Raw genomic sequence first — 72,089 nt, forward strand, 5'->3', positions numbered from 1 at the left:
GTCCCAATTCACTCCGAAACCACAACAACAACCTCCTGGCAAGTCACATAAGCAGAAAAAGGTACGAGAAAAGCAGTAAATAGAGGATCGGGCCTATTACTCTCAAAACGACCGGCCGGGTCGTTATATCCTTCCCCTCTTAAAACAATCGTTTGTCCTCGAACGAGCTTAGAGACATCTGAAGTGGTTAAAAGATGAGGATAGCGGCTCTGCAAATCATGCTCGGTCTCCAAAGTCGCCTCCTTGACTGGCTGACCCTTCCACTGAACCTTCATGGAAGCAATCTTCTTCAACCTCATCTTTCGAACCTTCTTGTCCAAAATAGCCACCGGCTCCTCAACATAAGATAAATCCTTGTCCAACTGGACTGAGCTGAAATCCAACACATGAGACTGATCACCGTGATACTTTCGGAGCATAGAAACATGGAATACCGGATGAACTCCTGCTAGACTGGGAGGCAAGGCAAGATCATAAGAAACTTCCCCAACACGCCACAACACCTCGAATGGGCCGATAAACCTTGGGCTCAGCTTGCCCTTCTTTCCGAACCTCATATCACCCTTCATGTGTGACACCCGGAGCAGGACCCACTCTCCCACCATGAATGCAATATCGCTAACCTTCCGATCCGCATAACTCTTCTGTCTGGACTGGGCTGTACGAAGTCGATCCTGAATCAATTTAACTTTCTCCAAGGCATCCTGAACCAAGTCTGTACCGAATAGCCTAGCCTCACCCGGATCTAACCAACCTATTGGAGACCGGCATCGCCTCCCATATAAGGCCTCATACAGTGTAAGCAAACTCCGCAAGTGGAAAGAATTGGTCCCAAGCACCCCCAAAATCTATCACACAAGCGCGGAGCATATCCTCCAGTATCTGAATAGTGCGCTCGGATTGTCCATCCGTCTGAGGGTGAAATGTTGTGCTCAACGCAACCTGGGTACCCAACTCCTATTGTACAACCCTTTAGAACCGTGATGTAAACTGTGTACCCCAGTCAGAAATGATAGATACCGGTATTCCATGAAGCCTGACAATCTCGCGGATATAAATTCGATGCAACTGTTCAGAAGAATAGATAGTCATCACAGGAATGAAATGAGCTGACTTGGTCAGCCTATCCATAATTACCCAAACTCCATCAAACCTCCGCTGAGTCCGTGGGAGTCCAACAACGAAATCCATAGTGATCCGCTCCCATTTTCACTCCGGAATCTCTAACTTCTGAACCAACCCACCTGGCCGTTGATGCTCATACTTCACCTGCTGGTAATTTAGACATCGAGCTATATACTCAACTATGTCCTTCTTCATTCTCCTCCACCAGTAATGTTGTCTCAAGTCCTGATACATCTTCGCGGCACCCGGATGAATGGAGTACCGCGAACTATGAGCCTCCTAGAGAATCAACTCACGCAACCCATCGACATTGGGCACACATAGCATGCCCTGCATCCTCAATGCACCAACATCCCCAATGTTGGCCTCCTTAACGTCACCGTGCTGGACCGTGTCCTTAAGGACAAGCAGATGGGGGTCATCATACTGACGCTCCCTGATACGATCATAAAGAGAAGACCGAGAGACCACACAAGCTAATACTGGACTCGGCTCAGAAATATCCAATCTAACAAATTGGTTGGCTAAGACCTGAACATCCAATGCCAATGGTATCTCTGCTGCTGGTAGATATGCTAAACTCCCCAAACTCTCTGCCCGGTGACTCAAAGCATCGGCCACCACATTGGCCTTCCCCGGCTGGTACAAAATGGTGATATAATAATCCTTAAACAACTCCAACCACCTCCACTGATGCAAGTTAAGATCCTTCTGTTTAAACAGATGTTGTAAACTCCGGTGATCGGTGTAAATCTCACAAGGGACACCGTACAAATAGTGCCGCCAAATCTTCAAAGCATGAACAATAGCTGCTAGCTCAAGGTAATGGACATGATAGTTCTTTTCATGCACCTTCAGCTGTCTGGACGCGTAGGCAATCACCATACCGTCTTGCATCAACATCGCGCAGAGACCAATCCGTGACGCATCATAGTATACTGTATAAGACCCCGAACCTGAAGGCAATATGAATACTGGGGTTGTAGTCAAAGCTATCTTGAGCTTCTGAAAGCTCTCCTCACACTCCTCTGTCCACCTGAACGGAGCACTCTTTTGGGTCAGCCTGGTCATAGGTGCTGTAATAGATGAGAAACCTTATACAAATCGACGGTAATACCCCCCAAAACTAAGAAAACTCTGGTTGTCCGTAGCTGAAGACGGTCTGGGCCAACTCTGCACTGCTTCAATCTTCTTCGGATCCACCTGGATCCCATCACTCGATACTACATGACCAAAGAATGCCACTGAGTCTAGCCAAAACTCACACTTTGAGAATTTTGCATATAACCTCTTTTATCTCAGGGTCTGAAACACAGTCATCAGGTGCTGCTCATGACCCTCCCGAGTCCGGGAGTACACCAGAATGTCGTCAATATACACAATGACGAAGGAGTCAAGATAGGGTCAGAACACACTGTGCATCAAGTGCATAAATGTTGTTTGGGCATTGGTCAGCCCAAATGACATCACAAAAAACTCGTAGTGATCGTATCGAGTCCTGAAAGCAGTTTTCGGGAACTCTGGCTCCCGAATCTTCAACTGATGATAGCCTGAACGTAAGTCAATCTTGGAAAACACTCTGGCACCCTGTAACTGATCAAATAAATCATCAATACGAGGCAATGGATACATGTTCTTCACTATAACTTTGTTCAGCTGGCGATAATCAATGCACATACGCATAGAGTTATCCTTCTTCTTCACAAACAAAACAGGAGCACCCCAAGGTGACACACTGGGCCGAATGAAGCCCTTATCAAGTAACTCCTGTAAATGCTTCTTCAACTCCTTCAACTCAGGAGGAGCCATACAATACGGAGGAATAGAGATGGGCCGAGTGCCCGGTAACAAACCAATGCCAAAATCAATATCTTTGTCGGGCGGCATGCCCGGAAGATCAGCTGGAAACACATCTGGAAAGTCCCTCACTACTGGAACTAACTCAACTGTAGGGGTATCAATACTGGCATCTCTCACATAAGCTAGATACACGTCATACCCCTTCTCAACCATTCGTTGAGCTTTAAGAAATGAAATAACTCTGCTGGGAGTATATTCTAAGGTACCTCTCCAATCTAATCGTGGTAATCCTGGCATAGCCAGCGTCACGGTCTTAGCGTGACAATCAAAAATAGCATAATGGGGCGACAACCAGTCCATGCCCAAGATAACATCAAAGTTTACCATATTGCGCAATAATAAATCGGCTCTGGTCTCAAAACCACTAAGAGCAATCCAACACGACCGGTACACGCGATCCACAACAAAAGAATCTCCCACAGGAGTAGACACATAAAAAATGGAACTCAAAGAATCCTAAGATACGCCCAAATACAGGGTAAAATACGAGGACACATAGGAATAAGTGGAGCCTGGATCAAATAAGACCGGTGCATCTCTATGACAGACCAGAACAATACCTGTAATGACAGAGTCGGAAGTAACTGCCTCTGTACGAGCAGGAAGAGCATAATACCTGACCTGGCCTCCCTCTCTAGGGCGACCTCGACCTCCCCAACCTCCACCTCGAGCTAGCTGAGCAGGTTTGGCGATTGCTGGTGCTGGAATCATAGCCTGAGGACCCAGTGGAGCACGCGGTGGATGAGAAATCTGTGGAGTTACACCCCTCAAGAAATCTCTCGAATATGCTCTCACAAATTGCCCTAAACCGAGTTTGCAAAGTCCAAAATGACAAAAATCATGAAGCCCTTCGGTTTTAAACATTGCCAAGGCATTTCCGCACCTGCGCGTGCGCTTGTGTGGAAAAATAAGCGCTTCTGCACAAACCACTTATTCCCCTCTGCCTCCGCAACTACGATGAAGGTGCCGCACCTGCGAGTGCATGCTTGCGGAAATCCTGTCCGCTTCTACGGTCTCACTTCGCACCTGCGGTCAGCCTTGCGCATCTGCGGGCATCGCAAATGTGGCCTTATCCACACACCTGTGACCCCTGACCAATCCACCCAACTCCACTTCTGCTCCATATTGCTCGCACCTGTGGGCAGCCTTGCACAAGTGCGATTACACCAGAACCAACCCAGCACCAGAAATTCTTCCAAGTCCAAAATTGATCTGATAACCATCCAAAACTCACCCGAGACCCCCGGGACCTCAACCAAACATACCAACAAGTCCTAAAACACCATACGAACTTAGTTGAACCTTTAAATCACATCAAACAATGCTAAAAATATGAACTACATCTCAATTCAAGCCTAATGAACTTCAAAGTTTCAAACTTCCACAACCGATGTCGAAACCTATCAAACCACGTCCGATTGACCTCATATTTTTCACACAAGTCATATTCATCATTACGGACCTACTCCAATTTCCCGAATTAGAATCCAACCCCGATATCAAAAATTCTACTACCGGTCAAACTTCTCAAAAATTTAACTTTCACCATTTCAAGCCTAATTTAGCTACAGACCTCCAATTCACATTCCGGACACGCTTCTAAGTCTATAGTCACCCAACGGAGCTAACGTAACCAACGAAACTCCATTCCGGAGTCGTCTTCATACAGTTCTAACTACGGTCAAAATCCTAAGACTTAAGCTTCCGTTTTAGGGACTAAGTGTCCCAATTCACTCCAAAACCACAACAACAACCTCCCGGCAAGTCACATAAGCAGAAAAGGGTACGGGGAAAATAGTAAATAGGGGATCAGGACTATTACTCTCAAAACGACCGGGCGGGTTGTTACAAGCTCTCGTTGACTCTTCAACCACATACTTCACTGCTCCTTGAGCCATTTCGACAAACGACGACTTGGACACTCTTCCCTTCGTGCCATCTTGGCTTAAATATTCTAAAGACAAATTTCGACATGTACAATTAGTCCCTCTATTTATTCAGGCCGGCTTCAGGCGGGTTCGATGAGTGGATCTTATTCTTTATGGTCGAAACAATCGAGCGAACTGTGCAGGTCGTGGTGGTTACGGCAAACTCGCAACGTGGCCCTAAGTGGGCCGCTCATTTCAAACGCTTCGATTTTCCCGGATGATTTATTGGAATTATGTTGTCCACGAGTTAGGATGATGTCATGTATTATTATGACGCATATTGCCGATGCGTTGCTTCGTTTCACGTGTAACCTCTAATTGAACCCGCCGCTTCGGTTCCGGTGCCAGTAATGAAGAGTCGTTTTCGGTCCTAGTGCCAAGACCCTTATAAATAGAGGTATTTGGCTGCGATTTTGAGGTTTAACTTTTCTGTTATTTCGAAATCCTTCATTACTCTCTTGCTCTTTCTTTGCTTTGAACCTCTCTTCTCAGTTCTAGTGATTCGTATTGTTCTTAGTTCTTCGTCATTTGATACCTCTCTTTTCTTTATCAAAATATGTCCAACATGCCTTCTGAGTCTGGTGAGGAAAGTGATGTGGTCCCTTTGGCAATGGTGTTTCCCCCTCATGATGAGAGTGTTCATGCCACCGTCGAGGATGGAACTTTCCCGTCTGTGGAGAAGATGACTCCTCGCAACCCTAATTCCAGATTCGATTTCACCAAATTACCTGAAGCTGGCCCTGGAAACTTTCGGTTAGTGATGACGGTGAAGGAATTGGAAGAGCTTAAGGCTAAGTTTGGCCTTCCCAATCACATTGAATTAATACCGGCTGGGTGGGATAGGTGCAGGTCCATCGTTCTGGGTACTGCGCCTTCTATTCCTACCCCTTCCAAGCCGGCTACACTCTCCCTCTCCTTCCGTTGGCGGAGAAATTCTGTTGTTATTACGGCATTTTCCCAGCTCAGCTCGCGCCGTACGTTTATAAACTTATAAAAATGCTTACTTAATTTTCCGAGCTAAACGAGGTCGAACTGACACTTCGGCATTTAATACATCTGTTTGCCACTAGCTTTTATAGGGGGCGATGTTAAATATTCGCCACCGAGGAGGCAAGTTCTTGGTGGTGAAGATGGACAACAAAGCCAACCACCAATTCTGGTTCAACTTCTTCTTCATCAGAACCGAGGACGTGGTGGCCAACGTCGACGATTTTTCTGAGGCTTGGAATCATACTCATAAGTACCTAATTTCCTTGCTTGTAGATATCTGATTTTTCTCCTATGCTTGGTCGGAAAATTTGACCCCTTATCCTTTTCTCATGCAGCCAAGACCTCGCCTCCCCCTTCGGTCGCTCACATTTTTGACTGGGTTGGTCGACTCCTCCCTTACATCGTAGGGATTCATGAGTGGTCAGGTTTCTTTAAGAAGTTTGGGCCTGCTTTTCCTTCGACTTGTACGTTCCTTTTATCATCGGTGTCTTGGTTCTTTTCTTTTTGTTTCCTTTGCTGGCATTTTTCTTTACCTAAGTTTTTCTTAGCTTCGGCTAACGGATCTTCGCAGAGGTCGAAATCTCCTGCACCCTCGTTCCGAAAGAGGAAAGCTACTGCATCTCGGCTCCCGCCCCTTCTTTAACTACGACTGATTCTGCTCGTGTCTCGGTCCCTCCTATTGTTGCGTCCGAATCTATTCCTTCTTCGATCGTGGAAACATCGACTTCTCCCTTGCACCGTCTTATAGATGAGGACGAAGAGCCTTTGCCTGGTGATGGGGATTTTATGCCTCATAAGAGGAGGGCCTCGGATGTCGTGGGAGAGAGGTCGGCGGCAATTGTGTCACTTGTGACCCTATATTACTTAGATTTGCAATTGTGTCACTTGTGAGAAAAATTAATTGGGGTTCAACAAAAGGAGAAGTTAGGCCAGTGATCAATTTCAAAACAGGCGTGAATCATATTTGCCTTCATACAGGAGGAAAAGCAGTGAGTGATGGGAGTTGAGACAAATTTGAATCTAAGTGAGTATGATTTAGAGCCAGCAAGAATGACTTTACATAGATTTGATAACACTTCAGCAAGTAGTCTTTGGTATGTATTGGGGTATATGGAGGCTAAAAAAGATTAAATAAAGGTGATAAAGTGCTTATGATTAGGTTTGGAGGAGGGTTTAAGTGTAAAAGTTGTTTATGGGAAGTGTTAAGAGATTTGGGAGATGGAAATGTTTGGAAAGATTGCATTGATAATTATCCACCAAAAAATAAAACTAATCCTTTTTTGGAGAAGTTTGGGTGGATACAAGATGAAGATCCAAACACCTTCTCTTTTCCTGATGACTTTGTTTTTCCTTGAGCTTTCGTTTTTTAATATTTGTCTTTTATTTTTGGGAGTTAGACATCCCAAACGGTCAATCAATTAATGAATATTGTTCAAGAAAATTACTTTTCTTTGTTTTTGTAACAAAAATATTATTTTATTTTTGTATTTACTTATAAAGTTACTCTACATATTTAGGTGATTTATTTTTTTTATGGTTGTTTTTGCTGATGTGGCAATTCCTTTTTAACTCGACCTTTTAAAAAATAAAAAATCATTCATTAAAACTATTTTATTAATCCGCCCTATGACCCAACTCGCCAAACTTTATTTTTAACACAACAGAACGTAATCAATTAAACAAAATAAACTTTCTGAGCAGTACTAAAAATTCATAATAAATATAATCAGAAAAACAAAGTCATACACTCAAAATCTCAAATGACGCAATGATAAACTTACAAAAGAGATGGAAATTAAAGTCAAGTGGAATGGTTCTTTCAACTTTTAGAATATGGCATGAGAAATACAATAATATCACATAAGGATGATGCATCATCTTCTGAAAAATAAAATCGATGTATTTCAATATTACATAAAAAGAGTTATAGCGCCACCTTCATAAAAAACTTAAGGTATTTATTTAAATTTTTGTTGTAATATAAAAATATAACTTCTTCAAATAATTGTAAGGTTGAATAAAATAGAGTAAATGGAGACTTAAGGAGTTATTCATATACAGTAAAACAAATAAATAGTCTAGAGGTGAAGATCCAACGTAATACCTTGTCGATTCTAGATGGTCGATCCGTCGTTTTTTTTTTTTTTTTTTGAAATTTGGAATACTCAATCTCAGCTAAACAAATATTAAAATTTTGTCATACCAATTACTAAATAATTCTACAAGTGAATTTCTAATATGACCCCTAAATTATCACTTAACTCATAATTCCATTCTCATCCCTCATATTTGTTTTAATCCAACATCATGCTGGATCTGAATGTTGACAATGAAGGGTAGTATCAGTCTAGATGGACGTAAGAGGTTTAATTGATTCCTCTTTACTGTAAAAATATATTACATAAATAAAGTAAAAATAAATTTTTGTTACGATGTTGTAATATATGAACAATTGAATTCCCTTGAAATAGAGAAAATTTTAATGTAGTGATGAAGGAGTTGAAAATTATTTTAGATCACATATTCAAATCCCAATTATGTTATCTTTTATCTTGAAATTTTCTTGTACAAATCCCGATGCAACCTCTGAGTATGATAGATATTTTACAATTATAAACTTATAATCTTATATATTGAGAAAAATAATAGACAATAAGATAAAAAGAACTATCTAGAGAAAGGGAAGAAAAAATAAAACCTAAATGATTAAAAAGAGAAAATGTACATTGGTCCCTTGCTCTTGTCTTTTTATAGAGATGTTGTAACAAGAGGATTGCTCTTGTTACCTGTAAGAAAGAGAATAGATAGAAAAAAGAGAGAAGAAGATAAGGAAGAAAGGAAATTTTGATTCAATGTCGGGATGCCATTCTCTCAATACATTGATAGCATAAATAACAGAGAATCCAACATTGGATTCTGGACTCTTCCTAATAGCTTGACACCTGTCCAATCTCACTGTTAGAATTATGGACTTCTTTGAACATAAACCATAATATAAGGGACCCAAATAGACATAATAATGATTTAACTAACGACTACTAAGGACTCAACTAAATCAATTAAATTTAAATAATCTCTAATCATAACATTCCATCCTTCTTCAGAACCTTGTCCTGAATGGTTCATTAAAATCTAGAAAATGAGATACTATGAAATTGCAATCTTCCCAGGTAGCTTCTCCTGGCAGCAGGTTAGCCCATTGCACTAAAATCTAAGTATTGGCTTTGCTCCCCTTCTTCACCATCCTCCTGTCAAGCACAACAATTGGCTCTATCAGAGGTTGTCCATTAGAAGAGCAATTTGGAGGATCAATAGATGGAATGACTTGCTATCTAATCCTCTTCTTAAGCTGAGAAATGTGGAAAACAAGATGTATCTTGGAAGTGAGGCAAGTTGAGCTTATGTGCAACAACTCCAATCTTCTGCACTATCTGGTAAGGCCCATAGAACTTAGAAGCCAGCTTCAAACTCTTTCTTACAGCCACAGAGGTCTGCCTATAGGGTTGCAGTTTCAGAAATACCCAGTCACCAACATTGAATTCTCTTTATGTCCTCGTCTTGTCAGAATTCACCTTTATTCTGTTTTGAGCCTTTTCCAAATTCTCTTTTAATGCCTTTGCCATGATTTGTCTCTCCTTCAAGACTTGATCTATAGCAGCCACTTTTGTCTGTGAAATCAACTCAACGGAGAGTTGTGGTGGTTCATATCCATACAACACTTTGAAATGAGTCATCTTCAAGGTAGAGTAGTAATTACTATTATACCAAAACTCAGCCAATGAGAGCCATTAATTCCACTTTTTAGGTCTATGCCCTGTCATGTATCTTAGGTAATTCTCCAAGCATCTGTTTACTCTCTCAATCTGTCCATTTATTTGTGGATGACAGGCTGAGCTGAAGCGTAACTGTACCTATAAATTCTTAAAAAGTTCCCTCCAGAAGTTACTAAGGAAGACCTTATCCTTGTCAGATACAATGCTCTTAGGTACACCATACAATTTATAAACGATAGTCATAAATACCCTGACAATCTGTGGGGCAGTGAAAGAATAAGCCAATGCAATGAATGGTGCATATTTACTGTATATATCTACCACGACCAAGATAGTATCTTGCCCTTCTGACTTTGGCAGGCTCTCAATAAAATTCATAGATATATATGCTCCCAAGCTTTCTCTGGTACTGACAGAGGTTGTAATAATCCTGGGTAAGCATGTTCATTTTTGCATCTTTGACAGACTTCACACTCTTGAATTATCTTCTTTATATTATTTCTCATAGCATGCCACTAGAAAATTTCTTTTAGTCTTTGATAGGTTGTTATTACTCTTGAATGACCACCCGACCTAAAGCTGTGAATGGTTAAGATTTGTTGCTATATTTGAGTTTCAAGTTTGCCAACCTAAACTTTCCCTTTATACCTTAAGATACCTTGTTGTAGAGTGTTATTCACCAATGTAGAAGGGTTGTTGTTGAGTAATGTCATAGTTTGCATCACCTTCTCATATGCTTCAAAACTTGCAATCACTTAATCAAACCATTAGTCTGCAAATTAGTTATCACTAGACAATGTGGCAGATCAGCTTCAAGTGGTTGCTCATTTATTCTTGACAATGCATCTGTCACAATATTCTCCACTTCCATCATTCCTTTTTCTGATATATGAAATAGGGGATTTCACTAAGTTTATTCTTAGGAAATGTCGAATTAAACCATTTGTCCTTATTTTAACAAAAGAAACACGGGATTCTTGCTCTTGTACTAGATCTCAAAGCTTAAGCCCATCATCTTGGTTAAGCCTTTATGCTGAAGGGATATTGTGATTTTTTGTTCTTGCAAGAACTTCAAACTGAAGGGGTCTGTTTTGATTATGAAGTGGTGTGGGTGCAAGTAATGTCCCCATCTGTCTACTGCTATAAGTAGAGCTATCAACTTCTTCTCATAGGTAGATAATCCTTGGTATCTCTTACTTAAGGACTGACTTAGGAATGCCAGAGGCCTTCTATCCTGCATTAATACTGCTCCCACCCCAGTGTGGCAAGCATCCACTTCAAGAATAAAAGGTCTACTGAAATTAGGTAAAGCTAGAACTGGAGAAACTATCATAGCTTGTTTAAGGTACTGGAAGGCTACAGTAGTCTTCCTCATTCCAGTTGAAACTCCCCTTCCTTAGTAAATTGGTTACAGGCTTACTTAACTGAGCATAATTCTTGATAAATTTTCTATAGTAACCAGTCAACCCTAGGAAACCTCTTAACTCTTTTACAGAACTTGGTTGTGGCCATTCTAGCATAGCTGATACCTTTTTATGGTCGGTGCTTACTGTTTTGCCTGAAATGACATGGACTAAGTATTCCGCCCGTGATTGTCCAAATTCACACTTGATCTTTTTTGTAAATAGCTGGTTCTTTCTTAGCAGTTGAAGTACCATTTCCAAATGCTCCAAGTATTCTGTCATACTTTTATTGTACACTAGTATATCATCAAATAATTCTAGTATGTACTTTCTCATTTTTTTACTTGAACACAGAATTCATCAATGATTGAAAAGTGGTTGGGGCATTAGTTAATCCAAAGAGCATGACCTTGAATTGCCACAACCATGATAAGTTTTAAAGGATGTCTTGCACTCCTCCCCAGCCTTCATTCTCACCTGGTGATAACCATATCCAAGATTTATCTTAGAAAGCACAGTAGCTCCATGTAGCTCATCCAAAAAATCATCAATCATGGGGATAGAATATTTATTCTTCACAGTTAAATTTTTTAACCTTCTATAGTCACAACACAGTCACCAAGTTGAGTCCTTTTTAACCAACAAAGCAGGTGAGGCAAATGAAGATTGACTGAAAATCAATGTCTCAGCTTCCAATATATCATTGATAATAGATTTAATTGCAGTCTTTTGATCATGAGAATACATGTATGGCCTTAGATTGAAAGGTTAAGCAGCATGGATTAGGTTGATAACATGATCACGATCTCTTTCAGGTGGTAAATCGGTTGGCTCCTGGAACACATCATTGTATACTGATAGCAACCTTTCCGATGCGGGTACGTCTCCTTCTCACCTTTTTCTATAAGACCAGTAGTTGTCAGAGATAATTCATCCATTACCTCACAGGTACCACAATGCAACATTCTTCTTAAAGCTTCAGTATCAATTGGGATCACCTCAGGTCCAGCATTAACTCCAATTAAGGTCACAATTTTGCCATCTTTCATGAAGCTCAGGCTGTGAGGTCTAGTATTCAAGACCACTTGAGCTACTATATCAATCCAGTCCATTCCCAAGACCATGTCACATCCCCCAGCCTTGAGTAACCTAATTTTAAAAGCAAAGATTTCATCTTGCATTTTTCAATTAAATAGAGAGCTTTCCTGATCAGATCTCATGACTTGGCCATTAGCCACTACCACTCTCAATGTAATAGTCATAGGTTACACAGGTAATTTTAATAATTTACTATATGTGGATCAATAAAAGAAAGTGTAAAGCCATTATCTATCAATATGGTCAACGAAATCTGTTTTGCATCATCCCATTATTTTAATAGTTGAAATGGCTCCTTCAGAGAACTTAACTCCATCACTACATTGAGGAAGACCTCAGATTGTTCCTCCATATGTTCCTCCAAAGTCTCAGGAACATCCAAAAATTCTTCTATTTCTGGTTCCCCTTCAGTTGTGACCCCTTCCATGGCATGTAGAGTTTTAACCTTACATTAGTGTCTAGGCTCATACTTCTCACGATACTTAAAACAAAGTCCCTGGGCTCTGAGTACCTCAAAAGTATTTGGTTTGAAGGGAGCTCTATAGACAGCTCTCTGATTTAGAAAAGTGATTTTCAAAGGTTGATTTGGTACTGGAAGTTGTGTAAGTTTTAAAGTTTGTGGGGCTATTGGATAGGTAATAGCTAATGGTCTGGGATAGGTGAGGGTTTGATAATTTCTAAATGGAATATGTGCAGTGAGAGCTAAAATTGATTCCTCATATAACTTTACAATTTCATAAGCATCCATAATAGTCAGAGGATTGGCCAGCTTAACTAATGGTTTAAGCTCATGTTTGAGAACACTAATATAACTGGAAACAAAGTAAGTTTCATTCAAAAGAGGGTTTATAATGGTCATATAGCTTGTCAAGTCCTCAAACCTTTCCTGATATTGGTCTACACCCTCAATCTATATAATTTGTTAAAATCATCCACCTTATCCCTCACATGCATTGAAGTGTAACTTAGCCATACAACTCAAAGAATTTCTCACTCTTTCGTAGCCACCCTCTAGGATTAGTTCCATTAAAATAAGAAAAATTGAGTTTTGATTTCAAAGTTTTTTGGTTTATTTTAGGCTCAGCAGGGTTAACAGGGGGAGCTAGAATAATAAATATGATTTTGAAAACTAGGTGGGTATTAAAAACTGGAGCTGGAGCTAAAGTGAAACCACAACGAATATGGTAAGTTGAAGGGGTGAAAAGAGTATGATTCAAGGGAAAAGAATTCTTAGTACCTGAAACTCCTCCAGCTTCAGCTATTGCTTGAACTGAGTGAGCAATGACTATCGCAGTGAGTTGAGCTGATTTAGAAGTCATCGGAGTGAGCTTTTGATCCGTGCTTTTGGTCGTCGGAAATGGCATCACCGAATTAGATACAGCTCGTTGCGACAAGTCCATGCTCGAGATAATGAAATCGAACTTCCGATTTGCATCCTTAACATCATCGAGTTGAGTTTGAAACTGATTCTGGTTCGTTTTTATATATTCGAACCTTTGGCTTGCATGCTCCACAAACAAAGAAAGTTGCACACGCATACCTCTCATCTCCGTTTTAAAGTTTGAATCTCTGAATTTGAGGCCGTGGTAGCTGAAGTTTGAGTCCCAGGCGGCTCTGATACTATTGTAACAAGATGATTGCTCTTGTTACCAGTAAGAAAGAGAATAGAGAGAATAGAGAGAAAAGAGAGAGAAGAAGATAAGGAAAAAAGAAAATTTTGATTCAATATCGGGGTGCCTTCCTCCGAGTACATTGACAGCATAAATAGCAGAGTATCCAACATTGGATTCTGGACTCTTCCTAATAGCTTGACACCCGTCCAATTCCACTAATAGAATTATGGACTTCTTTGAACATAAACCATAAACTAAAGAACTCAAATAGACGTAATAAATACTTAACTAACGACTACTAAGAACTTAGCTAAATCACTTAAAATTCAAATAATCTCTAATCATAACAGATTCTCATAATTATTTGTCTATTTTTTTTTTTCTTTTGTTTTGATAAGGTTTCATTATCTGTCCTTTTCTCTTTCTTTTTTTGTTCTTCTTCTCCTCATTTTGATAGAAAGTTTTCATTTCTTTTTCCTTCTTTATTTCTTCTCTATTTTCTAAATAATAATATTGTTGTAGTATTATTACAACAAGTATTAGACATAAAAGAAAATATTGGAAGCAATTCAAGAAGGAAAAGATTACATCTATATGGGTAGCATTGATATACTACACATGGAGAGCTAGAAACTAGAAGCTTTTCAAGGTAACAACTATACATGCTAAGATGTTAGTCACACAAATTTAAAAAAAATTATAGAAAGATTAGATATACTCAAACGGTCTGGAAAAGTGCACAATTGTAGCGGATTTTTGCAGAAAATATTGTGTAACTAGTGAATGTCTTGAGGCCTAAGAATTACAGCACCCTTTCTGGAAGGTAGTTGTGCAATTCGGTGCTCTTTAGGTGTATCTTTTGTTTGTTGTTATCAATAGTCATTCAAAGTATTATTTAAAAAATATTATTGCAATATTCCCATCAGATATCTCTCATGGGTTCACGAAGATTAAATTTGTTTTGGCATTGGCTTAATTGTGCTAAAATAAATAAATTTTAATTTAACTCAACTTAAAATTATTCGAGATGAAAATTATTCAAGATTATATAAAGAATCATCACTTCATTTCCCTAATAATTTTAACAATTGAGTGTTTACAAATGAAAATATGATAAACATAGATGTCAAATAAAAATAACCTAGAGCAAAGACAAAGGTATTATATTTAACTCCATTTATTATTTTTGGATGGGAGTTGAGTGACCTTTTCAATTTCTCTTAGAATTTGTCAAATCCATGGAAAACGGCCAGCCTATATTAATCCACAACACAATCAAAGAAAACATCCAAATCTAAAAGACAACTATATGAATCAAGTGGTTTTCTACATTAAATGAATGATTTGAATATAATTTTCCTGTACAAGTACACCACAAAATTCTATAAACAAATTAAATAAAATATTCTATTCCATGTACACAAATCTCTTCTGTTAAATCTTAACGGCCATGTGACGGAGATGACGACGTTGAAACTGACGGCGACGAATGTGATGAGCTGTACGACGTCGTCCCATGCTCTGAAGACCCTGTTCCATGAAATAAATCTGAGAAGTAATTTTGCAAATCATCAGGGGCAAATCTGACAACTGACTTCACTCCGCCACTTCTCAGTGTTTCCCGATACTTTTCGTAAAACGTCCGGTAACCGGAAATAACTTTTTTAGCCAACGATATTTTGACTCCATCTCGGAGTTTCGGGTCGGGTATAACCCACGAACTCTGCATTCGATACGCTTCCTCAAAACCCGAATTGAATTTAATGAACCAATCTCTTGCTTCCGGCGGAGACATCTCAGCCGTAGAATTTTCCGGGAATGACGTCAGTACTTTGCTCCATCCCATTCTTTCGTAATTTGAAATGTACTGTTTTACCTTCGCTTCATGCTTTAATAACCAATCGGATCCAAGCAAAAGCTTCAGGTTTGACTTTTTGACCTTTGAAACGACGTAGTTTAAGTTGTTCGCTAAGAACAGATAGGATAACGAAACATCCTTGTAGTGCTGAGCTTTGCCGTCAAGTTTGCATAAGAGGACGAGGACGAGCCATGCAAGGCGGACGGAGACGGCGGAAGAAGGCGAGTCATCGTCGTCGGGAGTTGGACTGAGAAAGTAAGATTCCGGCAACGGCGATTGAATCGACAGCGGCCAATCGACGATTATTTCAGAAAACGCACCACTGTAATCGCTGAGGAAAACGAGATAATTCATAACGTACCGAGTCAGAGGGTGGATACCACCGCCTGCCACCGCTTTGGATGAATCTTTCTGAATCGCCGATTCAAACTCCGAGAGCATAAACCTCGCGGCTTCGCCGAGTTTGACCAGTGACGTTACCGCCTGAGATTTCACCGCCGTCAATGAATTGAAACTAAAAATCAACTCTATTTCATCCCATAGCTCGGAAATTGAGTTGTACAAATCAAGCACACTGAACATTTTCTCTAGAGATAATTTCTTGTACTTTGCTACAATTTCTGGAAACGCAAAGAGCGTGAGTGCACTCTCTTTAGCAATTTCGCAGAAGCACGTTTCTCTGATTGCATCAGAAGCAGAGAAAACGTGATCACAGAGAATTTTTTCCCCTTGAAATAGAGTACTCACTGCTATCTTAACAGCACTTAACCAATTCTTCGTTTTCAGCTCCAGTGATGACCAATCCATTTTCTGAACTTGCGATAAGGTTAATTTTTCAACACCTAAATAATACAAGGTCTCGTCGACAACTGATTTTCGATTAAGTTTATAAATCTTAACGCACTCTGCACCATAACCAGCACCAATCATGCAATCAGCTATGGCTCTTAAATCAGCCATGACACGTTCAGACACTTTGTCAATCTCAGAAATTCGAGTACCTGAAACCGAAACCTCGGCCTCAATTATCTCATTAATTTCATCATCTTCGTCGGAAACACTGGACCGAGTTGATGCTCTAGAGGATCGAGAATTAGACACAGTTTCTGAGTCTAAGAAATAACGATTCCCAGATAAAATAGTGTACATTTCTTTTTGAAGTCTTTTCATAGCAATTTGCATGAGATTTTGAGCCTGAATAAGGAGTTCGGATCTTGAACTTTCTTTAATAACAAAATGCATACCATGTTGTAAGTTGTTTACAGCATCAATAAATTGATGTGCCTCTTCACGATAATCTCTGAAAAGATTAGCGACTCTATTGTAAGAACTACTGGAAGAGGATACGTCTAAATCCCATCTTTTAATAACTGCTCCAGCGTCGTTAATTGTTTCCTCCATTAAAGTTTCAGAAAAAGTAGTATGACGTGAAGGGGAATTAGAAGTAGTAGAAGAATGTTTGGGTGAAGAGAAAAAACCAGTCCTCATTTTGCTTCTTTCACAAGTAAAGATTTCAACTTTTAGAGAGAGAGAGAGATTTTGAGAAAGAAGATATATGTTGATTGATGGGATTTTGAACGATAGGGGTATATATAGAAAGGTGGCAGAGAAAGGTTGACTGAAGGCTAAAAGCGGCATTGAAAAGGGAAAGCAACGCGTGATTGTTTAAAATTTGACTTTTTTTGTGTTTGGATTTATTCAACTGTTGAGAGAGAGCCGAATTGGCTTTTTTACGAAGATTACAAAGGTCTTCCACTTGCCACCTTGGTTTTTAGATGTTTTTATATTTTTTTGGTCTCTTACAAAAGAATACCTCTTTCTATATTCTATATTTAATAACTTTTTAACTCCAATTTCTCACACATATATATATATATATTTAAGAGTTTGAGACCACAGAAATCAAGAATATTTTGTTATATCACACACGACTTTAGCTTAAAACAACAAGAGTTAAAAGTTTTTTTTACTCTCTTAAGCTTTGTGCTTAATTAATGAAGCTATATAAATTGAAACAGATAGAGTATTTATTCTGCTGGTGAGAGATAGAGACAAATTAAATTGCCTTTTAAAACATTTTTACGAAAATTACGAAGCTCATTCACTCGCCACTTTGATAATTAAAGAGTTAAAATCTTACAGATACGTCGTATGTGCAAAATTTTACTTAAAACATTTGTTATCGGTTAGCAACCCCAGCTGTTTCTTGCTAGGATAATTTCCTAAAAAGCTACATCGTTGTTCACAAATGACACAAATCCATTGAATTGATTTGAAAACCAGACTGCTAAGCTCTTTTACATAACACAACACAAGATATAAGCTCTTTTAAAGTTTGAGATACTATTTTGTATGCTATTAATTTCAATTCATGTGACGTAGTTTGATTGGATACGAAGTATGATAAATAAAAATAATACTTTGAAAGTTGCAAATTTAAACATTATCATAGCACATTTCTATAATTATAAAAGTAAGTCATTAAAAGTAAAATAAAAATTTAAATTAAATTATTTTAAATATAAAAAATTCATTCTTTAAAACAGACCAGTACAAAATTAATGCCGGAGTAATTAAAATACGAGCATAAATGAGAAAAATTCTGGTTTGACATTGATGGTCAATATTATCGTTTGGTAAGGGTCAAAAATATATGAATAAGCAAACTTCCATAGCAAATATTTACCCCGCATATCATTTGGTCATAATTGCTAAAGAATTCCATCTTTCCCCATATTGGTTTTTTAGCATTATAGTAATAATAATCATAATCTTATTTGGTGTCATGAGTTATGACTACTTCGCAGATAAGTTGGACTTACAAACCAAAGAATGAGTCAGTCCCTTTCTTCATACTGGGGTTTTACACATATAACCGGTCATATTAATTGTTTACTTTTTTTAGTCATATACATAGATTATATAAAATTATACATATGCAATACATAAATTACGCATATATTATACATTCACCATCTATTTTTAGTTTAAGTGCTAGGGTGAGCGGCTATTTGGATTAATTATTTTAGTTATTTTATTATAGAAAGAATCTTGATGTATAACGCTAGCGTTAGACTACTTCAAAATGAACTTTGCTCTTATAGAGTATAAGGTGAGACTTTTTCCACTCAAAACTCCAAACAAAAGGGAACAAATTCCCTCCCAATTTAACTATTTCTAATTGCTGAGTCTCGTGGAGCCACCATCTAATTGCAAATTAAACCGCTTTAATCTGAACTTGGTTGACAACATAAATTGTTTGTCAGCCTTTAATTATACTCAAAACGATCACTAACCTATATAATGTATTATTATTTTACCAAGACATAAAATTTTCTATTTTTTCCCCTATCAATTTGGTAGACATCTTTATTCATGTATGAAAAATAAGAACACGAGAAGTAAACATTAATAATGCGCCATTCGTCCAAAAAGTCTAATTAATTACTTGCACTTGCTTACGTATAATTAGTTGCTTGCTGTGCAGATGATAACTCGTATCAGTACTAAAATTATAAATTAGTCGCATTATTGCAAGTTGCTAATGATCTCTAATACTTATTTGAATCTATTATTATACTAAATAGACAGGCGAAATTGAACCTGCAACTTTAATTAGTTTCGTGCAATCTTTCAATGTTAGAAGAGTAATAATATGGTGTTTGATTAGAGTTTTTAAATTTTCATCTCCCTTCAACTAAATGATGTAATGGGATAATTTTGATTTTATATTAGCTTCTGAAAGTGAACCGTTGTGGGTGGACCTAAAGACTAGTACCTTTAATCTGAATATTTGTTCTATAAATAAATAAATAAACGAAGGTTTAGTAGGAAACCAAACGGAGGTCGAACTACGCAGCAGAACGATTAAATTCAAGTCGTTTATGATATAGCAAGCATATAAAAGCTTAAGTGCATAAAATGTTATTATAATGTAATTTTATACAAACAGAAGCTACTCGGGGGTCATTTGGTACGATAATAAGCAAAAATAATCTTGGGATAAAAATTTAGTATTGCTTATTAATCCTGGAATATTTATCCTTGAATTAAAAATAGTGTTGAAACAACTTATATCTGCCAGAAGGTGAAATAATAATCTCGGGATAAGTCATTCCAGGATAAAGTAGTAAAATTGACAATTCCAAAACTAATACAACATGTTAAACAACCAATAAAAAATAATACCAAAATAACTACTAATACTAGAATAACTAATCTTAATATAATTAATCACAACATAAATTGCCCAACATTTGTCACCAATTTTAATCTTCCATGGTCTCATCAGATGCTCTAATACTACGTTTTACAAAGTTTCTCAATTAAATTCCTAAATATGATTTAGAAAAAATATATTAAATAGCATAATTTCCAAGAATACACCTTAAGTACTGCCTAACTATTTAAATGTAATTCCACGTGTGAAATGTTTAGTCAAACCAACAATAAGAAGAAAAACAAAGGCCACTTCAGATTGTTGAATAGAATACGTCTAGGAATTCAGTTTTAAGAAGGAAAATAGAAAGTGGTTGATGCACACGTGGATATTAAAATTTGTCAAAAGTCCCTTCCTCTGACTTCATTGACTTTTCTCAAAGATGAGTTTTGGCATTTTCCAATCGTCATCTTCCAAGCTAAGAACATTTTTATGATGATTCGACTGTTGTTCAGCAGGTCAAATGACCACCAAATCGTTTGAACGAATTATATTAAAAGTTTAATTATATAAGTAGTGAATATAGGGGTAATTTATGGTCATTCAACTAAATGTTAGTTTCACAAAAGTCACTTAACTTTCATTTGTCACTTTAAAATAACTCAACTAATAGATTATAACTCTAAAGTCATTTTGGTTGTCCCTCGACATATACCCACCGGAAATCTGACATGGCAATCGAAGAAATCTGCTAATTGCACTTTTAGAATGCCACATCAGCATCTAATATCCCATTTTTAAAATTAACCCATTACTTCCTCATGTCCACTTTAATTAATTTTTTAAAATATTTTTGTGGTCCACAATATTTGATTTTTTCAAATATAAAAAAGAATTAACTTCTTTTTTTCAAAGTTACCGTTGGAGTAAACATGCTAGGAGTATTTGTTGTATTTTCTACGAACAAATTAAGGTTAATATGATAAATTAAGGAATTAAAAAGCTTAATTCCTTGATATGTGTGAAAACAACCAAAAAATCAATTAAAATAGACCGGAAGAAGTACAATTTTGTCCAACCTTAAAGCAAAGCGGATTAGCTCAAAATTAAATCACAAATTAAGGTTATGAAAAATAATTGGCCTATAAGTTCTTAATTTGTGATTTAATTTTGCGCTAATCCGCTTTGCTTAAATTTTGGACAAAATTATACTTCCTCCGGTCTATTTTAATTGATTTGTTGGTTGTTTTCACACATATAAAGGAATTAAGCCTTTTAATTCCTTAATTTGCCATATTAACCTTAATTTGTCCATTGAAAATACAACAAATACTCCTAGCATGTTTACTCCAAGGGTAACTTTGGAAAAAAAAAAGTTAATTACTTTTTATATCTGAAAAAATAAAATATTGTGGACCGCAAAAAAAGGCTAAGAATTAAGTAAAGTGGACCAGAGAAGTAATAGGTTAATTTTAAAAATGGGATATTAGATGCTGATGTGGCATTCTAAAACTGTAATTAGTAGATTTCTTCAGTTGCCATGTCAGATTTCCGGCGGGTATATGTTGAGAGAACAACCAAAATGACTTTAGAGTTATAGTCTATTAGTTGAGTTATTTTAAAGTGACAAATGAAAGCTGAGTGACTTTTGTGAAACTAATATTTAGTTGAATGATCACGGGTAAAAATATCCCAGAGAATATATAGTTGATGTGAGCAGGTATATTTAATTTGCATAGAAATAGGAGATAGTACTCTATATGTTTCAAAACGATTGTCCTAATTTGACTTGGCACAAACTTTTGAAATTTTTGAGATATGTGGTCTTAAATTAGCCATAGAGTTTGTGTGGTTGTAAAACTTTTGAAACTTGTGGTCTTAAGCCTGTCATAGCATTTATGTGACTATAAATGCTTCATATTAAGGAAATATTAAAAGATGTCAATCTTTTTAAAACGATTAATAAAAAAAATAGTGTCAATCTTTTTGAAACAGAGGGAGTACAAAAAAGGAATGTTTATAAACTCTAATGTTTCCATCCTACCATTCCTTACAGTTAAGGGAAAATTTGTTTAATTGTGGAAAATGAGTTTTTGCCTTATCAAATATTATGTGTTATGTGAAGGGGAGCTTTGACGTCACTGGTAAAGTTATTGTCGTGTGACTAGGAGGTCACGGGTTCGAGCCGTGGAAATAACCTTTTGTACAAATAGAAGGTAAGACTACGTAAAATAGGCTCTTGTGGTTCGGCCCTTTCCCGAATCTCGCACATCACGGGAGCTTAGTGCACCGAACTGCCCTTTTGCCGGCTACTCCTTGAGACTCCTGGAGCTCTCACAATGGCCATCTCTAATGACCAAACTGTTTTGCCTTAAAACCGGACAATAATTAAATTTACAAGTAGTTTTAAGGATATGTTATTTCACTAGGTACAAACTGATAAATGTCAGAATTAATGCTAGGGATTAATTGTAAATAAAGCTAACCAAAATAATGAACAACCACGGCCTTCGAGCTAGACCGCTCTCGAACCAGCTAAGTATGCTATTAAAAAATATGGACTTTAACAACAAAACTTGCAAGAGAAAATATGATATATTGCCTTGTTGTGCGTGAATGTATATGTTACAAAAATGATTAAGACCCTCTTTATATAGCAGAGGAACCCTATTTATGGTATATTTCTAATTACAGAAGTAAATCCCATGATAGGCTAAATATCCTATCCTAACTCGATATATGTCGAGATTCCCGCTACGATCCTCTCCCGATCACGGATATCTCAGCTTTTCGTTATTTGGCGTAGCATGCCTCTTTCGATATTTCTCAACTTTTTTCTCGCTTCGGTCTCGAATTGACCTCGATCTTGATCGGACAGTGATCCACGAGTTTACCAATCCATCTCTGTACCATGTTCCGATATAACTAGGGTCGGGCCTTGATCTTTCATCCCGATTTCAGTTAGTCGTATGAAATTAGGCACACCCGATTCTGACCGAATACAGATAGTTCTCTCATACTTTGGAGTGCAATAACAAGAAACGAATTGAGTCTTCGAATCTACCCTCGATTTATCATGTCGTAATCATCGTGACGTAAGCGGCAGGGGTGACCGAAACGTCCCATCGTTTCAGTTTCCTAGGCATTTATGGCGTGTCAGTTGTCGGTCGGCCACTAGCAACTTTGAACCGTCGTCGTGGAACCCATAGATAGTCCTTTTTTCCACTCCTTCAAATTTTACTTTCAATCTCTTCTGCTCTAATCTTCAAAGCTCCTTTCATTCCTCAAATTCCTCATTTGCATATCTTCAAGTTTTATTGCTAGCCTCTTTTTAAAACACCAAATATCCTAGTCTCTGTTCTTCCTTGTTTATAAAAATGGCTAAGACTTCTAAAACTGTCCCTCATATGGAAACCGCCTCTTCATCAAAGTCCGTTGGCGTCGCGGCCACAGCGGAACGTCCCCTTGAGGACTTCATTCCGACGAAGTATGCTACTACTGTTGATTTCAAGGTGGAGAACACACCCCCGATTCCTGGTCGATGTGAACCGATGTCGAGGTATGTGTGTACAATTACGTAAGGTCTCCTCGAGAAGGTGAAGGATGAGTGCAACTGGGTAAGAAAGGATGTATTAATTCCTGCCCTCGAGGAATCCATCACAACTCACGTGGATGGGTATCTAAGTGTCTATACTTACCCCTTCACGATAGCTCCCTTAGACCCCATCATCGTTGTCTTCTGCAAGAGGTACGATGTTACTCTAGGACAATTCTATCCGTTGTTCTGGAGGAACGTAATCCTTTTTCGATTCTTTGTAAGCAAGATCGAGGGCCATCCTTTTACCCTCGATCACCTCATGTGCCTTTACAGTCCCCGACTTTATCATGGAGGCATGATCAAGCTTCACCGCCGAGCCACCAAACCCCACTTTTCGAGCATAGATGAGACCCGCGACCGAGGTTGGATGGGCAGATTTGTCCGAATAAAGACTTCGGATCTAATCCCTGCCGAAGACATGTCGTTCCCCGAAAAGTGGAACATAAAACATAAGTACCATTTTGCCTTTGAATATTCATTTTGCCGTTTTGCTTCTTGCCTTCCCCTTATCTAAGTTTTTTGTGTTGTAGCTATGGCCGTTGTGCCGAAAGTGATCCCTGACCTGAGGCAATGGGCCGTGGGGTTAGTATCGCAAAAATATTACTCCAAGCGTGCCTGGATGGAGTTATCAAAGGGCCAATGGGAGGCCCGTAACCATGGTAATCTTTTTTCCTTAGAAAGGTTTCTATTCGGGTTTTGTTATTGTATTTACTTATATTTTTCATTTTTCAGGTCTCGGGAAATATGCGCCCATGAGGACTCCCTCTGCTGAAGGAGAGGCACTTCTCCCCCCCACCCTCCCCGAAACAGAGCAAAGAGAAGAAGAGAAAAGAGGTTCCGAGTCCTCCAGGCTCAGAAAAGAAAAGGCTGGTCAACAGACCCCGTAAGCCTAAGGGGAATGTCATCCATGTATCCCTGGAGTTCGCCCAACGGATAATGGATGGGAGCGAAGACGAAGACGAAGAAGAAGAAAACTCTGAATTGATGACTTGTGTGCGAGGTGGCACCGAGCTTCAAAGAACTATTGGACAGGCGGGAGCCGAAGCAGCTTTGCCTCGATCCTACTAGCCCGAGCCCAAAAGAGTCAAAAATACCTTACTTCGAGGCGGGGAGGCTACCGAGGAGGCAATCGAGGTCGATGAAGAAACCAAGCTCGAGACTTCCCGGAACGAAGACGATGCCTCTAAAGACCCACTTGGGGTAATAGTGATCGGGGACTCCTGCTCGTTCCCTCTTGTTCCGGATCCGATGATACGTGACGCTCGGGTTGCGGAGACTTGTCACAGAGAGGGAGCCCACGGTGAGGAATATTTTTTCCATGGCTATTTCACTGACGTGGAAGATGTCACCGGTTTGGGCGATTTGGACGTACAGAGGAAGAACTCAAATGAGGCGTCCTCAAACTATACACCGATCGACCAATTCTCGGCCCCCAGTGTTGACCCCGATCGTAAGAAGCCTCTTATAATCTCGATCCCAGAAGATACTCAAGTTTTCTATGCCCCCGTAGGGGTGGCAAGCTATCTTTGATGCTTGGTCACTGAAACGGACCAGGCAAAAATAGATGCAGTGGACATTGCCTGCTTGTTCAACGAGTCCCAGCATGCTCTGAATCGGGTAAGTTTAAGGGCCGTTATCTTTTCATGACTTTGAATTGTAGATATCTCTAACATTTTCTTCCTTTCTCGCAGGCTTCAGTGTTGTACCATGAGGCTTTTCTCCGAATCCGAGAGGAACGCAAGGCCGAGGTCCAAGGCCTCACGGAGAAATATGATACTTACAAGCTTCTTAGTAAGAAGCTTCAGGTAGACCTGGTGGAGGCTCGAGAAGAGCGTGCCGAGATGGCCAAGCAGTTATTCTGAGTTCTTCGTGACAACTAGGCTGAGTTGGAGATAATGACTAACGATCCATTTCTGCAGATCCGACAAAGGTTTGAACAGATCAAGGACTTCCAAACTCAAATAGATGAAGTGTGAGCCGAGGCCGAAGAGTTCAAGGGATGCATGGACATTCTAGCTGCACAGAAAGAAAATGCTCAAGAAGAGTTGGATACGGCTAAGTCACAGCTTCGATATGTAAAAGAGAATGCCTCGGTTCAGGCGAAGAAGTTCGAGGAGCTCAAGTCTAATTTAGCCAATTTGGTCAAAGAGCTCGAGGTTGCCAGATCTGAAGTGGTCATGGCCAATTCTAAGGCCCGGGCTACTTCGACTCAATACAGAGTCGACGCCAAAGCCACTCTCGAGCAGGACAGGGGCATGGTGAATCATTTGAAGTGGCAGGCCCAAAGGGAGGCTCTCGAAGGGGTCATTGAGCAAAGTTTTGACATATCTGCCGAACTCGAGATTGCCAAGGCTGAGGAAGCAAAGGCTCGGAAGTTAGCATTTCCTAACGAGAGTTCCGAGAATGCGAGCGGATCTGGTAGAGAATACTCCAAGGGTGAAGAAACTTCCTCTAATAATAACTGTGCTACTTAGGCCTAGTAATTTTTGTTTTTGCTTCGAGGCCGATCGACCCTTGTAAAGAAAAACTTTGATATATGAAAACTTTTTTCTTTCCATGGTTCCCAAATCCGTTGTCTTTTAGTTATTTTATGCAAATGTCAAAGTACTTTAGCGCACAGTTATATGGTTGTATTCAACGGTCCCAGATCGGACATTCGAACTTAACCTGAGGCAGTTTCTGATAAATCTGAGCTGAGTGAGATCATTTATCCGGACTCGTAATAAGGTAATCTTTGGGTTTGATGTTCGAGTGAGAATGTTATCTCGAATTCAAAATCAGGTGGCCCTTAGGCTCGAAGAATAGTTCCCGAGTGGGAATTTATTCGAACTCGAGTTAGTAGCCGAGTAAGAGTAGTATTTCGAACTAAAAGTGAGAATAGCCCTTAGGCTTTCGTATTTGGCCGCTCTATCCTTTGTAGAACGATCCTTTTAACATATATAAGGCTTTCTTCCCTTTTTTTTGCTTTCAAGAATTCATGTTCGCAAAGGTTGTAATGCTGTAGCATGAAATAATGAAGTCGTGTTCGAGAGTTCGAACAAATTATTGCTTTAATTTCCTTTCTGGTTTAAGGCGTTATCGGAGTTTGATATTTATCGATATTTTTTTCTCGAAAATATCTTAAGAATTAGGATTCCGCCGAGGGTAGCCTTTTAGAACCGGTTGTGAAAATGTTTGAACGCCTGTTTTGTTACGGAATTTGGACGTCTCCGAGTCGTGTTAATTTGGCCGTAGCCTTTTAATTCAGGATTTACCCCTTGGGCTTAGTTTCCCGTTTTACTTCGAGCTTTCCCGAATCGTCAGTCCCCGAGTAGGGCGGCTATGGCTTATAAAAATTGAGGTTTGCCTTTTTAAGGTCTTATAATATCGAGATTTTAATAATTAGGTCTCTTCTATTTATCTCGTCTATTCTTCGGACGACAGTCCCCGAGTGTGGGGTTAGTTGTTCGAACTTCAGTTGTGATTGGCCCTTAAGCCTGTTTATAAAATAGATCAAAAAGTATGAATTTGTAAAGTAAAAAGAAAATTAAGGCATGAGATATTTGGCAAGGAAAATTTACTTTTCTAAATGGATACACGCGAAAATGTTTGATGTCAGGGCTTGAGCAACCTATATGTGCACGGTTCACTTGATCGTTTGGCCCTTACAAAATCTACCTATCGAGACCCTTCTGTCACGAAGTGATTTCCTTGCAACAAAGTTGACAGGGGTGATGCCCCCCAGTATTCGAGGTTGATTATAGAGAAGCCTCGGATACTATTGAATTGTTCTACGTTAGCACGAACAATGGTTGTCTCGTTAAAAATCTCACCGGAAAAAATCCATTTGGGACAAAAAAATAAGTCTAAGAGAAAAAGAGTGCAACGCGTGCTTTCAGACCTTAAGACTCTGTGTCGAAGAATACATCACCGTCCTCGATCGAACACCTGCAATTGGTTAACATAAAATATAAATGAAAATGGAGAAGGTCGTACCTTAGCAGTAGTATCGCTTTAGGAGTGATACATTTCAATTGTTTGGTAATTGTTCGCCGTTCATCGTGCCGAGCCTATAGGATCCCTTTCCGATGATATCGAGGACCTGATATGGCCCTTCCCAATTTAGACCTAGTTTTCCTTCATTCGGGTTTTGAGTGTTGAGGGTGACTTTCCTTAGCACCAAGTCCCCAATTTTAAAGTGTCGAAGATTGGTTCTTCTGTTGTAGTACCTTTCGATCCATTATTTTTTTGCGGCCAATCGAATGAAGGCGGCCTCGTGTATTTCATCCAGTAATTCTAAGCTCGTATTCATGGCCTCGTTATTCAATTCTTCTGTTGCATATCGAAACCTGAGGCTAGGTTCCCCGATCTCGACCGGGATAAGAGCTTCGGCTCCATAGACCAAAGAGAGCGGTGTTGCCCTCGTGCTGGATTTCAACGTTGTGCGGTACGCCCAAAGAACCTAGGGCAGTATCTCTCTCCATTTTCCCTAAGCGTCGGTCAATCTCTTTTTAAGATTTTGAATGATGATTTTGTTGGTCGATTCGGCTTGTCCGTTCCCGCTGGGATGGTATGACGTTGATAGAATCCTTTTAATCTTGTGATCCTCGAGAAATTTAGTCATTTTGCTGCCGATGAATTGTTTCCCATTGTCGCACACAATCTCAGCAGGCATCTGATATCGCCCAAACTCACACCACTAATTTAGGTTGAGAAGCGGTCGATGCAATAATAAAAACCCAACGTGAGTCGGGGTCGATTCCACAGGGAGGTTGATGGGGGATTAGGTATATACCTAGTGTGCATGTACGACGTGCCTAAGATTACACTTCCACATTTTCAATTGTTGTTTCTACTTCTACTTTTACGCTAATGCTTGTAATTGTAAAGCTAAGAGGCCATGTTTTTGGTTTTGTTTATTTTTCAAGTTATAAAAAATCTAGGGTTGCGACTTCTGCCAAGTTGGTTACTTAACGGATTTAGAGCTTTAGGGCATGTTTGGTTGATTGAGATACAATATATAAATCACACTCAATTACTCACTTTATACCTCTCGGTTGTTTGAGTGATTTTGCCCAATTTGGCTTTCTCAAGTCCAAATGGGTATCTCATGAAACAAGTGATAAATGCTCAAGTCGGGTCTTACTATCTCTAGATTCGATCCTTAATTAGGGCTATCAATTTCTTGAGTTCACCCCAATTCTTGTTAGCCAAGTTTTCCTAGACTTAGTCTCACTTTCTCAAGAAAAGACTAAGTCAATTAGGCATGAAACAACATTTGCAACCATCAATTCTCAAATTCATGCAAGAACTAGGCTAAATATCATATTCCCAATCATGAATAATCCCTAAATCAATCATCCATTAAGTACCCATACTAGGATTGGGTCACAACCCTAGCTAAGGGTTTAGCTACTCATGGAAAATGAAGAAATTAAAGAAGAAACTAAGATAAAATGCATAATAATTGATTAAGGAAAGAAAATCTAATGTTTAAATACTAAACTAGTACAAAGTTACGCAATACAGTAAATAAAAATGGCTCTGAGTGTTCAGGTGCATAAAAACTTGACCTAAAAATGACAATAAGATCTATTTATACCCAGTTGAAAATATCTGCCAAAATTGCCCTTGCGAAGATTGTACGGCCGCACAATTATGAGTGCGGTCCGCACTTCGAGATTGACTGGTCATGTTGGCTTTCTGCGGTCACATAAAAGTGATATTCGGCCGCACTTCCTCCAATTGTGCGGACCGCACATTTCTGAGTGCGGCCGCACTCTTGCTCTTGGACTGGATCTGGGCTTCATTCTGCGGACCGCATATTTATAAGTGTGGTCGCATTTTGGCTTCCTACAGCTGCACAATAATAGTGCGGTCCGCACATCTTTAAGCTTCCAACTTTCAAGTCTCTGAATCTAGCCTTCTACGGCCGCACAATAATTGTGCGGTCCGCACTCTGTGAAGAAATTCTATCAGTGCATCTTCAGAGTTTGCGGCCGCACTCAGTATTGTGCGGTCCGCACTGTAGCCTTTTTGCCTTGTTTTGGTTCTTGTCTAATTTTACTCTTTTTTGAGTTGATTTTCACTTCTTTGGATCGTTTTCCAATATTCCTGCAAGAAAGCACAATTCATTAGTTCTCGAGAATACCTTTAAGCATTTTTGAGCTAAAACGTAAGTAAAAGAGAGTAAATAAGCGGTAAAAATCCCTACTTATCAACTCCCCCAAACTTAAGCTTTTACTTGTCCTCAAGCAATTAAGGCAATTTCCCACCTCCACTAGAAAAGGGCTATTTCAGCTGGCCTAAGTTGAATCAAACACACATCAATTGGGACCAACAATTACCCACACACTCATGAATCATTATCAAGCTTATGATTTGAATGTTAAAGCACAAATGGCTTTAATGTGACGCTTGAGCATCAAGGGTTGACTTTGTTCATCAAGGAAGCTCGCACTTTCATGCAGGTCACTGTGGATCCCAAACTCCTCCTCCTATACTCTCCGGAAGCTCATCTCACTCACAAATGAAGAATTCAATTCAATGACTCGAGAAAGATTCGCTCATCACTCTCAAAAGAATGTCACAAGCCCGGCTCTAAGTACCATATGCTTGCCCCTCATGTAGATTACCACTAATGTAAGATCGCTCGACTTAAAATCACGTAGGGCTTTTTCGGCATGTAATGAAGGCTTTTGGACTAAGGAGGGAAATATCAGAATGGAATTGGTTCATCTTTCCTTTAGCACTTCATATTCTCTTTTTGGCTCTTACTCTGTCAACTCTTTGAGTCATTTGCTTTTCCCTTGGGGGATTAGAGAGACCTGACATCACTCTTTCTTTGTCATGCTATTCATACTTTCCTTCTTTGTTATCTCCATGCCTTGAACTTTTATTTTCTTTTACATCTTTTCAACCCTTTTACATTATTCACTTTCTTTTTATGTTTTTCTTTTGTTCTTCCTTTCTTCTTTTTTTTCTTTACCTTTCCTCTTCTTCATTTCTTTTCTCTTTTTATGCCTTGTGACCATTTTTAAACTCCTCGTCTCTCCCCCAAACTTATGTTTTTACCATTTAAATCACATGAGTGTTAAAGAAAGTTCGGGTACTAAGAGAGAGTCACTATAAAACGGGTAAAGGCTTGTAATGTGGTTATCGAATAAAAAGACTTTAGGCTCAAAAGGGTTTACTAAGGATGATATCATTTGTGGGCCATGGAAGGTTTCAAAACGGGTCAAGAAAATCCTACAATCACTTCTCAAGCCAGGTTAACTTAGAATTTTGCCTAGAAACATATTCGGGGCAAGTTATACACCATTCACATGGGTACTTGGACTTGTAACAACATACCTCACCTCTCACACAACCGTATTGTCAAAGAGAATAGAATCGAGGGCCCACAACAACCGCATTCAAGATTGAAAATCGCTAATGGTTCAACTAAACCATCCGATGATTGCCTATGTCAACACAAGAGTCACAAGGTCACTAACTAGGGCTATTTCTTTACAAAAACTTGTTTTTAACCATAAGCGCGTAGTTAAGTGTGTTGGTACCAAGTGAAGCATGCTTGACCCCTATTATTCATTAATACTACTAGTTTCTACCTACTCATCAAAACCTGACTGGATCCCTTAAGAAAGTTGTCACGCCATCCATCGTTGGGAAGAGTTACCCGGTTCACACAAGACCCACGTTTGGAAAGAACCATAGCATTAAGAAAACCAAAGGCTTATTGTTCACTAAAATAGAAAAATAAGCGAACAAATCAAAAAGAAGCTAATAAAGTAACTAAGAAGCTATACTATTAAGAAAACAAAATGAAGAAGCTATGAAATAAATTACTGAAAGTAAGAAAAATGAATATACAAACCAAGAGGAATAGAATATATACACAAGGGATGAATATATACATAAAGAGGGAGAAAATAAAAATAAAAGAAAAAGAGTATTAAAGTTATTACAGGCCCAAAAGTAATCAAATGTCATCAAAATGTATCACAGTCATCCAAAATGAACCAACCTTAGCATAATCAAAACAAAAGAGGATAGAGAGTAAAGAAAACTCCCTATGTGGTCTCAGGGTGACTGGCAGCATCACCACCCTCAGTCTCCTCCAACTATATCTCATTATCACTGGGCTGAGGGACAACAGGGTTGGTGAGCATCTGAAGCATCTCCTCAGCAGTGGGGGCAGTGAGATCTGGCTCGTCAGACTGGCCAACTGGTGTCTCTGATGATGGTGTCGCTGGGTCAGCTGGTACTGATGGATCTGTCCCCATGAGTAGGTCAAAAGGCAAATCACTTGTTGCTGTTATCTTCGTCACCTCCTTTCTCAAACTTTCCACTGCTTTATTTGAAGCCTGGGATTTCCTCATCTTCTTCACCTGCTTGGTCAACTCCTCAATAGCACCCCCGTGAGCCACCAGTGTATCCATAATAGTCTTCTGGTTGTCCAGAATCTTTTCAATGTTTTCTCTATTGACGGAGGGAGTTGTGGTGCTGTTGGGGTAGAGGATTGTGCTGCAACAGTACTGGATATGTCATACAACTTAGAAATGGCTGTCTGCATCTAGTTGTTGAGGCTCGCCAAAGTCTGGGAGACTCACAGCGTAGTGAGAGGATAAGTGGATGAGGCTGGCACTGGTAATGCAGCTAATGGCCTAGAAGATGAAAGTGGTGGCATTTCGATTGTCCCGGTGGAAGGCCCGACTGATGTGGAGGGCATGGGAGTTGTAGATGGCTCAGCAGCAGACTCGGAACCCATCACGGATGGCTTATCAGACTGGCCAACGGTGGTAGTGACCTTACCCTTGAACTTTGGGTTGTCAGCACCCTACAGGTAGTACCATAAGAAAGGCTTCTTGTCCTTTACTTTTGCGGCATGTGGCCTCGGCTCCACCTTGGCATCATTGAAATACTTTATGAGGGTGTTTGGATAAGGGTAGGACTTTTTACTTTTTCGGACCGCCAATGTGATGTTGGTTGACATGATGGCACCCACATTGATCGGGTACCCCACCATAATAGAAGCCACCAGAACTTCCCGGGGAAGTGGGAGGTTGTTCTCATTCAAACTCGGATCAATCCGGTTACACACAAAGGTTTGCCACCCTTTTGCTTCAAAATTGAGGGTGGCCCGAAGGATATGAACTCCTGTTGTAATCCATGGTGGTGATGGTCCTCAGGCAGCCAAAATCGCAGCTAGCCAAGGGCGAGCTTCATCACCTAGAGCCAACTTCTCTAGGTACTGGACTACCTCCACATCTTTGAATCCCACATAAGTTTTCAAAGAGCAGGCGTCGAAGCGGACTTTCAAATTTCTCACCTTTGTCACCTTCTTGATGTGAGCCACATTGGCGTAGAACTCCCTAACCAAGTGCTCATTTGCATCGATGTCACTGTGGGTGAACCACTTCCACCCCTTGCGCTCATGAAACTGTCTAAGGACATTTGGATTATGAATATCCAAATCCTTCATTAAGAACTATCGCTCAAGTGTGAGCGACCTCTAGGCCACAATTCCTGAAACCTGTTGAAGGCTGTCAAGCTCACGAACCGATCCTCCCATATTTCCTTTCTCTTCGGCCTCTCAAGGTCGCTCACTCGAGTGTCCCCTCCTCTACCATAATCCAGGACATCATCATCATCGGCATCAATAGCTACTAGTGCCAGAGAAGTAGGTGTAGAGGAGGGCTCGGAACCCTGGCTTCCTGCATCAAAACCCCCAGAAGAACTAGATGTAGGTTTGTCGCGCAATTGATAACGCCCAGTGGATTGGGATGGTTGGGAATGGCCTCAGGTTGGACCTCCATTGAATGACCCTCAGAGGCTTCTCTGGATGGGGCATAGAAACGGGATTCTGAGGGCTCTGTGGCCCTTCCTCTCCCGGTGGTCAACATTTTAGCAATAGACTTCGATTGCACTCGCAGAGGACGAGTGCCTTTTCCTCTGCCTCGGGAGGATTCACCTCTCCCTTTTGACGTATCGCCACAACCACGTGATCTAACCATTGTGTGCAATATAAATTACATATGTCAGTTGAGTTCAAAACAATTCAAACATTTGCAGCACAACAGTCATCTGAGGGGACAGTGCGGACAGTACAATTCTGAGTGCGGCCGCAGACTATCTAGTGCATACTGCACAATTGTGAAGTGTGGTCGCACCCCCTGAAGTGCGGACCACATAATTGTGAGTGCGGCCGCACATCCTGAAGTGCGGACCGCATAATTTTGAGTGCGGCTGCACAAGTCCAATCCTGAGATACTGATTCTCTGAAGTTCAAAAGTGCGGTCGCACACATTTTTATGCGGCCACACAATTTTTCTGTGGACCGCACAATTTTGAGTGCGGTCCGCACTTTTCAAGAACAATATTTTCCCTATTCAAGTGGTTTGCGGACCGCACAAATTTGTGTGCGGCCGCAAAATTTGAGCATTTACGACAGTAAAGTTAGGGTTCATGCAAATGTTTACAATTTAGACATAACATGCACAAATTAACATGATTAATGGTCTACCCAATCCCTAATGAACATATATGAAACTAACCACATGATTTTAAGCACCCATGACTAACAATTGACATTTTAGGTCTAAGAATAACTCTACCACAAAAGAACAAAAACTAAAAGAAATTGCAAAATCTAAAGACGTAATGAACATACCAGTTATGAAGGATACAGCTAAGAATCTACACTGATGAAATGAAGGAAGATTGTGAACTAATTGATCGTGCACTGTGTTTTCTTAGGGTTAAAGAACTCAGAGTAGTAAAGTTGTGAATAGTGCCTTGAGGTTTTATTTATAGGTTGAACAAGTTGCCACAAACCTAAGGATAGTGCGGACCGCACTCTATACCTGGACCTTGAAGCAACTCTGCGGTCCGTATAAAAGTGAGTGTGGCCACAGAATTTGTGCGGACCGCACAATTTTATGTGCGTCCTCAGATTGGCTATGAACTTTGACAGGCCAACTTCAAAGAACTTACAATTTTGGTCTTCCAGTTGTGTGACCGCATACAGAATTGTGTGGCCGCAGAGTGATTTTTGCTACTGCCTTTAGAAATGTGCGGTTCACACAATTAATGTGTGGTCCACACTCTTTCAACACTTAGCCAAATTTTGACACAGTCCCTGCAATGCACATCCATTCTTGTATACACTTCAAAACTAGTTAGCACAAAACAAAGCCTATCTAATGAAAAAGAAAAGGACACATGGGTTTCCTCCCAAGAAGTGCTTGATTTAACGTCGCGGCATGACGCAGGTTACCATCAATCACTTGAAATAAATTAACGCCACAACGTGGATATCATCAATTTTGCCAAGATAATGTTTTACCCGGTGACCATTGACTCTAAACACCTCATCATTCTTGTTCTTCAAGTCTAATGCACCAAATGGTGTCACATGCACAACCTCAAATGGACCACTCCACTTGGATTTCAACTTTCCCGGAAACATCCGCAACCGAGAATTGAAAAATAGCACAAGATCACCTTCTTTGAACTCCTTGTTCCGGATGTACTTTTCATGGAGGTACTTCATCTTGTCCTTGTACAAGGACGATCTTGAATATGCATTTAATCGGAATTCATCAAGCTCATTCAATTGTGCCACCCTTAAGTTGGCGACGACATCCCATTCAAGATTGAGCTTCTTAAATGCCCACATAGCCTTGTACTCAAGCTCCACCGGTAGGTGACAAGCTTTCCCGAACACTAACCGATACGGAAACATACCAATCGGTGTTTTGTAAGCCGTCCTATAAGCCCAAAGAGCATCATCAAGTTTCTTTGGCCAATCCGTCCAGTTGGCATTCACGGTCTTTGACAAAATACTCTTGATCTACCAGTTGGAAACTTCAACTTGCCCACTTGCTTGAGGATGATATGGGGTCGACACTTTGTGAGTAACACCATACTTTGTAAGTAAGGTATCAAAAGCTTTTTTTACAAAAGTGCGATCCCCCATCACTAATAATGGCCCTTGGAATACCAAACCTTGTGAAGATGTTCTTTTTCAAAAATTCCACGAAACTCCGAGCTTCATTGTTGGGCAAAGCCACCGCTTCAACCTACTTTGACACATAATCCACAGCTACCAATATGTAAGTGTTCCCACAAGAGCTCACGAATGGACCCATGAAATCAATGCCCCACACATCAAAAATGTCAATCTCCAAGATGGTGGTGAGCGGCATCTCATTCTTCTTAGAAATCCCACCGTCCCTTTGACATTCATCACAACGCTTGACTAGATTGCTAGCATCCTTGTAAAGAGTAAGCCAATAGAATCCACAACTCAACACTTTTGTTGCCGTTCTAGCTCCACCATGGTGACCACCATATGGCGAAGAGTGGCAAGCCTCAAGAATTTCCATTTGTTCCTTCTCTGGTACACATCGTTAAATCACGCCATTGGTACAAATCTGAAAGAGATAAGGCCCATCCCAATAATAGTCAAGGCAATCTCGTTTGAGCTTCTTCCTTTGGTTTGAAGAGAACTCATTCGGTACAATGCCACTCATAAGATAATTGGCTAAGTCGGCAAACCATGGCATCCCAGTCATAGAGATGGCTAGGAGTTGCTCGTAGGGAAATGAATCATTTATCTCAAGGACATCATGTGGCCTCCCCTCCTCCTCCAAGCGAGACAAGTGGTCCGCCACTTGGTTTTCACTACCTTTGCGGTCTTGAATCTCTAGATCAAACTCTTGCAAAAGAAGCACCCACCACATTAGTCTTGCTTTAGAATCTTTTTTGCTCATCAAATATCGAAGTGTCGTATGGTCGGTGTGAACAATCACCTTTGTACCCATCAAGTACGGGCGGAACTTCTCCATAGCAAAAACAATAGCAAGGAGCTCTTTTTCGGTCACTGTGTAGTTGACTTGGGCATCATTCATGGTCTTACTAGAATAGTAGATCAGATGGAAGATTTTGTTGATACGTTGCCCTAACATCGCTCCAACCGCCACATTACTTGCATCACACATGAGCTCAAAAGGTAGGCTTAAATCCGGTGCGGTGATAATAGGAGTAGTAGTCAACTTAAACTTGAGCAATTCGAATGCCTTCATACAATCTTCGTTGAAATAGAACTTGGCATCCTTCTCCAAAAGTTTGCACAAGGGGTTTACCACCTTAGAAAAGCCCTTGATGAATCGGCGATAGAACCCCGCATGAACCAAAAAGCTCCTCACTCCCTTCACGGATGTAGGGGAGGGAGTTTGGAGATCATCTCAATTTTTGCCTTATCGACCTCAATACCATGCTTTGAAATTTTGTGGCCGAGGACTATGCCTTCCTCGACCATGAAGTGACATTTCTCCCAATTCAAAACCAAGTTTGTTTCCTCACATCTTGCCAATACCTTGTCCAAGTTGTTCAAGCACTCATCAAAAGAATTGCCCACCACGGAAAAGTCATCTATTAAGACCTCAAGAAAATCCTCCACCATTTCGGTGAAGATGGCCATCATACACTGTTGAAAAGTTGTCGGTGCATTGCATAACCTAAATGGCATCTGTGAGAATGTGAAAGTACCATAGGGACAAGTGAAAGTAGTCTTCTCTTGGTCCTCAGGAGTAATAAGAATTTGATTATAGCTGGAGTATCCATCAAGGAAACAATAAAAAGCACGTCTGGCCAACCGATCAAGCATTTGATCAAGAAATGGAAGTGAAAAATGATATTTCTGAGTGACTTTGTTGAGCTTCCGATAATCCATGCACACTCTCCACCCGGTCACCGTTCTTGTAGGAATCAATTCGTTCTTGTCATTAGTGACCACAGTCATGCCCCCTTTCTTTGGGACACATTGCACCGGAGAGATCCACGAGCTATCGTAAATGGGGTAAACTACCCCGGCATCCAACTACTTTATAATCTCCTTCTTCACTACCTCTTGCATTTCTTCATTTAATCTTCTTTGATGTTCAACTGAGGATTTGGCATCCTCCTCCAAAATAATCTTGTGCATGCAAAAGGTGGGGCTTATACCCCGAATATCCACCAATGTCCATCCTATAGATTTCTTCCTCTTTTGGAGCACCGCCAAAGTTGAATCTACCTGCACGTTAGTTAAGCAAGAAGAAAGAATAACATGTAAAGTAGAACATAGGCCAAAAAACTCATACCTGAGATGTGAAGGCAATGGCTTTAACTCCAAAGTGGGAGACTCCTCGATTGAGGGCTTTGTTGGAGGAGTCTTCCGGTTCTCAAGATTTAAGGACAATTTTCGGGGTTCATAAGTATACGACCCCATTCCTTGTAATGCATCTACACATTCCACATAGTCATCCCTCTCATCATCATCATGATTAAGCAATACGGCTTCCAAGGTATCATCAACATTTATCATTGCACTAGCATTATCAACAAATACCTCGGTCACTAAGTCCACAAACGAACAAACTTTGTTGCTATTCTGTTGCCTCATAGATTTGCACACATGGAAAACCACCTTTTTCATCGCCCACCCAAAAGGTGAACTCACCGGCTTCCACATCAACAAGAGCCTTCCCCGTAGCAAGGAAAGGTCTACCCAAGATAATAGGCACCTCATAGTCTACTTCGCAATCAAGAATCACAAAGTCCGCCGGAAGGATGAACTTATCAACATGGACCAACACATCATCAATAATACCCAATGGTCTCTTCATAGTATGATCCGCCATTTGTAACCTCATAGATGTGGGTCTTGGTTTCCCAATTCCCAAAGTTTTGAACACCGAGTAGGGAATCAAGTTGATACTCGCCCCTAGATCACAAAGAACTTTGGCAAAGTCGGCGCTTCCAATAGTGCAAGGGATTGTGAAAGTGCCGGGATCTTCCAATTTCGGAGCCATTGAGTGCACAATAGCATTCACTTGATGTGCCATCTTGATAGTCTCACAATTCATTGATCTTTTCTTTGTCACTAAATCTTTCATGAACTTTGCATAACCGGGCATTTGTTCCAACTCCTCAACCAATGGCACATTAATGGATAAGCTCTTCATCATGTCAATAAACTTCTTGAATTGGTTCTCACTATTTTGCCTTGCAAGCCTTTGAGGGTATGGAGGAGGAGGCCTTGGCATTGGTGCCTTGGCCTTTTGCACTACCGGTTCTGGTATGTCAATCACGTGTTCCCTAGACGGGTTCACTTCTTCTTGGGTCTCCTCCACATTCTTATCAATATCAATTCTCACTTCTTCATTAGCTTGAACCATATTGCTTGGAATCTCATATTCTTGAACCACTACATCATCATCCACAATTCTTCTTTGATTTGAGGTGGTTGCATCTCCACCTCTTCCACTCCTTGCTGTTACGGCCATGGCATGTCCCATGTTGTTCCCACCCTTCGGGTTCACTACTGTATTACTAGGTAGTGCCCCCTTAGGACGAGTGTTTAAAGCTTACGAAATTTGCCGCAATTGAACTTCCAAATTGCGGATTGAAGTGTTGTGAGAGGCTAATTGAGCATCAGAGTCGGCATTTTTCTCCATTATTTGCTTGAACATATTTTCGATTCGTCCCATCTCATTGTTGGAAGAACTAGAACCTTGAGACGGATAAGTAGGCGGGTTGTTTGGTTGTTGATACATCGGGAGCCTTTGAGAGCCCAGCCCTCGATTCCCTTGGTTACCGTTCTAACCTTCTTGGTTGTTGCCTCCTCAATATCCTTGATTGTTGCCACCCCAATTGCCTTGGTTTCCTTGATTGTTCCAATTGCCTTGATTATTGTTATTATTCCAATTACTTTGACTGTTGGTACCACCACTCCAATTGCCTTGGTGATTTTAATTGTTCCAGTTTCCTTGATTTCCTTGAGACCGCCATTGTTGGTGATTCGGGCCTTGAGAGCTATTCCTTTACCCTTGGTAGTTATTTACATATTGCACTTCTTCCTATTTCTCATTGTATGATTCGTCTTGGTCGAACCCACTATCATTTTGCATAAATCGTTCCACACGGTTTTGCACATGTTGACCATTTTGCCTTCGCTTGTTCACCATCATATTGACACCTTCCATTGTATTTACTTGCTTAGGACCTTGAACCTGTTGAAGTTGAGCTTTGGCTGATTGATTCATTGTAGTGGTCAACTCGGTAATTGATTGCCCATGATCATACAATTCTTTGTGTAAGTGAATCACATTTGGATCGCCTTGAGGAACATTTGCTCTACTTTGCCATGCCGATGAAGTATCTGCCATTTCATCTAAGATCTCACAAGCTTTGGTATATGGTGTTGTCATGAAATTTCCACCGGCAAGTTGGTTGACCACGCATTGATTGGTAGTATTGATCCCTCTGTAGAAGGTTTGTTGAATCATCGCCTTGGTCATGTCATTATTCGGGCACTCTTTCCCCATAGTGCGGTACCTCTCTCATATCTCGTGCAAAGGCTCAATGGATTCTTGTTTGAATGCTAGAATATCGTCTCTAAAAGTAGCCATATTCTCAAGAGAAAAGAACTTGGCAATGAATTTTTCTGCCAATTCATCCCATGTATGGATAGAATAGTTTGGCAATATTTCTAACTAGTCCAAGGCTTTCCCCCGTAGAGAAAAGGTAAATAGTCTCAACCTTTAAGCATCCTTGGAAATGTTGGTCTGTTTACTCCCCCAACAGGTGTCCACCAATCCTTTCAAGTGCTTGTACGCATTTTGATTCAGAGCCCCGGTGAAAAATCCCCGTTGCTCAAGCAATGAAAGTTGCCCTCCCTAATGCGGGGCGGGACTATGGCACTTGCATACCCTTCATTCGGCAACACCCGGTGTGGAGACGCTCTTGGTAGATTTGGGGGAGGAACGAGAATGTTGTCTTGAGGCGGTCGACCTCGTCTATTTGCTTGAGGTTCAAGAGGAACCTCTTCAACTGGGTCATCTTCCACGTCCACATCCCCCAATGGCATGTTTCCGAGAGGATCATTGTTGAGAGCTATTTTTGTACCTACAATCAAGTCACAAAAAGATTAGTAACCCGGAAGGAAAAGAAGACAAGTCAGACACAAAACCAAATATATAGCTAAATCCATCTTGTTCCCCGGCAACGGCGCCAACAATTGATGTTACCCAAACTCACACCACTACTTTAGGTTGCGAGGCTGTCGATGCAATAATAAAAACCCAACACAAGTCGGGGTCGGTTCCACAGGGATCTTGATGTGGGATTAGGTATATACCTAGTGTGAATGTACGACGTGCCTAAGATTACACTTTCACATTTTCAATTGTTGTTTCTACTTCTACTTTTATGCTAATGCTTGTAATTGTAAAGCTAAGAGACAATGTTTTTGGTTTTGGTTATTTTTCAAGTTATAAAAGATCAAGGGTTGCCACTTCCGCCTAGTTAATTACCTAATAGATTTAGAGCTTTAAGGCATGTTTGGTTAATCGGGATACAATATAGCAATCACACTCAATTACTCACTCTATACCTCTCGGCAGTTTGAGTGATTTTGCCCAATTTGGCTTTCTCAAGTCCAAATGGGTATCTCACGAAACAAGTGATAAATGCTCAAGTCGGGTCCTACTATCTCTAGATTCGACCCTTTAATTAGGTCTATCAATTTCTTGAGTTCACCCCAATTCTTGTTAGCCAAATTTTCCTAGACTTAGTCTCACTTTCTCAAGTAAAGACTAAGTCAATTAGGCATGAATCAACGTTTGCAACCATCAATTCTCAAATTCAAGCAAGAACTAGGCTAAATATCATATTCCCAATCATAAATAATCCCTAAATCAATCATCCATTAAGTACCCATACTAGGATTGGGTCACAACCCTAGCTAAGGGTTTATCTACTCATGGAAAATGAATAAATTAAAGAAGAAACTAAGATAAAATGCATAATAATTGATTAAGGAAAGAAAATCTAATGTTTAAATGCTAAACTAGTACCAAGTTACCTAATACAGTAAATAAAAATGGCTCTGAGTATTCAGGTGCACAAAAACTTGACATAAAAATGAAAAAAAGATCTATTTATACCCAGTTGAAAATATCTGACAAAATTGCTCCAGCGAAGGTTGTGCGGCTGCACAATTATGTGTGCGGTCCGAACTTTGAGATTGACTGGTCAGGTTGGTTTTCTGCGGTTGCATAAAAGTGAGATGCGGCCGCACTTCCTCTAATTGTGTGGACCGCACATTTCTGAGTGCGGCCGCACTCTTGTTCTTGGACTGGATCTGGGCTTCATTCTGCGGACCGCTCATTTATGAGTGCGACCGCATTTTGGCATTCTGCGGCCGTACAATAATGGTGTGGTCCACACATCTTTAAGCTCACAAACTTCAAGTCTCTGAATCTAGTCTTCTACAGCTAATTGTGCGGTCCGCACTAATTCTATCAGTGCATCTTCAGAGTTTGCGGCCACACACAGTATTGTGCGGTCCGCACTGTAGCCGTTTTGCCTTGTTTTGGTTCTTGTCCAATTTTACTCCTTTTTGAGTTGATTTTTACTTTTTTGGCTCGTTTCCCAATATTCTTGCAAGAAAGCACATTTCATTAGTTCTCGGAAATACCTTTAAGTATTTTTGAGCTAAAATGTAAGTAAAAGAGAGCAAATAAAAGGTCAAAATCTCTACTTATCAGCATCCCGAATCGACATATAATGTGGTCCCAAATAAAGTCTATGACTTCTTTTTCTCTGACTTTCTCGAAAGCTTGTGCTTCAACCCACTTAGAAAAATAATCAGTCATAAATTAAATAAACTGAGCTTTACCTGGAGCCGATGGTAGAGGTCTGACGATATTCATTCCCCATTTCATGAACGGCCATGGGGATAAGACCGAGTGGAGCTACTCCCCCGGCTGGTGAATCATCGGCGCATACCTTTGGCATTTATCGCATTTTCGAACGAACTCTTTGGTATTATTTTCCATATCAGCCCAATAATACCCTGCTCTAATAACTTTGTGAACCAGTGATTCGGCACCGGAATGGTTCCCACAAGTACCTTCGTGAATCTCCCGTAGGACATAGTCAGTGTCTCCTGGTCCCAAACATATCGCCAATGCCCATCGAACATCCTCCTGAATAGCGTTCCATCCTCGACCAAGGTGAATCATGTTGCCTTCGTGCGTAGAGTTCTTGACTCATTCGGATCTGATGGGAGTTTCCCGTTCTTTAGGTATTCAATGTACTTGTTTCTCCAATCCCAGGTCAGGCTTGTAGAATTTATTTCGGTGTGGCCTTCTTCGATTAATGTTTTCGAGAGTTGTACGACAGTCCTCGAGTTAAGTTCGCCATCCTCAACCGATGATCCCAAGTTTGCAAGGGCATCAGCCTCACCGTTCTGTTCCCGAGGTATGTGTTGTAAGGTCCACTCTTTAAACTAGTGCAAAGTTACATGTAGCTTGTCCAAGTATCTCTGTATTCGATCTTCTTGGACTTCGAAAGTTTTGTTGACTTGATTTACCACAAGTAGAGAATCACATTTGGCCTTGATGACCTCTGCTCCCAAACTTTTAGCCAGCTCGAGATATGCAATCATGGCCTCATAATCGGCCTCATTATTAGTTAACTTCGAAGTTTTGATAGATTGCCTAATTATTTCACCTATGGGTGGATTTAAAACGATGCCCGACCCGGACTCTTTCGCATTCGAAGCGCCGTCTTTGAAGCAGTTCCACACCCCCGATGGCGTACCCTATTTTAATAATAGTTCCCTTTAGACCTCGGGCACAAGGGCTGGCATGAAGTCGGCCATGAAGTCTGCCAAGGTTTGAGATTTGATGGCCGTTCGGGGTTGATACTCAATATCATACCCGCTGATCTCGACGGCCCATTTGGCCATTCGACCCAAAAGTTTGGGTTTGTGCAAGATATTGCGAAGGGGATAGGTAGTTACAACACAAATCCGGTGACATTGAAAATATGGTTTTAATTTCCTAGAGGCGCTTATTAAAGCAAGTGCTAATTTTTCTAAGTGTGGGTAACGGATCTCGGCCTCACCTAAGGTTCGACTAACATAGTAAACAGGGAATTGCGTACCTTGCTCTTCTCGAACTAGGACCCCACTTACCGCTATTTCCGAGACTGCTAAGTATAAGTAGAGTTGCTCATACGCTTTCGGAGTGTGAAGTAGTGGTGGGCTCGACAAGTGTTGTTTTAATTCTTCCAAGGCCTGCTGATATTCTGGGGTCCATGCAAAATTGTTCTTCCTCTTAAGCAACGAGAAGAATCAGTGACTCCTCGAAATGAATCGCCCCAGGGCGGCTATGCGCCCAGTTAGCCTTCGCATGGCCTTTACATTGTCTACGACCTTGATATTCTCAATAGCTTTGATTTTATCGGGGTTATTCTCAATTCCCCGATTGGACACCATGAAATCGAGAAACTTGTCCGAGCCGACCCCGAATGCGCACTTTTCTGGGTTGAGATTCATATTGTACTTCCTCAGTATATCGAAGGTTTCCTGTGAATGCTTTAAATGGTCCTCTGCTCGCATGGACTTAACTAGAATGTCATCAATATAAACTTCCATAGATTTCCCTATTTGTTCTTCAAACATTAGATTCACTAGGCGTTGATAAGTTGCACCAGCATTTTTTAGTCCGAACGGCATTACGTTATAACAATAGGTGTCGTATTTAGTGATGACCGAAGTCTTTTCATGATCCTCCAGGTTCATCTGTATTTGATTGTACCCGGAGTAGGCATCGAGAAAACTGAGAATCACATGGCCGGTCGTGGCATCGATCATGAGATTGATATTCGGCAAAGGAAAAGAATCCTTAGGGCAGGCCTTGTTCAAGTCTTTATAGTCTATGCACATTTTAAGTTTATTTCCGTTCTTCGGGATTACCACTACGTTTGCTAGCCAATCGAGATACTTTACTTCCCGAATGGATCCTATTTTGAGAAGTTTGGTTACCTCGTCCTTGATGAAGGCATGTTTGATCTCGGACTGGGCCTTCTTTTTTGCTTCACCGGGCGAAATTTTGGATCCAGACTCAACTTGTGAGTGGTAATTTCTGGCGGGGTCCCTGTCATATCGAGGTTGGACCAGGCAAAACAATACATATTAGCTTAAAGGAATTGAATAAGTTTTTTCCTGAGCTCGGGAGTTAATCCCGTTCTAAGGTATACCTTTCGATCGGGTAGATGCTCGATCAGTATGAGTTGTTCCAGCTCTTCGACCCTTGATTTTGTGGCGTCAGAATCATCGAGGATTATGAAGGATCAAGGGATCATATAGTCATCATCCTCGTAAATTTCCAGTTCCTCCGGTTGGGCCGAGGCTGACGACTGTGGTTGCTATTTGACTTCTAGCTCTCCCTTTGACTTCGATCTCTTTGCTGATGAAAGTGCCGATATCGGTGTCACCTCATCGATCGCAAATATCTCCTTCGCACCGGGTTGCTCCCCGTACACTATTTTGAATCCCTCCAACGTCGGGAACTTCAGAACTTGGTGAAGGGTCGAAGACACTTCTCTCATGTTATGGATCCAAGGCCTTTCGAGCAGGGCGTTGTACCTCATGTCGCCCTCGATTACATGGAATTTTGTTTCTTGGATGGTCCCGACCACGTTCACTAGCAAGATAATCTCACATTTTGGTGGTTTCGCTCACCATATTGAAGTCGTTAAGTACTCGAGTTGCGGGCAGAATTTGATCTTGTAGGCCGAGTTGTTCTACGACCCTCGATCGAATAATGTTGGTCAAGCTACCTGGATCAATCAAAACACATTTAGCTTGAATTTTATTCATAAGGACAGATATTACAATGCATCGTTATGAGGTCGTTCAATCCCTTCCGCATCCTCGTCATTGAAAGACAAAGTCTCTTCTCGTAAGTAATCTCGTGCTCGTTTTTCTCTTGTGATCGTCACTTTGGTGCGTTTAAACACTGGTCTTTGTGGAATATCGACCACTCCTACAATCATATGAATCACGTGTTGTGGCTCTTCCTGCTCGTTTTGCCTGTTTGAATCTCTGTTTCTTAAAGTGATTCTTGGCTCAATCACTTAAGAATTCCCAAAGGTGCCCCTCGTTGAATCTTTGTCCTCGATCATTCCTTCTATCATTCCGAACGGTGTTCCGTACAAGGCCATTATCTCTCCGATCTCCACTGTATGGCTGATATCAATCTCTGTTCAATCGCGGTTCTCGGTCGAAGTCCCTTTTAACTCTTTCCACGGGACTGTTAGGATAGACTGAACCGGTTGGAGCCCCAAATTGATCATCATCGACCCTGATCTTCGACTAATATCGATTATGCACGTCGGCCCAAGTGACAGCTGGATACTCGATCAAATTTTGTTTCAGCTGTTGTGAAGCTACGAAACTTCGAGCATTGAGGCCTTGAGTAAAGGCTTCAACAGCCCAATCATCGGTGACCGGTGGCAAATCCATCCGTTCCATTTGGAACTGAGACACACATTCCCTGAGCATCTCGTTGCCTTTTTGCCTTACCTTGGAAAGTTCCGATTTTCTTGTGGCTACCTTGATAGCCCCGGCATGTGCCTTTACAAAAGAATCTGCAAGCATAGCGAACAAATCAATAGAATTAGGTGGTAAATTATGGTACCATAATGGCGCACGTGTATGATTTTCCCGAACTTCTTCAGCAACACGGACTCAATCTCATCATCTTCCAAGTCATTTTCCTTAATGGCGCACGTGTATGAGGTATTGTGCTCGTTTGGATTTGTTGTCCCATTATATTTCGGGATCTCGGGCATACGGAACTTCTTGGGTATTGGCTTCGGATATGCACTCGGGGGAAAAGGTTTTTGGACAAACTTTTTGAATCGAGTCCTTTCAACATCGGTGGTGCCCTCGGGATTTGGTCGACCCTGGAATTATAAGTTTTCACTTTCTTATCATTTTCCTCGATCCTTTTTTCTCCTGTTTCGATTCGCTTCGTTAGATCCTCAGGCATCTTTATGATAGCAGGATTGGTCTCCGGTTCTCCTCCATTCGATTTCTTTGATACCGATTCGGCTCTATGAACAATTTCTTGCGATGGCTCGATCTCGATCCTGCTTGGCACACGATTCTGATTCTGAAGTTGTGCTATTGCAGCTTTTTGAGTCTGCAACATTTCGAATATCATTCAAAGGCTAATCCCGCCTTCTCCACCGCCCTATGCGTTTTGATCAGCTGTTCGAGCATATCTGCGGACGCTATTTTCAGGATCGGCACCCAAATTCCCATTAATAGCAATATGGGAGCTGACGTCGATTGGATCCACGACCGGAGATCCATCGGTGTTTACTGGAAGTACTCTATTTTCTTGGGCGGCTATGTTGTCATTCTCGCCATAGAGACCGATGCCATCGTCTATAGGTGTGGGTGCTACTTGAGAGTTTGAGATGTTGATCCTGGAATCAAAGACACTTCAAAGAACAAGCGTAAAATTATGTGTGTTACGAAAAATTGTACCAAACAATCACTATTATCTTTAGCCCCACGGTAGGCGCCAAACTGTTTTGCCTTAAAATCGGACAACAATTAAACTTATAAGTGATTTTAAGGATATGTGATTTCACTTGGCACAAAGTGATAAATGTGAGAATTAATGCTAGGGATTAATTGTAAATAAAGCTAACCAAAATGATGAACAACCACGGCCCTCGAGCTAGATCGCCCTCGAACCAGCTAAGTATGCTATTAAAAAGTATGAATTTTAACAATAGAGCTTGCAAGAGAAAATATGATATATTGCCTTATTGTGCGTGAATGTATACGTTACAAAAATGATTTAGACCCTCTTTATACAACAGATGAACCCTATTTATGGTATATTTCTAATTACAGAAGTAAATCTCATTATTGGATAAATATACGATCCTAACTCGATATATGCCGAGATTCCCTCCACGATCCTCGCCTGATCACGGATATCTCGGCTTTCCGTTATTCGGCGTAGTTGGCCTCTTTCGATCTTGCTCAATCTCTTTCTCGCTTCGGTCTCGAATTGACCTCGATCCTGATCGGCCAATGATCCACGAGCTTACCAATCCATCTTTGTACCATGTTCCAATATAAATGGGATCGGGCCTTGATCTTCCGTCTCGATTTCGGTTAGTCGTATGAAATTAGGCAAGCCCGATTCTGATCCGTGGGATGTTATATCTAAATATGAATGATAATCGAGGCTTGTAACTCTTGCAAAAAATTGACCATTCATTAAGTAATTAATACTATTAACTAATTCATGAGGAAAAAAATAGATTAGTCGAAATGTTGTCTTATGCATGAGGTTTTAACGTGTGGACTAATAATATTAGCTTGCGCACTAACCATATAAGACTGCATTCGCAGTGGATTAGCGCGTTTGACTTCGGATTAAAAGGTCGCTAGTTCGACTCCCACTGTGGTTGGAGTTGTTTGTATTTTTTTGTTTTGCAATTAATAGTTGTTCACTGTAATACGACAAATTCTGCGTTTGCTAAAAAGACCAAGATTATTGTTTGATCTTCGTATCTGTTTCCACATTTTTACCGAACTGTATTGTTTGAATGTTAAAATATCATAATTAAGTTTTAACAACTACAGCATCTTCTTATATTACAAAACAAATTATAATTGAGCTACTTAAGGGACCCAAAATAATTCTAGCACAGAAAGATGCATATCTCCCAAAGCACTCTTCCCAGTTTTTGTGCATACTACCTATTACTAGTGGGATCAAATCTGTGTTATACGTGAAAAGAGGAAGAGACAAATAGGTAAAAGAAATGTGATCAAACTTTCCAGATATAAGTGGAATAAAAGTAAAGTTAAAATACATATGTTCCGCGAGAATGCTTTGAGAAAAAACAAAACCTTGTTACAAATAATTATGTAATGGTGGATGTCCATAACTCATAAAGAAGTAATACCCACTACTCTTCTCCATTATCTCCGTAACTAAGTAATACCCACTACTCTTCTCCATTATCTCCGTAACTCCCATTACTCTGTAACTCTCATACCTCCATAACCTCCCCATGATCTCAACGTTTAATGTCATGTTTATGGCATTCTTTTGTATACCTCTATGTAATGCTATAAATAGAGGATGAGAAGTGACATTGTACACACTTAAAGACTTGATGAAATAAAAAAGCTATCTCTTCTTCTCTTATTCTATGTACTTATTTTCTTGTTTTACATTGTTATTTTGAGCTTAATTTCTTAACAAATTTATATATTTGTTTCCCAATTAAGAGTCAGAAAAATAGCACCTAGACTCTCTTTGCCGCTAACAGAACCTATTAAGAATGGTAAGTTTTATTTTCCTTTCAGGTATATTATTTGGCATGTATATGTTAAGCCAAGAAGACTCAACTTCTCGGAATTTTGCAAGACATGTATTAGTATCTCGATAATCGGAGAAGAGAAAATTCAAGATAATCTCCATTAATACGAATTCTTGCACAATAATCACGACACTCGATCAAAAGTGTAGAAAAAGAAGTGTAGACAGGATCATGCATAAAAGTTGCACGCATAAGGCAAACAAAATAACAAAACTCCAACTTCATAATGCAATAATAGTAGTAATACAAAATATAACATTGCAAAATGGCAAAAATAATGATCCTCAGCTTTGCTCTAACATCACAAACTATCTAAGTTGGATCAATTCAAACCTTAATGGCATACTTTCTAATTGGAAAGTACATCTCTTTCTTCTTCTCCCTTTCAGTCTTCAAAGATGCCTGCATATTGAACCATGATTAAGTTATTAACATGAAGCAAAGAAGCAAGAGTCTGCGCAGCGAAGAAGAGGTGTAACAAGAGAATCTATTTCTGTGAATTCAAAATAAATGCTCTCAAGTCTCAACATAACAAGTAATCCACTATATAGCAGCTTCAATATTACCATTTAGATAGAGGCTATCGGGTCAGTTCTTGGGAAAAAACCTTTTAAAACTTCAGCGAAATGATCATGCTACGACCATCCAGGTTTAAGCTTATAGTGGCAGCGACATATAATGACGAAAACACTTTTTTCAAAACAAACATGGTTGAAATTCAAATCTTGAATTCGACAAAATATCAATCGTAACATTCCACTAGAATGAAATATTGCAACAATCAAGCAAATACTCATTTCTGAGCAAATCTAATGCAATTTTAACAACTTTCTCACCCAAAAAAAAAAAAAGCAAAATGAGCATGCCGCATCTAGAGCAACTTTTGTGGGTGTGATGATGATTGGTGTAAACACTACGCTGAGCTATTTTCGGAGAGGTCGGAAAACCTGTTGCTAGGTCTATTCCTCTTCTTAGATTTGTATGCTATAGGGAAAAAAGAGGTCTCTATCTCCCCTTATATTTTCTATTCCCTTAATCCAAAGAAACAACAGAGTATTACAAAGGAATATGATCAAAGACATGTGAACATTAAGGAAGCCAAGTTGGGAGGAAGCAATGGATGATATTCAGATCTCTTCACATGTTATTTAAGAATGGAGGTATCCACTAGATACCTGCTAACTTCCACCAGCACAAACACCAGGTAACTCTGCTTAGGCAAATGAAATGAATTACCTATGTTTTTTGGTCTTCTACTGGGAGGTGCTATACAGATAATCAGTAACTATTAAGGGCAACAAGACAAATGTTATTTTTCCTCATTCATGAGATCCACTGTACAACTCGTGAAACACAAATGGCACAAAAGAATCCTTAGAAGATGAAGATGTCTAATAACATTAAACATTTTGATGCATCAAAGAAAATCACATATCAATTCAAGCCTGACAGTGAAATCCTAAGAACCTTTACATATATCTATGAACAACATGGAATTCAATTATCCCTTTCGTCAACTATTCGAATGACCAACGAGTGGAACATGTATTACTCCACCAAACAAAAAGCATCAGCTTTAGACCAAAATCGTTTAAAAGATCAGAACAGCATAGTGATAAAAACGAGAAAATTGAAATACCTGATGTTTGGTAAGACGTTTACGAATGGCCCTAGTCTTCTTGGGACGGAGGTCAAGAGGCAAGTACTTCTTGTTCTTATAAGCTTCTCTCAATGCTGTCTTCTGCTTCTGTGATATCACTGTCAATACTTGTGCTATTGACAACCTCACCACCTTACTGCATCAAACCACATTTCATTTCAGACCATTACTCTCCATTAATTAACCCCCCCCCCCCCCAATTTACAGTAACTATTTATATATTCACTACGTCCCATTTTATGTAATAATTTTTTAGTAGCCATATAGTTATAAGAAAAAAAGACTTTTGAACCTTGTAGTCTAAAACAAGCCAAAGCCATAGATATTTACGTGACTTCTGCTACTATGGTACTGCATTAACAACCCACATTTCATTTCAGAACATTAATCTCTCCATCATAAAAAAACCCACAATTTACAATAACTATTTATATATTTACTACGTCCCATTTTATGTGACGTTGTTTGACCCAGCACAGAGTAAAAAAAAAAAAAAAAAAATTTAGAAACCTGTAGTCTAAAACAAGATAAGACATTTGTGTGACTTCTTCTTCTGTGATACAACATTAACCCACATTTCATTTCTGAACACTAATTTCTAAATATATTAATTTTCATTTGGACAATAAAAATTAAAAGGGTAGAAAAGTTTACATTTTGGAGAGTTTGTTAGGGGCACCGCCAGTGACCTTAGCAACACGGAGGAGAGCAAGTTCTGCTTTCAGATCCTTTAACTGAGCCAAAAGCTCAGTCTTTGATTTTCCCCTCAGCTCATGAACTTTGATTCTTGCTAATACAACCAAAACAAAAACTCAATAAAATCGTAAAAAACATAAGAAGTTTAACAAAAGAATTATGGTTTCACTTACCCATTTCTATCACACACTCTCTCTCTCTCTCTCTCTCTGTGTGAAGTACTAAACGGCGATGTTAATTATGAGACCTCAGAAACCCTAATAATTGGCAGCTGATAAGAGAACAGAAGGCTGCTGATCTCGCACGTGCCAAGAAAGATATGGGCTTATAAAGTTTTTTAGCCCAATGTGTTATAAATTTGTTGGGCTTTGCTTCTGTGGAATTTGAGGCCCATTCTGGTTCTTTATCTTATGTGACCTTGTGAAAAGTCTTTTTACCACTAGACCTCATTTGAGATGTGAGACACCAAATCTAACATAAATACTCTCTAAAATTTATATCTATTTCAAAAAGAAAGTTATAATAATTTTTTGATTCAAAGATTCTCATTTTACTCTTAACGATAAATGAAGTGACATACTTAAGATTTCAATGACATTTTGACATGTTACCCACGTTAATAATTTAAATCATATAATAGAATGAACAACTATGACTTCCCAAAAATAATTGCTCCATTTGAGCTATGAGACACCAATTGTTTATACGTTTAAGACTCAATGATAATTATGATATATTATACACATCTTTAGTTTACTATCAGAAAATAAAATGCAGGTTTCCCAAAATCTGCATATATAGTAGAAAGTGCAATTACCGTAGCGTTCCCTTCATCTTTTCAAGCTAAATAGAGAATAATAAAAAATTATATATTGTTTGTGATGTACTAAGAGAAAATATTGAAAAAATGTCAAAATATCTCTAACACATTAGATTTGGCTTAGATTTACTCTGCTTCTATCTATTGGGTCATAAATAAGTACGCTCAATATTATTTTTGTGTTATAAAAGAAAAACGTCTTATCTTTGAGCGTCACTCTAAATGGGTGTTGACTTTTTTTCATTTCTCACATTACAAATGTTTTTAAACTAATGCCTTTTAACTTAACATTCCATGTGATTTGAGATTTCTTCATCTTTAGATGGCTAATAATACAAACAAAATTTGCGAGAACTAAAGATAAGAAAATATTATAGGGGGAGAAAGGAGAAGTTCATTACATTGTTGATCATATCGTTAATTCAATTAAATCTTTGGTAAGTGCAACATGAATTTTACAGGATCTACATGCATAGAAATCACCAGCGAACCGAATTAGCATTTTTCAGGCTAACTGAAATCAAGATCAGAGCTTTGGTATAAGCAGCGAAAAAATTAATACACTTTTAACGGTATAACGGGACTCCACCAAAAGACAGTTACCCCCTTTTTAAAATAAAATTGAATGCTTGATTTCAAGAAATATAGTAATATCAAACACGAGAATGAAAGCTTGAGTGCTCATTACTAATATTTTGCTTGTAAGTGAGTTTGGATATGTGTTGTATCGTTTTCGAGTCCCTTTTTTCCATTCCAAGTTGATATTTATATTATTTTTCAAGTGATTTTGCTCTATTTTTTATATAGTATTATTTTCTATTTTAAAAAAATCATAAAAATATTACCCTTATACATATACTCTAATAAATTATTTTGTGAAAATGTTGGATGACATCCGATCCCTTACTATCTGCCATCGGGAATGAGAGTTTCGGTGGCATACACAAAAAAAGAAGAGAAGAGGATATGTTGTTTTCGGTGTATATGTTTCTTGAGGTAAAATCGATATTTATAATACCTTTAGAAGTTTGTTTTCTATTACAACAAACACTATTTTTTAAAATGACATACTGAATAAAATTGTACTGGTTGTCCGTCTTTAAATATTATTACTGTTTTGATTTTATTGTAAAATTAAACTTCTTCAATATTGAAAGCCTGAAACTCTTGTTTGGACGTGGAAATCGGAAGCTAACACTTATTTATTGTTGAAATCGTTTGAATTGATAATATGTGCTTAGATTTTTAGTTCATGCACTGATCTAGTGATTTGCTTTAAGAATCTCAAACTTAATTCGTGGTCCTTAGAAAATATTGAAAAAAATAAAATGAGTCTTCTTGATTTGGTATTATTTGATTAACTTTATGATTAAGGAATGTTTGTATTGGTATTTAAGGGTCTTATTTCAAATTTGAGATCATCTGGAACAGATTTGGGGTGATTTGATCGAAACTAGAATCAAAACTTCGAAGAACACTTTATTGAACAACATAAATAAATTATAGACTTTGATGAACAATTTAATAGTTAGGTCGATTGCAGATAACATAAAAGTCATGCAAATTTGGTAGATATTGGTGACGATTTAACAAGCACAAAAGCATGCCAAACCAGTTAGAGTTTGTAAATCATTTTAACCAATAGGTCGAATACAGATAACACAAAGTCATGCCAATATTGTAGTCATGTGAATCATAAAATCATGTGAATTGAGTAGAGTTTATGAATAATTAATAATATAGGTAGAGTAAATATAGTCATATGAATCATGTGCAAATACAATATGATAGTACTGAAAGTGCAAGAAGGAGGGGGGTGTAGACTTTGCACAGCGAATGATTTCAGTAGAAATGAATTAAATAAACAGAAAGGTAAGGAAGACACAATAATTTTTATACTGGTTCAGTACCGGTGTGGTACCTATGTCCAGTTCCCTTGGGTCACAAGAGTTCTCTTAGATCTTTGATAAATGTTTACAGTAGTGAAGGTTTTAGTACGTTCACCATCAAAGATATACAACAATAGTGATTTTTGCAATGTTGACGCAACTCTCGTTTTGTGTTCTAACCCTTCCTATCTTTTGTGACACTTGTAGAGTCAAGAATACATTGTTTGTACTAAAAACTAGAAAGGCTTAGAAACAGATGATGTAGTTGCATGATCGTCTTCCTGGGTTTGCCAGTCTTCTTATAAGAGAGTTTAGGTAGCCGTTGCAGATTGATCTTTGATTGAGGCACAGAATCCTCTAAGAGATTTGACCCAAGGGGTGCCTCCGAATCCTGCACAAGAGATGGGTTGGATTCGTTTACGTCCTTCCCTTTCATATCCATATTCAAGGGAGTGATTTGTGGCTTGATTTGGTTGATCAATCTTTAGTATCTTCAGATTCTAAATCAGTCCTTGAAATACGGCCAGATATTCTTTAGCAGTTGCACTTGATATGTTTCTTTCTTGAAAGCCTCGATGTCCTTTGATTTAGCCTTGACTTCCTTTAGCGCCTGGACTTGATTTTATTTCCTTTTTGATGGCTTTGACTTTCTTTGATTTAGCATCGTTCTTGTTGCCTTCATCTCGTTTCCTTTCTGATGTCCTTACTAAAAGGACTTCCTTTGAAGTAGTGATGCCTCCTAATTTCCTGCAATTAAATAGATACAGTTAGATTTGCACTATTGTCATCATTGAAACTTAGGTGTAATAATCTTCCCCTTTTGATGATGACAATCAAAATAGAGTAAATAGAGTATACTTCCCTTTCATAGCTTAAGATGCCTGCTCCCCCTGAGTTGTTGCTCTGGTTTACTCAATCACGTTTCTCCCCCTTTGACATCAATCAAAAAGAGAAAAAAACAAGTAGATACAGAACATACAAAATAAGGTAGATAATAGACAAAGTAGTTAGGGTAGCAGAGGTTATGCCTTCAGCAGAGGCATATAGTAATGGTTCTTACAGACCAATGCAAAAGTAGTTCACAAAATAAAAGCAAATAATGACAAAAAATTGTTTTTAACACACGCACACACTGCCTTAGTTCCTCCCCAGAAAGTACTTCAGGGTATTGATCACTTTGGTGCAGAAAGAGTCATAGGAGGTTTCAACTTCTTTGGTAATTTTATCCATCTTTTCTGTCATGGAGTTGAATACCCTAATTCCTTGCCTCCTCGTGGCTCCCATGTCCATCCTGAGCTTGGCCATATATGTATATGTTTCTTTGATGACTTCCCTAATCTTGTCCACTTGTTCTTTCATTGCAATGAGTAGGATTTTTACCCCATCTAAACTTTGCTGAATCTGCTGTAGGTTGTTAGTGGCAGTCGACTGAGGCTCTATTGGTTTAGTAGGTGCTTCGACCCGCATTGGAGCACTTTCAACTTTGGCACGCCTGACCTATCCATCGTCACTTAAGGTGTAATCCATCATAGCAAAGGTTGTCTTATCATAGGTACTAGTAATGTGCTTGGGTGAGAAAGGTGAAAAGTCAACCTTCACGACTTCAAGAATATGTGAGATGAGCAAACCATATGGTAAACAAGTAGCAGAAGAGGATATATCCCTGAAACTTTCAAGCATATACTAACGAATCCACATGAACCAGTCAAGACTTTTATTGTTCAGAAGATAGTAAAGAATAAAAATATCTCTAGTAGTCAAAGTGCTGAGGGACCCAGTTCTAGGAAGTAAGGTAGTGGCTATCATGTGGGCTAAAATGCGGTATTCAAACTTGAGATTTTTAAGACCAATGTAAGGAGGGTTATCAGACAGAAAAGCTTTTGCCTCTTCTACGGAAACTTCTAAGTCTTTGGGCCAGGAATTTTGTACAAAAATATCATAACCATGAAACTTAGCAGACAATATCTTTTCAAATTGATAGGAATCAAGAACAATCTGATTGCCTAAAACTATGGACTATAAGTCATCTTTCTCATTAACAAACAGATTTGCATAAAACATCCTTACATGCTCTTCATACACAAAATTTCCAATAGTATCAAACAGAGGAGAAAGACATTGAAAGTCAAAAATAGCAATCACATCACAGTGCAAAATTTTCATAAGAGAGAGACTTACAAAGCGTCCATAAGCCATAGATTTAGATTTATAGGACTCAAACCTTGATTTCTCACTTGGTCCATAGAAGTTCAGTTTGTCCTCTGGCCCAAAATATGTACTTTCCACTTTCTCTTTCTTGCATGCAGGCCTTTTGGGGATTTCCTCCATAGGCCTTTTTCCTGCTTTTTTCTGGCTAATAGGAAGATCTTCCGATGATTCACTGCTTCCATTATCGGTTTTTCTTTGCCATGGTAGAGGAATTCTGTGAGAAGAGATGAAGAATGAAAAAGGAAGGTGATACTTATCTAGGCTTTTGGAAGGTTGAGGAGTTGCATCGGTTAAGGGAAAAGTCAGGTATAGAAGGAAGTGACACTTCTGATGAGTTGTTTCGGCGGCACCAATGGAAGTGTAATAATGACACTCACATCAAAATTCATATACTCATCAATTAAGCAAACTAAGAAAGGAAGAAAAATATTTTATGAAAGAATTTTTACATAATAGACGTAATACAAATCTTCTTGTGCAGTAGACAAAATCTTTCTTCCAAAAGAGGTTTTGTAAAAATATCAGTAAGTTGAGACTCAATATTAATGAATTCTAACATGATATCACCTTTTGCAACATGATCACGGATAAAATGATGCTTAATTTCTATATGTTTTGCCCTAGAGTGATGCACCAAAATTTTTGACAAATATATAATACTTATATTATCACAAAATATAAGAGTAGAGTTAAGGGACAAATTAGAATTGAGAAGTTGATGCATGATCCAAAAAACTTGTGTACAAAAACTTCCACCATCTAAATATTCTGCTTCAGTAATTGACAAGGCAATACAATTTTGTTTCTTGCTATGTCATGAAATTAGTGCATTTCCCAACAATTGGAATGTGCCACTAGTATTTTTCATGTCAATCCTATCACCTGCAAAATTTGCATATGAAAAACCTTTTAAAACAAAGTTGTTAGAATGAGCACACCATAATCCTAATTCAGTGGTTCCAATAAGATATCTAATAATGCGTTTAACTGCAGTAAGATGAGATTCTTTTGGAGCCGACTGAAATCTTGCACATTTACATGCACTGAACATTATATCGGGTCGACTAGCAGTGAGATATAATAAAGATCCAATCATTCCTCTATACATTGTTTCATCCACATTTTTTCCATTCTTGTCTTCTTCAAGCGTAGTTGTTGGACTCATTGGAGGTCCAATGAACTTTGCATTCTCTATACCAAACTTCTTTATAAGTTCCTTGGTGTACTTGATTTCGCTAATAAAAATTCCTTTGGGAGATTGTTTGATTTGCAGTCCAGGAAAGAAAGTTAGCTCTCCCATCATGCTCATTTCGAATTCTCCTTTCATAATGTGAGCGAATACTTCACATAATACAGATTAGGGCTTCCAAAAATAATATCGTCAACATAAATTTGAGTAATAATATTCTCTGAATTTGAGTGCTTAATGAATAGGGTTGTATCAATATTACCTCGTTTGAAACCTTGATTTAGGAGGAAAGAACTTAATCTTTCATACCAGGCTCGGGGGTCTTGCTTTAGTCCGTATAGAGCTTTAGACAACTTGAATACATGGTTTGGGAAGCTGTAACTTACAAAGCCAGGAGGTTGTTTCACGTATATTTCTTCAGATATGTATCCATTTAGGAAGGCACCTTTTACATCCATTTGAAATAATTTGAATCCTTTATGAGCAACAAAAACAAGTAGTATTCGAATAGACTCTAATCTTACTACAGGTGCAAAAGTTTCATCGTAGTCGATTCCCTCTTGCTGAGAATAACCTTGAGCAACTAGTCGTGCTTTGTTACGAATGACTTGACTAGACTCATTCAACTTATTTTTGAAGACCCATTTAGTTCCTACAATGGAAACATTTGATGGTTTTGGAACCAAGTCCCACACTTTATTTCTTTTAAATTGATCAAGTTCATCTTTCATAGCTTTGATCCAGTAGTCGTCTTTAAAGGCTTCATCAACCTTCTTTGGCTCAAGTTATAATATTAAGGCCATGTGAGAGTTGAACTTCTGAGATCTTCTCATAGTGATACCCTCATGTGGATTTCCAATGATGAACTTGTGGGGATATCCAAATTCACTTTTCCATTCATTTGGAATATTTGTGATTAGCTCCTTTTCCACAGTGGTTGATTGTTCAACATAAGATAATTCCTAGATTTTAATGTGTTCCTCAGTTGACTGATTCGACTGGTCGACTGATCGTGATTGTCTTTTCCTGCAACAACAAACTTTGGGACAATAGAGATTTCCTCATCTTCAGGAAGTTTTTCGTTCCTTGAGTGAGGGTTAGTATCCAAAAAAATAACATGAATAGATTCTTTAGTGCATAAAGTTCTTTTATTGTAAACTTTATATGCTCTACTTGAGGGAGAATATCCAAGAAATATACCTTCGTCGCTTTTTGGATCAAACTTACCCAAGTTTTCTTTTTCCATTATTGTGAATGAAGCATTTGTATCCAAATGGGTGGAAGTAAGTGATGTTGGATTTCTTACCATTCCATAGCTCATATGGAGTCTTTTTAAGAATGGGTTGAATCAGACATCTGTTGATAATATGACATACTGTGCTTACAGATTCTGCCCAGAAGTGGTAAGGTAGGGAGTTTTTCACAATCATGGTTCTTGCCATGTCTTGCAAAGTTCTGTTTTTACGTTCTACCACTCCATTCTGTTAAGGTAATCTTGGCGAAGAGAAGTTGTGGAAAATTCCTTGATCGTTGCAGAAGTTTTCAAATGTTATGCTCTTGAACTCTTTGATAAGTAGGAATTTTGACCGCTTATTTTCTCTCTTTTACTTACGTTTTAGCTCAAAAAATGCTTAAAGGTATTACCGAGAACTAATGTAATATGCTTTCTTACAGGAATATTGGGAAACGAGCCAAAGAAGTGAAAATTAACTCAAAAAGGAGTAAAATTGGACAAGAACCAAAACAAGGCAAAAAGGGCTACATTGCGGACCGCATAATATTGTGTGCGGCCGCAAACTCTGAAGATGCACTAATTGAATTTATTCACAGAGTGCGGACCGCAAAATTATTGTGCGGCTGCAGAAGACTAGATTCAGAGACTTGTAGTTTGGGAGCTTGAAGATGTGCGGACCGCACTATTATTGTGCGGCCGCATTCATAAATGTGTGATCCGTAGAATGAAACCCAGATCCAATCCAAGAGCAGGAGTGCGGCCGCACTCAGAAATGTGAGGTCCGCACAATTAGAGGAAGTGAGGCCGCATCTCACTTTTATGCGAGCGCAGCCAACCTGACCAGTCAGTCTCAAAGTGCGGACCGCACATAGAATTGTGCGGCCGCACAACCTTCGCATGGGCAATTAAGTCAGATATTTTTAGCTGGGTATAAATAGATCTTTTTGTCATTTTAAGGTTAAGTTTGTTGCACCTGAACACTGAGAGTCATTTTTATTTACTGTATTGGGTAACTTTGTACTAGTTTAGCATTTAAACATTAGATTTTATTTCCTTAATCAATTATTATGCATTTTATCTTAGTTTCTTCTTTAATTTCTTCATTTTCCATGAGTAGCTAAACCCTTAGCTAGGGTTGTAACCCAACCCTAGTATGGGTATTTAATGGGTGATTGATTTAGGGTTTATTTATGATTGGATATATGATATTTAGCCTAGTTCTTGCTTGAATTTGAGAATTGATGGTTGCAAACATTGATTCATGCCTAATTGACTTAATCTATACTTGAGAAAGTAAGACTAAGTCTAGAAAAACTTGGCTAATAAAAAATTGAGGTGAACTCAAGAAATTGATAGCTCCCAATTAAAGGGTCGAATCTAGAGATAGTAAGACCCGACTTGAGCATTTATCACTTGTTTCGTGAGATACCCATTTGGATTTGAGAAAGCCAAATTGGGCAAAATCACTCAAACTACCGAGAGGTATATGGTGAATAATTGCGTGTGATTGATATATTGGATCTCGATCAACCAAACATGCCCTAAAGCTCTAAATCCGTTAGGTAACCAACTAGGCGTAAGTCGCAACCATAGATCATTTATAACTTGAAAAACAACCAAAACCAAAAACATTGTCTCATAGCTTTACAATTACAAGCATTAGCGTAAAAGTAGAAGTAGAAACGACAATTGAAAATGTGGAAGTGTAATCTTAGGCACGTCATACATTTACACTAGGTATATACCTAATCTCACATCAAGCTCCATGTGGAATCGACCCCGACTCGCGTTGGGTTTTTATTATTGCATCGACCGCCTCGCAACCTTAATTAGTGGTGTGAGTTTGGGCGATATCAATTTTTGGCGCCATTGCCGGGGATCTAAACGGATTTAGCTATATATCTAGGTTTGTGTGTGATTTATCTTCTTTTCCTTCTAAGTCACTAATTTTATTTTTGAATTGATTATAGGTATAAGAATGGCTCTCAACAATGAGCCTCTCGGGAATTGTCCATTGGGGGAGGAAGTGGACGATGATCAAGGTGATGAGGTTCATCCCGAACCTCAAGTAAATAGGCGAGGCCGACTGCCACATGATAACATTACCAACGCGCCCCCACCTCTACCAAGAGCGGCTGCACATCGGGTGTTGCCGAACGAGGGTTATGCAAGTGCCATAGTCCTGCCCCGCCCCGCATTAGGGCGGGCAACTTACAAATCACCAATGTGATGCTTACATTGCTTGAGCAACGGGGATTTTTCACCGGGGCTCCGAGTCAAAATGCTTACAAGCATCTCAAAGGGTTCGTGGATACTTGTTGGGGGAGCAAACAAACTAATATTTCCGAGGATGCACTGCGGTTGAGGCTATTTCCCTTTTCTCTACGGGGAAAGGTATTGGACTGGTTAGAGAGATTGCCCAATCATTCCATCCATACATGGGATGAGTTGGCGGTAAAATTCATTGCCAAATTCTTCTCTCCGGGGCATATGGCTACACTTCGGGATGAGATTTTGGCGTTCAAGCAAGAACCTAATGAAACATTGCATGAGAATTGGGAAAGATATTGTACCATGGTTAAAGAGTGCCCGAATAATGATATGATTGAGGCCATGATCCAACAAACCTTCTACAGGGGGATCAACACGACAAATCAATGTGTGGTAAATCAACTCATCGGTGGGGACTTCATGACCACGCCATATGCCGAAGCATGTGAAACCTTGGATAAAATGGAAGATACCTCATTGGCATGGCAAAGTAGAACCAATGTTCCTCAAGGTGACCCAAATGTTATTCACCTATACAAGAACTACATGATCATGGGAAAGCTATTGCCGAGTTGACTACCACAATGAATCAATTGGCCAAAGCTTAGCTCCAACAAGTTTAAGGGTCGAAGTAAGTGAATGCGATGGAAGGTGTGAATATGATGATGAACAAGAGATGAAAAAAAGGTCAACAAGTGCAAAACCGTTCGGAACAATTTGTGCAAGATGATAGTGGGTATGACCAAGGTGATTCGTATAATAAGCAAGAAGAAGAAGTGCAGTATGTCAACAATTATCAAGGCCAACATCAACAACAATGGTGATCACAAGGAAATCAAGGAAATTGGAACAATCAAGGCCACCAAGGCAATTGGAGTAGTGGTAACAAAAATCAAGGTAATTGGGGGGAATAACAATAATCAAGGCAATTGGAATAATCAAGGTAACCAAGGCAATTGGGGAGGAAATAATCAAGGCAATTGGGGTGGCAATAACCAAGGGGGTTGGAATAATAATAACCAAGGGAATCGGGAGTCGGGTTTTCAAAGGCCCCCGATATATCAACAACTAAGCAACCCGCCCCCTTATCCGTCTCAAGGTACTAGTTCTTCCAATAATGAATTGGGACAGATTGAAAATATGTTCAAACAAATAATGGAGAAAAATGTAGACACCGATGCTCAATTAGCCTCCCACAACACTTCAATACACAATTTGGAAGTTCAATTGGGGAAAATCTTGCATGCTTTAAACACTCGTCCTAAGGGGGTACTACCTAGTGATACGGTGGTAAACCCGAAGGATGGGAACAACATGGGACATGCCATGTCCGTAACCACAAGGAGTGGAAGAGGTGGAAATGCAACCACCTCAACTCAAAGAAGAATTATGGATGATGATGTGTTGGTTCAAGAAGATGAGACTCCGAGCAATGTGGTTCAAGCTAATGATAAAGTGAGAATTGATAGTGACGAAAGTGTGGAGGAGACACAAGAAGAAGTGAACCCGTCTAGGGAGCAAGTGATTGACATACCGGAATCGGTAATGCCAAAGGCAAAGGCACCAATGCCAAGGCCCCCTCCTCCATACCCTCAAAGACTCGCCAAGGAAAATAGTGAGAACCAATTCAAGAAGTTTATTGAAATGATGAAGAGCTTATCCATTAATGTGCCATTGGTTGAGGCATTGGAACAAATGCCCGGTTATGCAAAGTTCATGAAGGATTTGGTGACAAAGAAAAGATCAATGAATTGTGAGGCTATCAAGATGACACATCAAGTGAGTGTTATTGTGCAATTAATGGCTCCGAAATTGGAAGATCCTGGCGCTTTCACAATCCCTTACACTATTAGGAGCGCCGACTTTGCCAAAGCTCTATGTGATTTAGGGGAAAGTATCAACTTGATACCCTACTCGGTGTTCAAAACTTTGGGAATTGGGCAACCAAGACCCACATCTATAAGGTTGCAAATGGCGGATCGGACTATGAAGAGACCATTGGGTATTATTGATGATGTGTTGGTTCGTGTTGATAAGTTTATCCTTCCGACGGACTTTATGATTCTTGATTGTGAATTTGACTATGAGGTGCCTATTATCTTAAGGTGCCATTGATGTGGAAGCCGGTGAGCTGACCTTCCGGGTGGGCGATGAAAAGGTGGTTTTCCATGTGTGCAAATCTATGAGACAACCGAATAGCAATGAAGTTTGTTAATTTGTGGACTTAGTGACCGAAGTGATTGTTGATGATGCTAGTGTCGTGATGAATGTTGATGATACCTTGGAAGCCATATTGCTTAATTATGATGATGATGAGAAGGAAGGCTTTGTGGAATGTGTAAATGCTTTACAAGAAATGGGGTCGTACACCTATGAACCCCGGAAATTGTCCTTAGATCTTGGGAACCGGAAGACTCCTCCAATAAAGCCCTCAGTCGAGGAGCCTCCCACTTTGGAGTTAAAGCCTTTGCCTTCACATCTCAGGTATTAGTTTCTTGGCCCGTGTTCTACTTTACCTGTTATTCTTTCCTCTTGATTGACTAACGTGCAGGTAGATTCTACTTTGGCGGTGCTCCAAAAGAGAAAGAAAGCTATAGGATGGACATTGGCGGATATTCGGGGTATAAGCCTCGCCTTTTGCATGCATAAGATTATTTTGGAGGAGGACGCCAAACCCTCCGTTGAACATCAAAGAAGATTAAATGAATCAATGCAAGAGGTAGTGAAGAAGGAGATCATTAAATGGTGGATGTCGGGGTTGTTTACTCCATTTTCGATAGCTCGTGGACCTTTTCCGGTGCAATGTGTCCCAATAAAAGGGGGCATGGCTGTGGAAACAAATGACAAGAACGAGTTGATACCCACAAGGATGGTCACTGGGTAGAGTGTTTGCATGGACTATAGGAAGCTCAACAAAGTCACTCGGAAAGATCATTTTCCACTTCCATTTCTTGATCAAATGCTTGATCGGTTGGCCGTACGTGCTTTTTATTGTTTTCTTGATGGATACTCCGGCTACAATCAGATTCTTATTACTCATGAGGACCAAGAAAAGACTACTTTCACTTGTCTCTATGGTACTTTCGCATTCTCGCAGATGCATTTTGGGTTATGCAATGCACCGACAATTTTTCAACGGTGTATGATAGACATCTTCACCGATATAGTGGAGGCTTTTCTTGAGGTCTTCATGGATGATTTTTCCGTGGTGGGGAATTCTTTTGATGAGTGCTTGGACAATTTGGACAAGGTATTGGCAAGATATGAGGAAACAAACTTGGTTTTGAATTGGGATAAATGTCACTTCATGGTCGAGGAAGGCATAGTCCTCGACCGCAAAATTTCAAAGCATGGTATTGAGGTCGATAAGGCCAAAATTGAGGTGATCTCCAAACTCCCTCCCATACATCCATGAAGGTAGTGATGAGCTTTTTGGGTCGAGCGGGGTTCTATCACTGATTCATCAAGGACTTTTCTAAGGTGGTAAGCCCCTTGTGCAAACTTTTGGAGAAGGATGCTAAGTTCCATTTCAACGAAGATTGTATCAAGGCATTCAAATTGCTCAAGTTTGAGTTGACTACTACCCCTATTATCACCGCACCGGATTGGAGCTTACCTTTTGAGCTCATGTGTGATGCAAGTGATGTGGCGGTTGGAGCGGTGTTAGGGCAACGTATCAACAAAATCTTCCATCCGGTCTACTATGCTAGTAAGACCATGAATGATGCCCAAGTCAACTAAACAGTGACCGAAAAAGAGCTCCTTGCTATTGTTTTAGCTATGGAGAAGTTTTGCCCGTACTTGATGGGTACAAAGGTGATTGTTCACACCGACCATGCGACGCTTCGATATTTGATGAGCAAGAAAGATTCTAAAGTAAGACTAATGCGATGGGTGCTTCTTTTGCCAGAGTTTGATCTTGAGATTCAAGACCGCAAAGGTAGTGAAAACCAAGTGGCATACCACTTGTCTCGTTTGGAGTAGGAGGGGAGGACACATGATGGCCTTGAGATAAATGATTCATTTTCCGACGAGCAACTCCTAGCCATTTCTATGACCGGGATGCCATGGTTCGCCGACTTAGACAATTATCTTGTGAGTGGCATTGTACCGAATGAGTTCTCTTCAAACCAAAGGAAAGAGCTCAAACGGGATTGCCTTGACTATTATTGGGATGAGCCTTATCTCTTCCGAATTTGTACTGATGGTGTGATTCGATGATGTGTACCGGAGGAAGAACAAATGGAAATTCTTGAGGCTTGCCACTCTTTGCCATATGGTGGTCACCATAGTGGAGCTAGAACGACAACAAAAGTGTTAAGTTGCGGATTCTATTGGCCTATTCTTTACAAGGACGCTAGCGATCTCGTCAAGTATTGTGATGAATGTTAAAGGGCTAGTGGGATTTCTAAGAAAAATGAGATGCCCCTCACCACCATCTTGGAGATTGACATTTTTTATGTGTGGGGCATTGATTTCATAGGTCCGTTCGTGAGCTCTTGTGGGAATACTTACATATTGGTAGCTGTGGATTATGTGACAAAGTGGGTTGAAGCTATGGCTTTGCCCAACAATGAAGTTCGGAGTGTGGTGGCATTTTTGAAAAAGAACATCTTCACAAGGTTTGGTACTCCAAGGGCCATTATTAGTGATGGGGGATCGCACTTTTGCAACAAAGCTTTTGATACCATACTTACAAAGTATGGTGTTACTCACAAGGTGTCAACCACCTATCATACTCAAGCAAGCGGGCAAGTTGAAGTTTCCAACCGGGAGATCAAGAGTATTTTGTCAAAGACCGTGAATACCAACCAGACAGATTGGTCAAAGAAACTTGATGATGCTCTTTGGGCTTATAGGACGGCTTACAAAACACCGATTGGTATGTCTCCGTATCGGTTAGTGTTCGGGAAAGCTTGTCACCTACCGATGGAACTTGAGCACAAGGCTATGTGGGCGTTGAAGAATCTTAATCTTGAATGGGATGTTGCCGCCAACTTAAGGGTGGAACAATTGGATGAGCTTGATGAATTCCGGTTCCATGCATATTCAAGTTCGTCCTTGTACAAGGACAAGATTAAGTATCTCCATGACAAGTACATCAAGAACAAGGAGTTCAAAGAAGGCGATCTTGTGCTATTGTTCAATTCTCGGTTGCGGGTGTTTCCGGGAAAGTTAAAGTCCAAGTGGAGTGGTCCATTTGAGGTTGTGTATATGACACCCTTTTGGTGCATTAGACTTGAAGAACAATAATGATGAAGTATTTAGAGTCAATGGTCAACGGGTGAAACATTATCTTGGAAAGGTTGATGATTTCCACATTGTGGCGTTGATTCATTTCAAGTGATTGATGGTAACCTGCGTCATGCCACGACGTTAAATCAGGCGCTTCTTGGGAGGCAACCCATGTTTCTTTTCATTTTTTTTATTTTCTTCCTTTTTTAGATAGGTTTTGTATTGAGCTAACTAGTTTTGAAGTGAATTGCAGGAATGGGTATGTATTGCAAGGACTATAATTGAAAAAATTGGCCAAGTGTTAAAATTATGCAGACCGCACCAAAATTGTGCGGACCGTACAAAAAGGATTGCAGTCGTAGAGAAGGCTCTGCGGCTGCACAACTGGAGACCCAAAAACATGAACTCTCTTAAGTTTGGATTTGCAGAAAATTGGCCAAAATGCGGCCGCACCCAAAATTGTGCGGACCACAGAATTTCAGTTTAAAGAGCAGGTAAAGAGTGCGGGCCGCACTCACCTAACTTTTTGACCAACTTGGTCAAACTATAAATAAAGCTTTTCAACACTATTCACACTTTACGCTCTCTGAATTCACAAGCCCTAAGAAAACACTGAAATCACAAAATAGTTCACAAATCACCCTCAATTCATCAAGTTAGTTTCTCACCTGCATCATTCATTACTGGCATGTTCAATCCATGTTAGATTTTTGTCCATTTTTCTTAATTTTTATTTTTTTTTATTTGATTAGTTTAGTTATTTTTAGGCCTAAAAATGTCAAATGTGCTTAATATGTGCTTAAAAACTCATGTGGGTAGTTTCATATATGTTCATTAGGGACTGGGTAGACCATTAATCATGTTAATTTGTGCATGCCATGTATAAATTGTGAAAACTTGCAAGAACCCTAACCTTACTGTCGTAAATGTTCAAATTGTGTGGCCGCACACAAATTTATGCGGTCCGCAGACCACTTGATTAGGGAAAAAATTGGGCTTGAAAAGTGCGGACCGCACTCAAAATTGTGCGGTCCGCAGAAAAATTGTGTGGTTGCATAAAAATGTGTGCGACCGCACGTTTGAACTTCAGAGAATCAGTATCTCAGGATTGGACTTGTGCAGCCACACTCAAAAATTTGTTGTCCGCACTTCAGGATGTGCGACCATACTCACAACTATGCGTTTCGCACTTTAGGGTGTGCGACCGCACTTCAAAATTGTGAGGTTCGCACTAGACAGTCTGCAACCGCACTCAGAATTGTGCGGTCTGCACTGTCTCCTTTGATGACTGTTGTGCTGCAATTGTTCTGCAAATATTTGAATTGTTTTGAACTCAACTGACCTATGTACCTTGTATTGCAGACAATGGTTAGATCACGTGGTGGAGGTGATACATCAAAACAGAAAGGTGAATCCTCCCGAGGCAGAGAAAAAGGCACTCACCCTCGGAGAGTACAATCAAAGCCTATTGCTAAAAAGCTGACCACCGAGAGAGGAAGGGCCATAGAGCCCTCAGAATCCAGTTCCTATGCCCCATCCAAGAAAGCTTCCGAGGGTCATTCAATGGAGGTCCAACCCGAGGCCAGTCCCAACCATCCTAACCCACTAGGCATTATCAATTGCGCAACGAACCTATATCTAGTTCTTCTGGGGATTCTGATTCGGGAAGCCAGGGTTCCGAGCCCTCATCTATACCTACCCCTCCGGCACTAGTAGCTATTAATGTCGATGATGATGATGAACCAGATGATGGTAGGGGGGGGGGGGACACTCAAATGGGAGGCCTTGAGAGGTTGAAGAAAAAGGAAATATGGGAGGATCGGTTCATAAGCTTGACAACTTTCAACATGTTCGGAGAATTTTAGCGACAGTTCTTAATAAAGGATTTGGATATTCATAATCCAAATATCCTTAGACATTTTTGGGAGCGCAAGAGGAGGAAGTGGTTAACCCACAGTGTCATCAATGCAAATGAGCATTTGGTCAGGGAGTTCTATGCCAATGTGGCTCACATCAAGAAGGGGACAAAAGTGACAAAGGTGAGAAATTTGAAAGTCCGCTTCGACGCCTGCTCTTTGAGCACTTATTTGGGATTTGAAGAAGTGGAGGTAGTCCAGTACCGAGAGCAGTTGGCTCTGGGTGATGTAGCTCGCCTTTGGCTAGCTGAGATTTTGGTCGCCCGAGGACCATTACCACCATGGATTACAGTAGGAGTTCCTATCCTCCGGGCCACCCTCAATTTTGAAGCTAAAGGGTGGCAAACCTTTGTGTGTAGCCGGATTGATCCGAGTTTGAATGAGAACAACTTCCCACTTTCACTGGCAGTTCTAGTGGCTTCTATTATGGTGGGGTACCCGATCAATGTGGGTGCCATCATGTCAACCAACATCACATTGGCGGTCCGAAAAAGAGAAAAGTCCTACCCTTATCCAAACACCCTCACAGAGTATTTCAATGATTCCAAGGTGGAGTCGAGGCCATATGACACAAAAGTAAAGGCAAAAAAGCCTTTCTCATGGTACCACCTGCAGGGTGCTGACAACCCAAAGTTCAAGAGTAAGGTCACTACCACTGCTGGTCAGTCTGACGAGCCATCGGTGGTGGGTTCTGAGGCTGCTGTTGAGCCATCTACAGCTCCCATGCCTTCCACAGCAGCCGGGCCTTCCATCGGGACAGCCGCAATGCCACCACCTTCATCTTCTAGGCCATCAGCTGCATTACCAGTGCCAGCCTCATCCACTTATCCTCTCACTGCGCTGCGAGTCTCCCAGATTTTGACGAGCCTCAACAACTGGATGCAGACAATCACTTCTAAGCTGTTTGACATATCCAGTACTGTTGCAGCACATTCCTCTACCCCAACAGCACCACAGGTCCCTCCGTTAGTGGAGGAAACATTGAAGAAGATTCTGGACAACCAAAAGACTATTATGGATACACTGGTGGCTCACAGGGGTGCTATTGAGGAGTTGACCAAGCAGGTGAAGAAGATGAGGAAATCCCAAGCTTCAAAGAAAGCAGTGGAGAGTTTGAGAAAAGAAGTGACGAAGATAGCAGCAGCATGTGATTTTCCTTTTAACCTACTAATGGAGACAGATACACCAGTACCAGCTGACACAACAACACCATCAGCAGAGGCACCAGCTGGCCAGTTTGACGAGCCAGATCTCACTGCCCCCACTGCTGATGAGATGCTTCAGATGCTGACCAACCTTGTTGTCCCTCAGCCTAGTGATGATGAGATACAGAGCGAGGAGACTGAGGGTGGTGATGCTGCCAGTCACCCTGAGACCATATAGGGAGTTTTCTTTACTCTACCCTCTTTTGTTCTGATTTTGCTAAGCATTGAGGATAATGCTTGTTCTTATTCTGGGGGGTGGTCTATTTTGGTTCATTTTGGATGACTGTGATGACATTTTGATGACATTTGATTACTTTTAGGCCTGTAATAACTTTAATACTCTTTTTATTTTATTTTTATTTTCTCCCTCATTATGTATATATCCATCCCTCTTGTATATATTCTATTCCCCTCGGTTTGTATATTCATTTGCCTTACTTTCAATAGTTTATTTCAAAGCTTCTTCATTTTGTTTTCTTAATAGTATAACTTCTTAGTTACTTTATTAGCTTCTTTTTGATTTGTTAGCTTCTTTTTTTTTTATTTTAGTGAACAATAAGCCTTTGGTTTTCTTAATGCTACGGTTCTTTCCAAAGGTGGGTCTTGTGTGAACAAGGTGGCTCTTCCCAACAATGGATGGCGTGACAACCTTCTTAAGGGATCGAGTCAGTTTTTGATGATTAGGTAGAAACAAGTAGTATTAATGAATAAATAAGGATCAAGCATGCTTCACTTGGTACCAACATACTTAACTACGCGCTTATGGTTAAAAATAAGTTTTTGTAAAGAAATAGCCCTAGTTAGTGACCTTGTGACTCTTGTTTTGACTTAGGCAATCATCGGGTGATTTAGTAGAACCATTAGTGATATACAATCTTGAATGCGGTTGTTGTGGGCCCTCGACTCTATTCTCTTTGACAATCCGGTTGTGTGAGAGGCAAGGTATTTTGTTACAAGTCCAAGTACCCGTGCGAGTAGTCTAGAACTTGCCCCAAATGTGTTTCTAGGTGAAATTATAAGTTAGCCTTGCTTGAGAAGTGATTGTAGGCTTTCCTTGACCCGTTTTGCAACTTTCCATGGCCCACCAATGATATCATCCTTAGTAAACCTTGTTGAGCCTAAAGCCTTTTTATTCGATAACCACATTACTAGCCTTTACCTGTTTTATAGTGACTCTCTCTTGGTACCCTAACTTTCTTTAGCACTCATGTGATTCAAATGGCAAAAACATAAGTTTGTGGGAGAGACGAGGAGTTTAAAGATGGTCACAAGGAACAAAAAGAGAAAAGAAATGAAAAATACAAAAAGAAAGTGAATAATGCGAAAGGGTTGAAAAGATGCAAAAGATAGAAAAAGTTCAAAGTATGGAAAAAACAAAGAAGGAAAGTATGAATAGCATGACAAAGAAAGAGTGATGTCAAGTCTCTATAATCCCCCTTAAGGGAAAAGAAAATGACTCAAAGAGTCGGCAAAGTAAGAGCCAAAAAGAGAATATGAAATGCTAAAGGAAAGATGGACCAATTCCATTCCGATATTTCCCTTCTTAGTCCAAAAGCCTTCATTACATGCCGAAAAAGCCCTACGTAATTTCAAGATAAGCAAGCTTACATTAGTGGTGATCTACATGAGAGGCAAGCATATGGTACTTAAGTCGGGCTTGTGACATTCTTTTGAGAGTGATGGGCGAATCTTTCTCGAGTCATTGAATTGAATTCTTCATTCGTGAGTGAGATGAGCTTCCAGAGAGTATAGGATGAGGAATTTGGGATCCACAGTAACCTGCATGAAAGTGCGAGCTTCCTTGATGAACAAAGTCAACCCTTGATGCTCAAGTGTCACATTAGAGCCATTTGTGCTTTAACATTCAAATCATAGGCTTGTTAATGATTCATGAGCGTGTGGGTAATTGTTGGATCGAATTGATTTGTGTTTGATTCAACTTAGGCCACCTGAAATAACCCTTTTTCTAATGAAGGTGGGAACTTGCCTTAATTGCTTGAGGACAAGCAAAAGCTTCAGTTTGGGGGAGTTGATAAGTAGAGATTTTGACCGATTATTTGCTCTCTTTTACTTACGTTTTAGCTCAAAAATGCTTAAAGGTATTCTCGAGAACTAATAAAATGTGCTTTCTTGCAGGAATATTGGGAAACAAGCCAAAGAAGTGAAAATTAACTCAAAAATGAGTAAAATTGGACAAGAATGAAAACAAGGCAAAAAGGGATACAGTGCGGACCGCACAATATTGTGTGCGGCCGCAAACTCTGAAGATGCACTGATAGAATTTCTTCAAAGAGTGCGGACCGCAAAATTAATGTGCGACCGCAGAAGACTAGATTCAGAGACTTGTAGTTTGGGAGCTTGAAGATGTGCAGACCACACTATTATTGTGCGGCCGCATTCATAAATGTGCGGCCCGCAGAATGAAACCCAGATCCAGTCCAAGAGCAGGAGTGTGGCCGCACTCAGAAATATGCGTTCCGCACAATTAGAGGAAGTGCGGCCGCATCTCACTTTTATGCAACCGCAGAAAGCCAACCTGACTAGTCAGTCTCAAAGTACGGACCGCACATAGAATTTTGCGGCCGCACAACCTTCGCAGGGGCAATTTTGTCAGCTATTTTTAGCTCGGTATAAATAGATCTTTTTATCATTTTTAGGTTAAGTTTGGTGCACCTGAACACTGAGAGCCGTTTTTATTTACTGTATTGGGTAACTTTGTACTAGTTTAGCATTTAAATATTAGATTTTCTTTCCTTAATCAATTATTATGCATTTTATCTTAGTTTCTTCTTTAATTTCTTCACTTTCCATGAGTAGCTAAACCCTTAGCTAGGGTTGTGACCCAACCCTAGTATGGGTACTTAATGAGTGATTGATTTAAGGCTTATTTATGATTGGGTATATGATATTTAGCCTAGTTCTTGCTTGAATTTGAGAATTGATGGTTGCAAACATTGATTCATGCCTAATTGACTTAGTATATACTTGAGAAAGTAAGACTAATTTTAGGAAAACTTGGATAACAAGAAATTGGGGTGAACGCAAAAAATTGATAGCCCCAATTAAAGGGTCGAATCTAGAGATAGTAAGACCCGACTTGAGCATTTATCACTTGTTTCGTGAGA

At 39.8% G+C, this 72,089-nt stretch overlaps 2 protein-coding genes and 2 long non-coding RNA genes across 5 annotated transcripts; 1 reads left to right on the plus strand and 3 right to left on the minus strand.

The window, feature by feature from the left end:
- Positions 1-8,729: 8,729 nt before the first annotated feature.
- Positions 8,730-13,515, minus strand: LOC104094093 (uncharacterized). Its single transcript, XR_011412191.1, has 2 exons — positions 13,415-13,515; positions 8,730-9,151 (listed from the first exon to the last, which is right to left on the minus strand). It is a non-coding gene; the product is annotated as an uncharacterized lncRNA (long non-coding RNA).
- Positions 9,919-12,291, plus strand: LOC138900874 (uncharacterized). Of its 2 annotated transcripts, XR_011412190.1 has the most exons (3): positions 9,919-10,110; positions 11,895-11,957; positions 12,028-12,291. It is a non-coding gene; the product is annotated as an uncharacterized lncRNA (long non-coding RNA). The 2 variants fall into 2 exon arrangements; XR_011412189.1 differs by having other exon boundaries at positions 11,895-12,291.
- Positions 13,516-15,025: 1,510 nt separating the features above from the next.
- On the minus strand, positions 15,026-17,206 carry LOC104094092 (exocyst complex component EXO70H1-like). Its single transcript, XM_009599951.3, has one exon. The coding sequence runs from the start codon at positions 17,134-17,136 to the stop codon at positions 15,232-15,234; it is 1,905 nt and encodes a 634-aa protein (XP_009598246.1). The 5' UTR covers positions 17,137-17,206; the 3' UTR covers positions 15,026-15,231.
- Positions 17,207-48,846: 31,640 nt separating this feature from the next.
- LOC104094091 (large ribosomal subunit protein uL29-like) lies at positions 48,847-51,302 on the minus strand. The gene is made up of 4 exons (XM_009599949.4): positions 51,171-51,302; positions 50,956-51,091; positions 50,281-50,437; positions 48,847-49,043 (listed from the first exon to the last, which is right to left on the minus strand). Exons 1-4 carry the CDS (start codon positions 51,172-51,174, stop codon positions 48,969-48,971), a joined length of 372 nt encoding a protein of 123 aa, XP_009598244.1. The 5' UTR covers positions 51,175-51,302; the 3' UTR covers positions 48,847-48,968.
- Between the last annotated feature and the right edge of the window lie 20,787 nt (positions 51,303-72,089).

The sequence above is a fragment of the Nicotiana tomentosiformis genome, chromosome 11, assembly GCF_000390325.3.
Source record: "Nicotiana tomentosiformis chromosome 11, ASM39032v3, whole genome shotgun sequence".
NCBI lineage: Eukaryota > Viridiplantae > Streptophyta > Magnoliopsida > Solanales > Solanaceae > Nicotiana > Nicotiana tomentosiformis.

What these genes read in the sequence shown, in the direction of transcription:
- LOC104094092 (XM_009599951.3), bottom strand. Translation starts at nt 17,136, where the DNA reads ATGAGGACTGGTTTTTTCTCTTCACCCAAACATTCTTCTACTACTTCT.
- LOC104094091 (XM_009599949.4), bottom strand. An exon ending in CCTAACAAACTCTCCAAAAT is followed by an intron (nt 50,438 to 50,955) that starts GTAAACTTTTCT and finishes GGTTTGATGCAG; the next exon opens with TAAGGTGGTGAGGTTGTCAA. An exon ending in AACGTCTTACCAAACATCAG is followed by an intron (nt 49,044 to 50,280) that starts GTATTTCAATTT and finishes TTCAATATGCAG; the next exon opens with GCATCTTTGAAGACTGAAAG.